A 72,089-nucleotide genomic window follows, 5' to 3' on the forward strand; every position below is an offset into this window, starting at 1 on the left:
TCTTTAGTTTTTACACTTCCAGGAGTCGCGACTTAGCTAAAGTAAGTCGTAACTTGACCTCCAGATGAATTTTTAAGCCATCTTTTCACGACTTGCACAGTTCCTAAGTACAACCTATACTAAACTAATTAAAAATAAACATTACAACTGCAAATTTAAAACTTAAACCAAATTGTTCAGCTGGAAAACTTAAAACAAGGAAACAATAAATTATAGGAATACCTCCTACAACACTGTTGTTAACGCCATTTAGCCGGAAGCTGCCTTCCCACTCAAATGGGACTTAAAATCACCATGGACTTAGCTCGCTCCACTTGGCCCTCGATGTAATACTTTAATCGTTTGCCATTCACCTTGAAGTGTCTCTTATTTCCACTATCCACTTGCACTGCACCATACGTGAACACTGTGACCATTGTGAAAGGTCCTGACCATCTAGACTTCAACTTTCCTGGAAACAACTTCAACCTTGAATTATATAGCAACACTTTATCCCCCGGTTGAAATTCCTTGCGAAGAATATGGTTGTCATGAAATTCTTTGCGAAGAATATGGTTGTCATGAAATTCCTTGGTCTTCTCCTTGTATATCTTTGCATTCTCATAGGCCTCATTACAGAATTCATCTAATTCATTTAACTCCATGAGCTTATTTTCTCCAGCCTTGTATAGATACACATTCAATTTCTTAACATCATAATATGCCTGATGCTTAAGCTCCACAGTAAAATGACAAGTCTTCCCAAATAACAAGCGATAAGGTGAAATTCCTATGGGTATTTTGAATGCTGTCCTATAAGCCCATAGAGAATCATCGAGCCTTTTTTACCAATCCTTCCTCAAAGTGTTGATAGTCTTTTCAAGGATGCTCTTTATTTCGCAGTTTGATACTTCTACCTGGCCATTAGCTTGAGGGTGATAGGCCAGCGTGGTGCAGTGACGAACTACATACCAAGCACAAAGAGTAGAAAAACTATGGTTGCAAAAATGACTCACTTCATCAGTTATGATTGCTCGGGGGGTCCCAAACCGGGTAAATATGTGTTTATGTAGAAAATTTAGAACTACCTTCCCGTCATTTGTAGGTGTTTCCATTTCTTCCACACACTTAGATACATATTCCATAGCCATTAATATGCATTTGTTATTGAATGATGAGAGAAATGGCCCCATAAAATTGATCCCCCACACATCAAATAATTCCACTTCCATAACTCCAGCAATAGGCATTTGATCCCTTTTAGAAATGTTCCTAGTCCATTGACGGCAATCACAACTCTTAACAAATAAATTGGCATCCTTGAAAAAAGTAGGCCAATAAATCCTGAAAGTAGCACCTTTTCCCCTGTCCTAGTAGCCCCAAAGTGATCACCACACTGCAGAGTGTGGCAATGTGTTAAGATAGACTGCATCTCCTCCTTGAGCACACATCTCAGAATCACTTGATCTACACAATGCCTATGAAGAATGGGCTCTTCCCAATAGTAATTCTTAACCTCCAAATAAAACTTCTTTAACTGTTGCCTTGGCATATCCGGAGGTGGAACCTTGGCGACTAAAAAATTCACATAGTCTGCAAACCAAGGCTCCCCCTCATCTTCACTTACAGCAAAAAGTTGCTCATTCAGAAAATTTTCATCAATTTAAACTTCACTTTCACTTTGCCCATTCTCAATCTTTACTATCGATAGGTGATCTGCTACAAAATTTTCTATCCCCTTTTTAGCCTAAATCTCCATATCGAATTCTTGCAACTATAAGACCCAACGAATAAGACGTGGCTTGGCATCAGTCTAGGTCATAAGGTATTTAATTGCTGAATGGTTGATATAGACTATTACCTTATTTCCAATTAGATAGAGTATGAACTTGTCAAAGGAAAACACTATTACTAGTAATTCTTTCTTCGTAGGGGCATAGTTCAATTGCGCATCATTGAGAGTCCTACTAGCACAGTATATGGTTAGAAACACCTTGTCCACCTGCTGCCCCAATAATGCTCCCACTGCATAATCACTTGCGTCGCACATAAGCTCAAATAATAGATCCCAATCCAGTGATACTACAATCGGTGCGGTGATTAATTTCTCTTTTAGGGTGTTAAAATCCCTCAAACATTCAGCATCAAAATTAAAAGTCACTCCATTCATTAGAAAGGTTGACAGAGGCTTCGAAATCTTTAAGAAGTCCACCTTTTATAAAACCCAACATGACCCAAAAAACTTCGAACACCCTTAACAGAAATCGGTGAAGGTAGGTTCTCTATGATGGAAATCTTGGCTCGGTCTACCTCGATACCCTTCTTGAAATTTTATGGCCCAAAACAATTCCTTCGGTTACCATAAAGTGATATTTCTCCCATTTCAAAACCATATTAGACTCTTCTCACCTTTTCAACACCATCTCCAAATTAGCTAAATAACCATCAAAAGAATAGCCATAAAGTGAATCATCCATAAAAATTTCAATACATTTTCCACCATATTCGAAAAGATGGAGATCATACATCTTTGAAATGTCGTTGGTGCATTACATAACCCAAACGACATTCTCCAGATTGCAAATGTTCCATAGGGGCACGTGAATGCAGTCTTTTCTTGATCTTCAGGAGCAATATGAATCTGGTGATACCTTGAATACCCATCCAAAAAGAAATAGTCGGGATGACTCGTTAATCAGTCTAACATCTGGTCCACAAAAGGCAAAGGAAAATGATACTTCCCTGTTGCCTTATTCAGCTTACGGTAGTCAATACAAATTCTCCACCTCGTCACCGTACGGGTTGGAATGAGTTCATTATTGTCACTCTTTACTACATTCATTCCTTCTTTCTTAGGGACCACCTTAACTAGGCTGACCCATGCACTATCTAAGATTGGGTATATTACCCCTGGATCCAACCACTTAAGGATCTCCTTCCTTACCACATCCTTCATCGAAGGATTTAGCCTCCTCTGAGCATCGATACTAGGCTTACTATCATCCTCCATTAAAATATGATGCATCACCATTGAGGGTCTTATACCTTTTATGTCTGCCAAAGTCCACCCAATTGCAAATTTGTGAGCCCTCAACACCCTAAGCAACGTGTGATGCCTCGGCGATTAAATAGATTCTACGACAATATGGTCGAAGATAACAACCAGGATCAGGACCCTCTACCTACCCCACATAATTGGCAACAGAGGTTTGTAGAAATGCAAGCTAAACTTCAAAGAAATGAAGATCAACTCTGAGAGCTGAGACAGCAGGCTCCTCCTAGGGATGTTGGATTACAGGCCCCACAGGTTATGGCACCAGTGCCAGCCCAACGTGTGATGGAGAATAGGTAGGAGCCTCTATATGAGAGGTTCAAAAAGTAGCACCCTCCCACCTTTGAGGGTGGTCCAGACCCACTGCAGGCAGAGTAGTGGATGAACATGATTTCTTCTATATTTGATTTTATGAGGGTGGAAGGAAACGAGAGGGTGGTTAATGCTAGTTATATGTTAAGTGACGATGCCCGCATCTGGTGGGAATTTGTGTCTCAGAGGAGAGATATGACTACTATGGCTTTGAATGAATTCAGGGATGTTTTTAATGAGAAATACTAAAGTGTTGCAGTTCGAGCTGTAAAGGCGGATGAATTCACTAACCTAACTCAGAATAGAATGACTGTAACAAAGTATGCTCTGAAGTTTGACCGGTTAGCTAAATTTGTGCCAGATTTGGTGCCTGAAATGCCAAGATAACATTGGATCCAAGGACTACCACTTATGCTCAGGTAGTGGAGAAAGCCTTTACTGCTAAGGGTGCTGAAGATTAGATATGGAAGGAAGGCGCCGCAAGGTGTGATGCTCGGAGGGTGGTGCCTCCCTTCACTAGTTCTAGCTGAGGTAGTGGCCCCAATGAACAGAGGAGAAAGGTCCCATATTCTTTTGTTCCTCTTGGTCAAGATAGGAGGGCATGGGGTGCCTTTGGTGGCCGTCAGGGTGGGGGACAGAACTAGAGAAGCTTCCCAGAGTGTCCACGGCGCAGGCGATGACATCTGAGGGAATGCAAAGTCAGAGCATGTTTCAATTATGGGAGTGTTATCCATTTGAGGAAAGAATGTCCACAAGCCTGAAAAGAGGGACCAAAGAGGAGTAACAACCTTACTCCAGCCAGAGTGTATACTTTTACCCAGACTGATGCTAAGGCTAGTTCCTCAGTCATGACAGGTCAAATTTCTAATGTTTGTTCTTCATTTACTGCATTGATTGATTCAGGGGCTACACATTCATTTGTATCCAATAGAGTGATAGACAATCTGTGTAGACCCTGTGATCTGTATGCTAGGGTATTTAGAACTTTGTTGCCAAATCGGGAGCTGGTAGTCTCTAGGAGGTGGGTTAAAGCGTTACCAGTGGAGATCGATAGTAGGGAATTTTATGTGGGTTTGATTGAACTGGTGATGGATGATTTTGATATGATTTTGGGGATGGATTGGTTGGCAAAGTATGGGGCAATGATAGACCGCAAGCAAAGGATAGTAACGTTGAGCCAGAAGGAGATGAACCCATTGTGTTTGTGGGGACAGGGAATGTACCACGAGTACCTATGATCTCTGCATTGAGAGCTAGAGATCTATGCATAGGATTCCTAGCAAACATAGTCGATACTTCTAATGATGTTTCAGTTGGACCCGGTGAAACCAGGTTAGTGTGTGGGTTCCCTGATGTGTTTCCAAAAGACATGCCAAGGTTGCCACCACATCGAGAGATTGAATTTGTCATAGAATTAGCACCTGGAGCAGAACAAGTATCGAGGGCACCTTATAAAATGGGTCAAGCAGAGTTAAAGGAACTGAAGATTCATTTGCAGGAATTACTGGATCTAGGATTCATTAGACCCAGATTTTCACCATGGGGTTCTCCAGTGCTGTTTGTGAAGAAGAAGGATGGGTCCTTAAGAATGTGCATTGATTAACGCGAGCTGAATAAGTTGACTTTTAAGAATAAGTACCCACTGCCCAAGATTGAAAATTTGTTTGATCAGTTACAAGGGAAGACACTATTCTCTATGATTGATCTTCGGTCTGGCTACCATTAGTTGAGGATTAAGGAAGAAGACATACCAAAGACTGCGTACCGTACGAGGTATGGGCATTATGAATTCTTGGTCATGTCTTTTGGGTTAACCAATGCCCCAGGAGCCTTCATGGATTTGATGAATAGGGTTTTCAAGGATTATTTGGACAAGTTTGTAATCGTATTCATTAATGATATACTGGTATACTCCCAATCAGAGACAGAACATGAGAAACATCCTAGTTTGGTACTACACGGCTAAGGGAGCATAGGCTATACGCTAAGTTCAGTTTTATTGGGAGTCTTACATCCCATGTAACTTTTCTATAATTTTAATGAATATTTAAACCTTTTTATGAAAGTTTTGTTAAATGAATCTTTATTTTAACTTAATCACACTTTTCGGTCTAAAACCTCGATTAGCGTGTTAATTGCACATTTGTAACGGCTCTAGGGTAGTAGGGCGTTACATTCTCCACCCCTATCAGATCACGAGATCTTTAACATTTTACCTAATTGGTTCTGAGCCATAGCTAGGAATTCCTTAAACTTTTAAAATGTTTATGATTTCCTATGGATTAGGTAAAGACATGAGTATCTAGAGTAGTCATCGATGAAAGTGACGAAATACTCAAAACCACCCCTAGCTTGTACATTCAAAGGTCCACAAACATCTGAATGAACAAGTCCAAGTGATTCTTTGGCCCTATCACCCTTTGCAGAGAATGGACGATTGGTTAGTTTGCCCTACACAAGATTCAAAGACAAGTAATTTACCTAAGGTGAGTTCCCTCAAAGGCCCGTCCTTTGTAAGTCTTTAAATTCTATCATAGCCAATGTGACCTAGTCTCAAGTGCCATAAATACATCATGTTATCATTATCAGTATTTTGACGTTTCTTGGTCCTAGATTTAACTGCTTTGAATAAATCATTCTAAAGCGTGAGGGGTTCATTAGGTCTCAGAATATAAAGCTCGTTTTCCAAACATGCAATACACAATTGTGATCCATTGAAAGAAATAGATATATCAGAACTTGTAAAAGTCATAACAAATTGGTCTAATTGCAACATGGAAACTGAAATGAAATTTCTACTAAAATCCAGAATAAAAAATACGTCTTTCAAAATTAAATATTTATTTTCAAACTTCAGGCGAGCTCTTCCTCTAGCTTGGATTGCAACGAACGCTCCGTTCCCAAATCTAAGTTTAAGCCTCCTTCATCCACTTCTTCCTACTATTTAAGAAGTTGTAAAGAGTTACAAACATGGTTGGTAGATCCAGAATCAATAATCCAAACTGATTTATCATTCTATAAAACACATGTTTCTAAGATAAGTGAACTATAATCATTACCTTTGTTTTTCGCTGCTAGAAACTTGAGGCAATCCTATTTCTAAGCCCTTTCTCATTGCAGTGATGACACTTACCTTTACCTTTCTTGTTTTTCTTTTTTTCCCCTTAGGCATCTATGCACTTGGTTGTACACTCGTCTTTGCAGCCTTTGCAGGCCTGGGGTTGGTGTTTTGTCCATTTTTCCTCTTGTTTCCAGCTTCGAAGATGAAACTAGGTTAGCTTCAACCTTAGCTGGATTAACAGCAGCAGTAGTCTTCTTTTCTCCTCCCTTACTTGGTCCACCCATGATTGAATCGAAAGTCTGAAGCTCGTTCATGAGTTGCGTCAGACCATAGTTGAGTTTATTCATGACAAAGTTGGTGGTAAACGCTAGGAAAGCTGGACAGAGACTATTGAGGATTAGGGTCGACTTGAGTCTCCTCATCTATTATTGCTCTTTGCAGTTCAGCTTCCTGAAAGTAGTTGGTCATCTTGATCAAGTGATCACGAACGTGCTGAGATGGTGCCATCCGAGCATTGGCATATTTCTTGGTAGCCTCAAAATGAGTCTGCACAGACTTTTCCTGAACATGTCTTAGAGCTGATCCATGATTTCGTAGGTTGTCTCGACATTCTCCATCTTTTTCTTGAGAGTGTCGACCATACTAGTCAACATGTAGTACAATGCCTTGTTATTAGTCGCCTGCCAACACTCATATTTGTCTCTAACAGACTTGGTATCTCCTTCAGCTGGAGATTCTAGGGATTCTTCAGTCATGATGAACTTGTAGTTGTCAGCAATCAACACTATGTTAATGTTCTACTTCCACTTAAGGAAATTTTCTCCAGTGAGTTTGTCCATTGAAAGTTGAGAAATGATGGGAGTAGACACAACCATAATAATACTACGTATTATCAATAAAATAGAAATCAATCACATTTGCTCAATAAAACTTCTATTCACTTTAAGTTCAAGAAATAGCACAACATATACCATAAATATGTAAGATATGGAAAAAAAATACCAAAATAGTCATATTTCTTTTTCTTTAGGTTTTTAACTATTCTATGATATTGTTTTCCCGGTTGGCGAGAGTAAAAAAAAATATCATTAGTTAAATAGAGTTGTAAACTCATTTAATAATGGATACCATTATTAACAACCTATATTCGATGAAAATAAGAAAGCGAAATTTCTTATTTTATGAGCTAGACCCACGGTTTCGATAATCATAGATTTAGTCCTAGCAATCACCGTAGGGGTGAATCTATTAGAATTTGACTTCTAATTATCTATCTTTCGAAATCTAACCTTGTCAAATAACTACTGAACACCTTCCGTAGGGGGACGAATCGAAGCATCTCGATGCCCCATTAAGCTATTGACCTTGTTAAACTAACGGTGGAGATTGAATATAATTCTTAAAAAAAAAGCTCATTTTTAATTAAAAAATTGTGTTTTTATTATTAATTTTCAAAAAATTAATAACTATGGTTCTACAAATAAATTATAAAATTAAATTTTTAAAACCATAGTCCTATAATTTTCTATTAATTCTAAAGTGTCACATTGAAACAACTTCATTTAACTTAGAATTAATTTGTTGCTAATCAATATTTTGGTTTAACTATTATAATGAACATATACAATTAAGTCCAACTCAAGCAAATGGGAATTAACAATTGAGCGTGTATGAAGGAGGGTTAGGACCAGTATGTCGTTCCCACTAATAGGATCCCCAAACTTCCATACAATGTCCAAAAGATAGAATTTAAACCTTTATTTTATTAATTGTTAATAATTGATTAGGCCCACTATAGTCATGGGCCTCCACAAGTAACATCACCCACATGAGAGGAATTTAAACTTTACATTTTCTAATGGGCCCAAATAAAACCTATCATTTTATGAATGTTTTATTTAGCAAAATACTATATATTATGCAAACATATGTGTCACTAAATTCATCTATGCCCAATTTCAAGAATACCACATATAATGCAAAGAAAGATTTTATAATTGGATGGCCCTAATCATGTTACTATATGAACAAGTCTATGAATTTATTCAAAAATACTATAATTTATTTCATTTGCAAAAATATCATAATTAATTTTCTAGAATTTATCCAAAATTTCAATTAATTAAATTTTTACAAAAAATAAATAAGTCAATTTAAATGAAATTTATCAACAATTAACAAAAGTTAATTTAAATTTCATTTATCCACAATCAACTTAGTTTGTGTCATTTAAAAAAATATTAATTTAATTTAAATCCTATTTATTAAAAAAAATATTTTATCAATTTGTTTGGAAAACGTGATATTTATAAAATTTAATCAATTTTAAAATTTAAAAATGAACATCATTAACTGTTTTTAAAAAAATATCTTGTGCTAAAACAAAGTATTAATAGTTATAACAAAACTAAGATATCTTAAGTAGTTAAACAAATTCAAATATCCATAAAAATATTTAGTCAACAAATTTTCAAATTTCAAATAATTTAAATATTAAAATCCATAGAATAATTAGATATTAATATTTTCAAATAAAAGATTTCAAAAGTATTGATATCTGATAACTTAATTCTAATATTTTAATATATTAAAATATTTAAAATTAATTATTTATCCTATTTTTAAATTTTAATTTAAATATTTGTAGAAAATATCTAATTTTTAAATATCAAACAACAAAAATATCGTATTCTTAAAAAACTATTTTTAAATGATAAAATAAATATCATATTTTCGGATTAACCCATTAAAAATTACATTCAAAGTTTAAGTAAAATTATATCGTAGGTCACGGTCATTCTTTCTTGGTGGTCATGGCCACGTGACTGAGCTGGGCGATTTACGCGTTCTGGCTGCGACCAGGAGTTTATGGTGGCCGCAGCCACTAGTCTCGGACTCCAAAGCCACGACCAGTGATTCCTGGTGGCCGCCACATCCCAAAATATTATTTTTAAAAAAATTGTGTAATTTTTCAACCAAAAAATATTTTCTAAATAATTTTTTCAATGTTTTAGACCAAATAAAGCATTTATAAAAATTAATTGCATAGAAAACACAAGAAAATAACCCAAATTTTCTAGTAATTTCATAAAATTCAATATGCTTCATAAAAAACATGAAATCCATCCAATTACTCAAAACATCAAATAATTCAATTTTACCGTGTTCATGCATGAAAATAAAGATTACCAAAGACTTTGAGCCCAATTGTTGGGAATTACTTATACAAGATCTTATTTATTTTCAAGTAAATTATATATTAAACAAATTAATGTAAGAAAACCTAGAACATGTTTCTATAATTGAATTTAAATAGAGATAATGATAAGAACACTTACATTCTAACCATTGTATCCTTTCTGTCGTAGGGTATCACCAAGAAATTGAATCGATCTTCAAATTTCTTCACAACCTTCCACAGTATCCTTAGAATCATCTAGACTAGAGTGGTTAATTCTCAACACATGAGATAGATACTGAGAGAAGAAGAGAAGAGAATATAGAGGTTTAGAAAAGACTTTTGTTGTAGAGAGAGTCTAAAACCCTAAAGCATCAAAAATAGATCTTTTGGTCATCTGTTTTCAACTCTCACTTAGCATTCCTTTTAAAGGCTCAACTATGTCACTTATTTAATTAAAAAAATCAATAAAATAATGGGTATTATCAGTCATTAGGTCGAAGTTTTCATGGGCTTTAGGCCTGTGAAATTTTCCATTTAATTATAAGTTCGTTGGACTTAAATTCAAGGCCCTTATTATTTTCTATTGATTAATTATTTAAATTCTCTATCAAATTAATAATTTATAATTTGAACCTTGATTTAAAATTATTTATTAATTTAGACACCAATTTAACTTAATTAATTAATCTACCCTAAAATCTATTTTCTTCTCTAAATTTCATAACTCTGTGAAATTATCCAAAATTGACCTATCAATTTAATAATTCTAATTGATAATTAAATAAATTAATTGAGACTATCTAGATGATTTTATTCAAGGTACTGTGGGGACCATGGGCCTATGAAATCGAGCTCCAATAAGTTATCATAAATTTAACAAATAAATTTACTAACTTATTAATTCCTCGTGACTCCACTAAAGACTCTGAATTGCACTCTTGAATTCATAGAACACTCTATAAGCAATATAGATACGTTGTTAGTTATCCATTGTTACAACCATAATTATCACTCAATCATCTATGGACGGTCTACAATAAGATGAGACTAAAATACTATTTTACTCCTCATTGTATTTTATCCTTAAAACACTTAGTTCCTTGTAAATGATATTTCAGTAAACTAATATTAATTACTAAAATGAGATCTCTATCATTTAGCACCTCGAACCAAATGAAAAGGAAACCATTGTTTTAGTGCTTCATCAAAAGCTATAGATGTTCATATCTATTATTCACACTCCCACTCAATGATACTACCGAGTTCCATAGATGTATGTATGGGCTAGTTCGTAGGGTAAGATGGTAACGAACAAGTCAAAGAACTCAAATAATACAATAAATTAGAATACTAACCATTGATAATTGGGATTGAATTCACCAATGGTCAACTATATGATAGGACTAGAATAGATAATAACAGTATGTTTACTTATCCTATATATTGTCAATATCAATCCAGTTCGTTGTAACAAACACATCTGATCTTATCTACTTTGCTAATGTTCTGGAAATAACATAACACTACAATGTGTAAGTAGATTATATCAAAGATTGCCAAGTTAGTGTAAATCCTATGAATTGACTAAGCTTAGGACAAACTTATTGTTGAACATATAATCATATTTATATTCCTCTATGATTACATCACTATAAATATGATTAGCTATATGCTCGAGATTTAAGAGAAGTTTATATTAAACTAATAATTATTAATAAAACATGTGAGAAAAGTGATTGACCATGTCAAAAAATGATTTTTATTCTTTTATTGATAATAAAATGAGATTACAAATAAATTGGTTTTAATTAGGGCATAAAACCCCAACAGACCTCTCCAACGTCCTTCATCTTGAAGTTAGAAGATAGAAACCTCTTTGTTTCTAATATTCCTCTCATGTCATTACTCAAAATTAACATATCATCTACATAAAGATATACTACTATGACATAGTTATCACAAGTCTCAAAGTATAAGCACTTGTTCTTGTTGTTGTGTCTAAACCCATCTGAAAAAATGACTTTATCAAACTTCTCATGCCATTATTTTGGAGCTTGTTTCAAACTATATAATTATTTGTCAAGTCTACACACTTTATGTTCATTCCCTGAAGAACAAAATCGTCTAGTTGTTTGACATAGACCTCCTCGAGATCTCCATTTATGAATGCCATTTTGACATCCATTTAATGAACATAAATGTTATATCTAAATGATAAGGCAAATAACAATATAATAGAAGTTGTTCTTGCGACTAGTGCATAGCCCACAAATGCACATCCTATAGCCCTTGGACCCAACTTGGTCCTTTTAGGGCCCGTGTTCTTGCAATAAGCAAGATACCCCCACACTTTAAGATAACCAATATTTAGTTTCTTTCCTTTCCATTATTCATATGGAGATATATTATTTTTCTTCATGGGAATAAAATTCAAAATATAACATGCGAATAACAAGGCTTCATCCCACAAATTAAAACTCAATTTTGAATGTAATAGCATAGCATTAATCATCTCAAGAAATGTTCTATTTTTCCTTTCCGCTATACCATTTTGTTGTTGAGTATATAGGGTGGTGCATTTATGTATTATTCCATGCTCTTCATGAAACAAGTTGAAGTCATTTGAAAAATATTAACCACCCTATCACTTCTAAGTACTTTTATTTTCCTTTCTAATTAATTTTCAACTTCCATTTTATAAGCTTTAAACACATTAAATTATTCCTCTTTGTTTTTAAGCAAGTATAAATATGTGAACCTAAAGAAATCATCTATGAAAGTAATAAAATATCTACTTCCTTCTCTGGTCAATATGTCATTTGGTTCACATAAATCACTATGTATCAAATCTATGAAGTTAGAATTTCTATCAACACTTGAAAAATATTTCATAACCATTTTAGATTTTACACATAGTTCACACTTATCATACTCAACATTATCACAGTTAATTAATCCAAATTGAATTTCTCTTTTAATTGTGCTAAATCCTATATGTGCAAGTCTATCATGCCACAAAGTAATATAGTTTGAGTCAAGCATATAACAAGAAGAACTAGAAGCTTCATTGTTCACATCATCAATTGAGGTACAAAGTTTAAACATACTTGTTATCCCCAAAAATGGAGATTAATGACGTGGCAATAGAGGTGACAAATGGCAGTACATGGTCCGTAAAAGACATATTAATAGTCAATAAATACATTGACTCCTCAGAGTTGTGATAAAGTGACCCGGTAGACTGGTGAAGAGTTTGGACTGCTTGAAAGATGTCATAACCAAGCTAAGTGCATCCTAGGAGATCCCAAGGGTGTGGTCTGAGGAGAGCCCAAGGGACTTTGGGCCGAGGAGAACCAAGAGAGTGGTCCTAGGAGACCCCAAGGATGTGGTTCGAGGAGAGACCAAGAATTTGGTCTTTACGCATATGTCTAACAAGTGCATGGTTGCCCAAATAAAAGAGTGCCATGTTAAAGGAGAGATATGGCATGCTAGAGGAGAGTGCCATGTTAGAGGAGAGATATGGCATGTTAGAGGAGAGGAGTGCATGTCCTACCACCATGCACTTGTCCGACCGAAGAAGAACATGTCCTACCACCATGCACATGTCCGACCAACACTTGTATGGGTGGTCAGTAGGAGGTGGATCAACTAGCTAGAGGAGGACTAAGTCAAGATTCCCAGAAACAACTTCAACAAGATATGCGGGAATCTCTCATTCTTCCCACAGATGGGGGGTTTGTTACATTTTGAATTTTGAACGTTTTTCGTAATTTAAATGTAATAAGTATAATAAAATATCCCGATTCTAGGGGATACCGTATGTATAACCCTAAGCCTATAAATAAAGGGCTTATGGGATTAGAGAGGGGCTTCTTCTGCTTCTTTTTTCTAGAGAGAGAAAATTTGGGTCTAAGTATTCTAGAGAGAGAAAGTGCTGGTATTTGAAAGGATTCTTGTATTTTTGCAATCTGTACTGAAGAAACTCAGTTGGCTCAGTCCATCTAATCTTGAGTACAGATCCATAATCACAACTCTAAAGTGGATTAGGCTATTACCGACTAATCGGGGCTGAACCACTATAAAAATCTTGTGTGTTATTTACTTTTCTTGTTTGAACTGTCTGTGTCGTTTACATTCTCTTGAAGGCTTGTCGTTATTGACGTTCTCACGTCGTTGGCTAAAAAAACAGTCAACAATACTATCACAAGCATATCCCTTCTCCACAAAAACATTCCCCTTTGACAAAGTAAGTTTGCTGAAATCTATCAAAAACCTTGATTCTTAGTTTGCCTAGCAGATTTCCACTTAGAAGGTTTCTACCCATTTTTGGCATATACAAAACATTGGTGAGTAGAACCTTCTTGTCAGAAGTGAAAAATAGATGAATTGTTCCCTTGCCTTCAACCTTGGACCTTTTCTCATTACCCATTTGGATTTCATGCCCTTCCTTTGAAGTTTCAAGAGTCTTGAATATAAATCTATCATAAGTAACATGGATGGTGGCACAAGTATCACACCACCTTTTACCTTTCCATGTATGGCATTAATCTCACTTAGTGTTGCCACTAACTATACTTCGGTTGAATTAACCCTTGACACATTATTGTGGCTCCTCTTGAACCTACAATCCCTTGCAAAATGTAACGCCCTGGCTACCCCAGAACAGTTACGGAGAACGGTGAACCAGAAATTTGACCCGCTACCCGAGTCCTTTGGTTAAAAACGTGATCTAAGTGTTATTATCAGGTTAAGGTGGAAAACCAGTAAAAGGAAAGGGTACTTTTCATTAAGTAAATAAACTGTTCATGAGCCTTTCAAAATGTTTACAAGTGGTTTGTAATACAAAAGAGTCGCTACAGTTCCAAATTTACAAACTCCGCCGGCCTAAGCGGCAAAAATAGGGTAAACCCCTAGTCCCTCTGAGAACTCCTTGACCGTGGTGGTCAAGCGGCCCTGTATGTACATCACATCGCCCAAGCTCTCTACTCAAGGCTGGCCAAGCTTTTCCTTTCCTTTACCTGCACCACGTAGCACCCATGAGCCAAGGCCCAACAAGAAAACATAATAAAACATGATATAATATCAACAACGATCATAATAACCATTCAGGACTATCAGTCCAGCAAATAGGTGACAATAGCCGAAAGTCATAATAATGAGCATCGCTCTCTGTAGCCATGTGACGATAGGGTCACCAGGGCTTAATCGATAAGTGTTTCATTCATAAGTTCGACCAGGACAGGTGCATGGTGATTAGTCACCGTCATAACCTTCCTCTCGACTCTAGAGTCAAAACTATGGACAACGTCCCTTAGCCACGTGACAAACGGTCACCGGGGTCATATACCTTGGCTATAGTCATCTGGTCGTAGACCAGACAAGCGCTTATAAGTTCTTCGACCTTAGGTTCGGTCCCGCATTAATGCCATAGAGCCATTCAATGCGTAATCGTCGACTTTAGAGTCGGTCCCTGACTAGTCAGTGTCTTAAACAGGTAATCAGCATTCATTAGCATTTAATATGCAATCCACGTTCACATATATCAACCAACAAGCCTCAATATCAAACCATGCATGTCATATACCTATACAGGGTGCAACTGTACCCATACACTATTTTCTTACCTCAAGTTCGAGCAAGAAGTATGATAAAGACGACCCCTGAGAACGATCGGTCTTTTAGTTCCTTAGCGGTTACCTAATCACAACCAATTATAACCTCCATTAATGAGAATCCACAATAATAGGGTCTTAACCTAAGCACCACCCTCGGGACCTCGAAACATGCCCACACGGTGAGTAGAATCGATCCCAGGCCTTAAGGATTGAAACCCCAAGTCAAAAACCCTTAAAAACACTCAAAACGGGGTTTGGAAGGAACAGGGTAGCGCTACAGCGCTCAACCCCTAGCGCCACAGCGCTCTACTCAGAACCTCCCAACAGCCAAAAAGCCTCCTGAGGAGCGCTATAGCGCCCTAGGGTGGGCGCTGTAGCGCTACCTCCAGCCCAAAACATCCCTGAACCGACCTTCTTCATCTTCTTCGATTCTAACTCGATTCCCAAGCTTCCAAAGCTTATTCTTGATGCCAAGTAAACCCAAAAACCATCCCAACACATCCCAAACATCACAAGCATGGGAACCCTAGCCAAAACTCCCAACAAAAACCATGAATTCACCCTAGAAAACTCAGCTGCAAAACAAAACTAAAACAGAGCAAACCAGAGAAACTATGGTTAGAAACTTACCCAAAGCTCGGCTTATGAAGCTCTTCAATAGTGGAACACACTCCCAATCTCCCAAGGCTTGCTTCCTAAGCTTGAATCCTCAAAAATTGGTTCAAAAACCACAAAGAACAGTGAGAAAAAGGAGGTACGGGAGAACTCTAAAATATACTCTGTTTTCTTACACTATTTTCTTCAGCCAAGAGTGTTATATCTATCCTAGGGGTGAAATGTCCATTTTACCCCTAGGTCAATTAATGGTTTCTAAAGACTCCCAAGGGCATTTTTGGTGCTTTCCTCCAAACTCGTTAATCATAGTTAACGCTCTCCAATTCCCACTATTCTCAAAAATCATAAACACCAATAATTCACATCTCGTTACCCTTTATCTCCCGGTAACGCTCTAACCATCAAAATCACCCCGAGACTCAACCCAAGTCCCGACACTTAAACCTGTTGTGACTAAACCGCTAATCAATAATCTATGATCGTCTCATGTCGAACAGCTCGAACAAACCCACTTCATAATGTGGTCTCAACATATATCACCGACATGCACACAATTAACATTATATTATAATATCATTCTCATAAACATGCATAAACACATTAAATGGCATAATTAAACAATTATGGCCCTCCCGGCCTATAAATCCAGCCGTTAGCCATAATAGGGAATCCGGGGCATTACACAAAATATCCACTCTTGCCACACATAGAGCAAGGTCCTTTGCAACTCTTGAATTGACCTTCATTCTTCTTAGGTCCCAAGGGTTTGTAACCTTTGCCTTGAAGCTTCCCAATTCCTTTGCCTTTGTTGTTGTTGGGAGATTTAGCAACCACATTGGCATTAGAAGTCTCTCCATTAGACTCTTCCATGTTCTTATCTCTTGAACAAGATTCCCTCTCAATCCTCAAATGTTTGAGAATTTCCTCCAAGGAAATCTCCTCATTCCACTCAGATTGCGACATGTAGCCTGCCCACTTCGTAGGGTGCCCAAAATCACCCTTAATTACCTCAAAATGATTCGAAACATTTAGGGTAAGTTTAAATACCTCATCGTATCATTTTGGACCCATAAGCTTTAATAATTGATGCCTACAACAAAAACTCCTTTTCACTTCAACTTAAGTGAAAATCGTTAAGTGTTTTACACCACCTTGTGTAACACTACTTAACCTTTATATTTAATCAATCTCAACATGAACAACAGTGATTAAAAAAGCATATGTTTTTTGAAACCAAGTTGGAGACAAAGAATAAAAATAAGCACTGCAAAAGATGGCTAGTGCCCTTAAAATTGTATTTCACGTTAAGAATAAAAAATTCATATATAGGCTAGGTTAGACTACCATAGACTTTTATTCCAGGAAAGAAATAACCAGAAATAAATGGAGAATCAATACGAATCAATCCATTTTACATCTTGCACTATGTAGAAAAAATTATTAAAGAAAAAAAGCAAAATAGGAAATAAATCCATCTCTGGTTTATTCTCATAAAGTGAATATGTGATTCTCTACACTCCCCAACAATGGCTTGAACAAAGCCTTGGTTAATAGATCAACCACTTGTTGTGATGAAGGCACATATACAACATAAATATTTCCTTCTTCAATATTATTTTTATGAAGTGACAATCCTCTTCTACATGCTTTGTCTTATCATGATGAACAAGATTATGATAGATAGCAATGGCTACTTTATTGTCATAGTAGACCTTCTTCATATTAGGTTCATTTTCCATGAATCTTAATTCACTTAATAGTAACTTTAACTAAGATTGATTTAAAATTACACTGGCTAAAGCCCTAAATTCAGGTTCAAAACTACTTCTAGGCACTACTGTCTATTTCTTGCTTCTCCAAGTCACTGAATTGCATATACAAAGGTGCAATAACCAGATGTGGATCTTCTAGCTTTAATAGAACCCTATCAACATCTGTAAAAGTTTCAGTTCTCTTCTCTTCTCTCTTTTTGAAAAATAGTCCCTTGCCTAGAGTTCCCTTGAGATATCTCAAAATTTTATACACAGCTTCCATATGTTATTCATAAGGAGAATGCGTGTATTGGCTCACAATATTAACAACAAAGGCAATATTATGTCTAGTATGTGAAAGATAGATGAGTTTTCCTACTAAGCGTTGGTATCCACCTTTTTCATTGGGTGCGCTTTCCAACCGATATAGTCTCTATTTAGGATTTATGGGTGTATTAATAGGTTTACAGGCTAACACCCATGTTTCCTTCAAAAAATCAAGAACATACTTCTTCTAAGAAACTGAGATTCCACTTCTATTCCTTGCTACTTCCATGCCAAGAAAATATGTCAGAGTTCCCATATCTTTCATCTTAGATTCTGGTGCAAGAAAGTTTTAACTTTTTCATTTCCACAATATCATCTCCAGTCAATATTATATCATCTACATAGACCATGAGAATTGTAACTTTACCTTTTTCTTGTCTGTAGAATAAAGTATGATCAAATTGAGCTTGTTGATAGCCTTGCTTTAGAATAACTTTAGTAAATCTTCCAAACCATGCCCTTGGATATTGTTTCAATCCATAAAAAGATTTTCTTAGCTTATAAACTTTTCCCTTGAACCTTAGCATCATCAAACCCAGGTGGAAAATCCAAATAAACATCTTCCTCTAATTCACCAATAAGAAATGCATTTTTAACATCAAGTTTGTTGAAGTTTCCAACAATAACAAGAGTAACCTAGTTGTATTTATTATGCAACAAATATTTCTTGATAATCAACTCCATAAGTATGAGAAAAACCCTTTCCAACCAATCTCACCTTGTATGCTCAATGGATCCATCAAATTTATAGTTAATTGTGAACATGCACTTACAGCCATGATTAAACTTTTCTCTTGGAAATGTCATAATATCTCATGTCTTATTTTTCTCCAAGGCCATCACTTATTATTTTATTGTCTTTCTTCATTATGGTATTGCCAAAGCTTCTTGTATTGTTTTTGGAACTTTTAATGCTCATAGTTTAGTCACAAAACTTGAATAGATGATGACAAATGAATATAGGCTACGGACTTGGAGTTAGGATGTTGAGTACATGATCATGTTCTTTTTCTGATAGCTATAGGGACATCAAGATCATCAATACCTAAAAAGAGTAGTGAATCAAAATTTTAAGGTTTGTGAGATGTTCAACTTTTATTTTTTTTTAGAATTCTTTCTTCTTGAATAAACTTGAAGGTCAAGTGATTGGAGTTGCAAGTCTTCCCCTGCCTTTGAACTTTGGTTTGTGATAAGAGTAAACTAAACTTGTTGTATTTGTGGATAAGGTATGGTTGACTCAGGCTGAAGTATTGGGAATTCTAATGTTTGAAGAAGTATGGGGGTTGCTGGTTGCTCGGAAATGAGGGGCTCAAAAGGTTGTGAAGTAGAGACAATTTCCTAGAATTTTTCCTCTGCATCAACTTTCTCCCCCTTAAGAAAATTTGTGGTAGAAAATATTTATTTTAAAAAATGCCACATCCATATATGTGTAATATTTGTGTGTTTATGAGGAATAACACTTGTATCCTTTTTAAGTAGGAGAATATTCTAAGAAAATACATTTTCGAGCTTTAGAATCAAGTTTGCTTTTGTCATTATCATGGATGTGCACAAAACAAATACAACCAAATATTTTTAAAGGAAGAGAAAAAATAAACCTAATGGAAGGGTAGCTTTGGATGAAGTGTTTTAAAGGTGTATTAAAGGTGAGAATACAAGTTAGCATTCTGTTAATAAGATAGCAGGAAGTAAGAATAACACCCCCGTCGTCCCCAAAATAAATATGTTGGTACATTATTTGTGAATATAATGTTCCTAGATACTTAAAGGAAATGATGATTTTTTCTTTCAGCCATCCCATTTTGTTGAGGTGTTTTAACACGAGAACTTTGATGTGTAATGCCATTCTTAGATAAGAAGTCTCCTAGAATAAAGTTAAAATATTATGTTCCATTATCTATTCTATGGACTTTGATTTTTAAATTGTATTGATTTCTAATCATGGCATGAAAATTTTGGAAAATGTGTTTTGCTTTAGATTTTTCCCTTAATAAATAAACCCAAAAATACCCTAGGGTGATCATCTATAAATGTGATAAACTATTTTTTCCCATTAAAGTTGTAATAGGCGAAGGACCCAAATATCATAGTGAATGAAAGTAAGAGGAGATGATGTTTTGTAATTTTGTAATGGAAAAGAGGAGCCAATGTGTTTGGCTATTTGACGAATTTCACATTGAAAACATCACCATTAAGAAATAATAAATGAAACAATATTTTTAAATATAAAAAACGTAGATGTCCCAGGCTACGATGTCATAACATTATTTTTTATTCTCTTGAAAGAGACTCACAACTCACAATTTGAGTTTGTTTATTCAAAGTTATATTCCTTCTCAAAGTATTATACCCCCTCACAATCCTTAGCATTGCTAATCTTCTTTACCAAAATCAGTTCTTGAAACACAAAAGAAGATTCATAAATGTGAGCAATGCACTTCACATATATAGTTAGTTTACCAATAGAGAGAAGATTGCATATCAAATTTGGAATATATAAAACACGAAATAGTTCAATATGAAGACTAATATTCTAATTGTTCCAGTATCTGCTGCAGTTGAAAGTGATCCATCTGTTATTTTAACCTTAAAATTTCATGGAATGGGCTGTAGGAAGAGAATAATTTTTCATCTCATGTCATGTGATTCGTAGCTCCAGAGTCTATCACCCAAGGTCTAGGAGAACTACTGAAACTATTGAAGGTTGAGAAATAATTACCTTGATGTGCCAATAAAGAAGTGTTTGTAGTTGTTGATGGAGGTGTGAGAAGCTTGTAGAGTTGTGTTAATTGTGATCCTTAGTAAGAGAAAATTGCGTACTCCTCCAGAATTACTCTCTTTTTGGCTTGAATACAAGTTCTCAGGTTGAATATAAAACCCAAAAGATTCATGACTACTGTTGTACCCCAAAATAAATATGAATTGAATCACTCAGCCTAGGGTACAACTGGCAGATAAGCGCATGGAGAAAATGCACAGGTAGAACATTTAGCTAATTCTGGTGTGAGTAGCTCGAATCAAACTTGATAGTACGACAACCAGATAGTCTCTAGACCGCCTCTTGTGCCAAGAACCTAGTTTGAGATGCGTGATGGCTAGATCGCCTTCTAGACTGAACTTGGCTCGTGTCAGGTTAAGTTAGCTCTCCGACATTGTGTTCGAAGGAAGTTTTCAGTTCGTGGAAGCCCGATCATGATGCATTGTGAAAGATCCCTAAAGACTCATAGATTCCTTATACACTCATTAATGCCCAGATTTTATTACACATTTACTACCTTAGACAATAGATGTAAATTCCATAGGTAATCATATCCCTATGTAAATGGGAGATTATTTTGATTTATTATTTACCGTATTTATGTACGTGATTACCCAAAGTTTTCCAGAAAACCCTCTATAAGTATCAAGGGAATCGATAGAAAAAGTGGCTCCTTCTTGATATACAGAAACTCTTCTGAAATTGTAAGAAACAATCTCAACCAGAGTCTTAAAGAAATTAATAAGATTGTCTCATGGACTATGTGGATTTCAACCACTGAACCATGTTAAAGTGTGAGTGTTTGTGATATTGTTCATTTTTATAATCATAGTTTAGTATGAAAGCCTAATATCTCTGTTATCGGATTTCTTAATCTACTGTTGGCAAAAAATTGGTGCTTTCATTAAGAGCTTATTAGTGCTTAATCCCCCACGCAAGTTTCACCCAACACTCACCATGGTGGCCACCTAGTCTATGCATGACAATGAGATGGAACAACCTGGTGATCAGGAGGTGCATCATACGACCATTCCCACTAGAAAAGGCTCATACGCTCAGCACCGTCCTGGAAAGCAACATGTGGGCCAAGACAATACTAGGAGCTCAGCATCATGCCCACCAAATCCCAATTCGGGGTATCTGAAAGCCATCGAAATGGAAAATTCCCAGTTAAGGAGCCATCTCGCTAAGGCTAAGAAATAGATTGAGGAGTTCTTTGCTCGATTATCATCTCATTAGACCGATGTTAATATCAGAAGGAGGCAAAGTGGGTCTCATAGGTCCCATAAGAATAACCGACCCAATCTCAGTCGCACTGTCAGAACTGCGACTCCGAGCTCCTTACCTTCAGAGCAGAATTAGTGAAATACTCAAGTTCCAAATACTTATAGGAATCATTGGCCCCATGTCAGTTGATCTATTCAAACTACAACCCCGAGCTCTGTGCCTTCTGACCAGATTCCATAGAATGTTCAGAACAACCCAATAGGGTGAGCCGGGACTGATTCCAGGAGGCAAAACACCCCAGCAAATCCATTTGTGCCATGGTCAGAGCTTTTGGCACAGAGAAATGAACCAATTCTACCTCCAACCTGGGAGATTGGGATAGAACAGAGACGAGCTAACCTAGTGCGCCTCGATGAAATGATAATAGCTTCACCGATAAGACATCCGTCATCAACGGTTCGACATCCAGCGCCACCGCGCCCATAGAGGAACACTCCATTGTTACAACCATAATTGTCATTCAATCCTCTATTGACGGTCTACAATGATATGGGACTAAAATACCGTTTTACCCCTCATTGTATGTTATCCTTAAAACATTTAGTTCCTTGTAAATGATATTTCAGTAAACTAATATTAAGTACTAAAATGAGATCTCTATCATTTAGCACCTTTAACCAAACTAAAAGGAAACCATCGTTTCACTTCTTCATCAGAAGCTATAGATGTTCATAACTATGATTAACACTCCCACGCAATTATACTACCAAGTTCACAAGAAGTACGTATGGGCTAGTCCGTAGGGTAAGCTAGTAACGAACAACTCAAAGAACTCAAATAATACAATTAGTTAGAATACTAACCACTCAGAATTGAGATTGAATTGATCTATGGTGAACTATATGATATGACTATAATAGATAATAATGTTATGTTTACTTATCCTATCAACTTTCAATGTCGGTCCAGTCCGATGTAACAAATACATCCGATTTTATCTACTTTACCAATGTTTTGGAAAGAACATAACACTGCAATGTGGAAGTAGATCATATTGTAGATTGGAAAGTCAGTGTAAATCATGTGCACTGACTAATCTTATGACTAAATTATTTTGAACATATAATCATAATTATATTCCACTATGATTATGACACTATAAATATGATTAGCTATATGCTCGAGATATAATAGAAGTTTATATTAAACAAATAACCATGAAAATAAAACATGTGAGAAAAGTGATTGACCAAGTCAAAAAGTGATTTCTATTATTTTATTGATAATATAATCAGATTACAAAGAAAATGAGTTTTCATTAGGGCATAAAAACCCAACAAACTCCCACTTGCACTAATTGAAACTAATGTCTTAATTCTAGTAATCCCATTTCTTTGATATGCTTATCAAATGTAGCTTCTGGTAGTGTCTTTGTAAACAGATTTGCAAGATTATCTTCAGATTCAATCTTCATAACCTTCACTTCTCCCATGGCCACATATTCTCTAATAATGTGATACTTCCTTTCTATATGCTTACTCCTCTTGTCACTTTGAGGTTCTTTCGAGCTGGCTTTCGCTCCTATGTTGTCACAAAACAATACAAACAGTTTATAAATTTCTGGAATAACACAAAGAACTGAATAGAACTTCTTTAGCCAGACTGTTTCCTTAGCTGCTTCTGACGCAACTATATATTCAGCCTCCATGGTGGAATCTGAGATCGCAGACTACTTTACGCTTCTCCATATCACAGCTCCACCCCCAAGAGTAAACACCATTCCAGAAGTAGACTTCCTGTCATCGACAACAGTCTGAAAATTTGAATCGGTGTGGCCTACAAGGTTCAGAACACCACCCTTGTAGCCTAGCATATAATCCCTAATTCGCCTAAAATACTTCAGAATATGCTTAACTACTATCCAATGTTCCGGTCCTGGGTTTGACTGATACGTGCTCACTACTCCCACTACATAGCAGATATCTGATCTAGTACACAACATGGCATACATCAGACTTCCAACTGCAGATGTGTAAGGAAATTTTCTCATTGCATCTTCCTCTTCAGGAGACTGGGGAGACTGCTTCTTTGAAAGTTGAATTCCATGGTGGGAAGGTAGATGCCCTTTCTTGGAATTTGTCATTGCAAAGCGTTCAAGCACTTTATCAGTAAGCTGCTTGAGATAAAGCTAAAAGTATGTTCTTTTTATTAGAACATAACTTGCTTCACCTAAACCCTTCATCTGGAATTGAGTGCTCATCCAATTCTTCACATCTAACAATTTCTTAACATTGTTTCCAATGAGTAAGATATCATCTCTATAAAGAACCAGGAATAACACTATTTGATTTGCCTTCATCAATTGGTAAACACAAGGCTCATCAATATTTTGTTCAAAGCATAAGTTTTGATTATTTCATCAAACCTAAGATTCCAAGAACGAGAAGCTTGCTTAAGTCCATAGATGGACCTATTCAACTTGAAAACTTTTCCTTCTTGTCCAGCTACTTTAAATCCTTCTAGATGATCCATATAAATTACTTCGCCAAGCTTTCCATTAAGAAAAGTTGTCTTGACGTCCATTTTCTAGATCTCATAGTCGAGAGCAGCTGCTATTGATAGGATGATGCGAATGGTCTTGAGCATGGCTACCAGACTAAAAGTTTCCTCATAGTCCACACCTTCTATCTGGGTATAACCCTTTGCAACTAATCGAGCTTTATACGTTTCGATATTTCCATGAACACCTCGTTTCTTCTTATAGATCCACTTGCACCCAATGACCCTAAAGTCACTAGGTGCTTCCACAAGATCCCAGACGGAATTTGAGTACATGGACTCTATTTCCTGTTTCATAGCTTTGAGCCATAGTTCCTTTTCAGGGTTAGCCATTGCCTGTTTGAAAGACAATGGATCATCATCACTAATGTCACCAACAACCATATTGGTTTCACCATCCAAACCATAGCGAATTGGGTTCCTAGAAACCCTCCCACTACGACGAGGCTCTGTGACTGTTTGCTCAGGAACAATGGTACTTTCTTCATTTAAATCGACTTGCGTCGGTTGGACATGAAGAGTGGGATTTTCATCATCAACTTGCATTGATGATGATGGAACATTGGTAGGAGTCAATTCTTTAACCACCTCCTCTAAAACTACTTTGTTGCGTGGTTTGAAGTTTTGGACATAGTCATTTTCCATAAAAGTAGCATTCATAGAAGTAAACAATACTTTTTTGAATGACTATAAAAAAGTCCACCCCGAGTACCTTTAGGATAGCCAACAAACATGCAAACTTCAGTTTGCGATTCTAGCTTTCCCTCCTTTTTCCTCAGGACATGGGCAGGATACCCGCAGATTCTACAATGGCGTAAACTAGGTTCACGACCATTCCATCATTCTAAAGGTGTTTTGGGGATTGATTTGGACGGCACGACATTGAGAATGTCATTCGAGGTTTCAATTGCATCTCCCCAGAATGAAGTTGGTAGAGTTGAGTAACTAAGCATGCATCTAACCATTTTGAATAAAGTTCAGTTTCGACGTTCTGCTACAACATTTTGTTACGGAGTACTTGGAGCAGTAAGTTGTGATAAAATCCCAAGTTTAGTTAAATGATCTTGGAACTGAATATCCAAATATTCTTTACCCCTTTCAGATCCTATGATCTTTAATGTTTTACCTAATTGATTCTGAGCCATATCTAAGAATTCCTGAAACTTTGAAAATGTTTCTGATTTCCTATGCATTAGGTAAAGACATGAGTATCTAAAGTAATCGTCAATGAAAGTGACGAAATACATTCAAAGGTCCACAAACATTTGACTGCAGAAGTCCAAGTGGTTCTTTGGTCCTATCACCCTTTGTAGAGAATGGACGCTTGGTTAGTTTTTCTTCTAAACAACATTCACAGACAGGTAATTCACCTAAGGTGAGTTCCCTCTAAGGCCCGTCCTTTGTAAGTCTTTGAATACTATCATAGGAAATGTGACCTAGTCTCAAATTCCATAAATACATCATGTTATTATTTTCTGTCTTTTGACGTTTATTGGTCCTAGGATTAACTACTTTGAATAAATCATTGTTAAAAGCGAGGGGTTCGTTAGGTCGCAGAATATGATGCCTGTTTTCCAACATGCAATACACAATTTGTAATGCTCTGGGTAGCCAAGACCGTTACACTGTGTGTTTATAAAAGAATAAGACTTGCTAATCAAGTCAGTTAGTTGTCAACGTGTCGCTAAAACCATTAGTGAACTAGGGTGAAAAGGTTTTGGTCATAAAAGATACATTTCATATAAATAAATGTTTTATACATGGGACCCCAAAAGAAATAACTTTTGAAGGACATTTTACAAAATTTTCCAAAGTATATACATCAATTGGCCACTCTAAGGGCGAAACAGACATTTAAGGTCCTCCTGTTCCTATCCCTCCCTCAACCGCGGCGGCCGAACAGCTAATCATGTACATTCTACCTCTAAAGCTCTCCAAATCAAGGCTGACCAAGCTTATCCTTGCCTTTACCTACACCACGTAGCACCCGTGAGCCAAGGCCCAACAAGAAAACCATAATATCATAGCATAAATAATGACAATAACCAAATAATTTTTAAGCATGATATATTCAGCAGACCATGACATTCACAAGATCAGTAAATATAACCATCAAATTAACAAACTAATACTCAGATATTCAGTATATCATATTCGTCAATTAACAACAGCAACCAAATCATACAATAACTAGGGTCGATGCCTTAGGTCGCACCCTCTGTTTACACTACTGACTCTGGTCCGCTTAAACTAAGCTCAATGAATATTAAGTTGTCCTCAGCTATCAATGGCTGAGTCGCGCCCTGTGCGCCAACATAAACTCTGACATTCTTAGGTCATTTTTTTTACATTCACATGGCCTAATACCATCTTACATAATGCATACAAGAATAGGGAGCCCTTAGTCCCGTTATAAACACACAGCCGGGTGCAGTTTTCTTACCTTTGATCCCAAGTGTTCTGATTACGAGAGATGACCCCTTGAGCGCAATCTGTTTCCCGGGCCTTAGCTTACACCTAGTCACAACCAAGATAAGGGATTCCATCAATAATAATTGTATAAAGGTTTCCGGACCAAGTTCTAGCCTCCGAAACATCGAATTTCACCAATCACGGTAGTGGAATTGATCCCGAGCACCATAGGTTAGGTTCTCGCGCCTAAAATCTCCTTAAGGCAAAAAATTCCCTTAAGAGTTGCGGCCCAAGCTCTCTGTGTCGCAGCCCGCCCTTATCCAGAGGCCCAGCCTCACCAAATAACAGACACGGGCCGCGGTCCAACACTCCCCATGCTGCGGCCCGACCCCTTCGAACCTAGAAAACTCACCATTTTTAACAACTAAACCTCAACCAAACTAACCCAAAATCATCCCAATAACACAATTCAATTATCAGAAACATCCTAACATAATCCCAGCAGAAAAACCCAACAACAAAACCTAGCTTAGATACTCATCAAAATCCCACTTCAATCCATGAAACCCGTAAGCTCATAAACCCCTTAGAACAGCCAGAAATTCCAGAATTCAGATGCTAAACTTTAAATTACAACTTACCTTCACTGAAGAACGAATCCACCAATTAGTTGGTAAGCTAATTCCCAAATCCTTAGCCTCAATTTAATCTTCAAAATAAAGAATCCAAAAACACTTAGAACCCAGCCCAAAGCTACATAATTAAATGACCAAGAATGTGATTCAAGTCTTACCTCAACTCCTGATTGAATTCCTTAGCTAAAACTAAGCTAATCTCCAAGGTTCCAACTCAAATTTCAGAGTTTCCAGCCATGTTTCCCTTTGGTTTCAGTGATTTCCTTGAGAGAGAATGAGATAGAAGAGAGAAGGGTTGGTTTAGGTGTTTCCACTGTTTTCCTTAGTTTTGTTTGATCTATCCTTAGTTAATTAAGTTAATCCCAAAGCTCAAGGTACCAAAAATGTCCTCGACGGCAAAATGGTAAATTTCCCCAGTATTCCCTCCTAAGCTTCCTAACCTCAAATATATCTCCAATTATTTATTTCCATAGCCCGATAATCCAAATATCTGTCTAATACCAAAAATACCCCTTGACTCGCCCCAAGTCAAGTATTGGGTCTCATTGTGACTTTCCCGCTAGCTGGCTCCCTAGGATCGCCTCAAGACGCATGCTGCAAATATATCCACATAATAATGTGGTCTTCACAATTATAATATATAGTCACATTTATGCCCTCATAGGGCTAAAATTACAAATATGCCCATTTAAGCTAAACAGGGCTTACATGCATACTAATACTCTTAGACATGTATTTCATATATCCATATAATCATATAAGCATGCTTATCATGGATTCATGCATTAATTCTTTTAATTCACACATAAACCAATTATGCCCTCCCGACATCCTAATCAAGGCCGTTATGCCTTATTAGTAATTTTTGGGTCGTTACAACTATCCTGTCCTACTGAGAATTTTGTCCTCAAAATTTACCTGACTCAAGCTCCTAGGTCGCTTCCTCGACATTGCTATTCTTCCACAATACTTTAACTAGCGGAATTGTCTTATTCCATATAAGATTGTCCTTCTGATCTAAAATCTGAACCGTTCGTTCCTCATAGGATAAATCTGTCTGCACTTCCAAGTCCTCATATTTCAGCACATGTGTCGTATCTGGGACATATTTTCGCAACATAGAAACATGGAATACGTCATGAACTTCCGACAATGACGGTGGCAAAGCCAACCTGTAAGCCACTTATCCAATCCTTTCTAGAATCTCGAAAGGTCCAATGAATCGAGGGCTCAACTTGCCCTTCACCCTAAATCTCCTCACCCCACGCAGTGGTGAAACTCGCGGAAACACGTGGTCCCCAACTTGGAACTCCACGTCTCTACGTTTAGGGTCAGTGTAGCTTTTCTGTTTACTCTATGAAGTAAGCATTCTGGCACGGATCTTCTCAATAGCTTCATTAGTCTTCTAAACCATGTCCGGTCCCAAATACTTCCTCTCACCCATCTCATCCTAATGAATGGGCGACCTACACTTCCTCCCATATAAAATCTCATATGGAGTCACTCCAATCGTGGATGGCTAACTATTGTTATATGAAAACTCAATCAACGGGACATACTTACTCCAAGATCCCTCAAAGTCGATCGCACATGCCCTCAACATATCCTCCAACACCTGAATAGTCCTCTCAGACTGTTCGTCAGTCTGAGGATGGAAGGTTGTGCTAAACTTCAACTAAGTCCCCATGGCTTTCTGCAGAGCACCCTAGAACTTGGAGGTGAAGATAGGATCCCGATCATACACAATAGACTTAGGAACCCCATGGAGACGAAAAATCTCCCTCACATACAATTCTGCATACTGTTCCACTATATAAGTCGACTTCACTGGTAGAAAATGAGCTGACTTGGTGTATCTGTCCACTATCACCTACACCGAGTCATAAAGTCCCACTGTCCTGGGTAGACCTCCCACAAAGTCCATTGTAACTTCCTCCCATTTCCACTCAGGAATACCCAAAGGCTGAAGCAACCCTGCTGGTCGCTGATGCTCAGCTTTCACCTACTGACAAGTCAAACACCTGGCCACGTACTCCACTATATCCCTTTTCATCCCAGGCCACCAATATAATGTACGTAGATCCTGATACATGTTCGTGGTACCTGGATGAAGCGAGTATGGCATAGTATGTGACTCATCTAGTATCTCTCGTCTGATCCCTACATCAGTAGGAACACAAATCTGCCCCTGATACCGTAGCATACAAACCTCATAAATAGAATAGTCCTTAGCTACCCCCACTAAGGCTTTCTCTCTAATCTCCTGTAATTGCGCATCCACCAATTGACCCTCCTTGATTTGCTCTAGCAGGGTTGACTGCAGAGTAACATTGGAAAATTGGCCCACCACCAGTTCTATCCTTGCCCTGGTCATCTCATCAACCAACTCCCTGGAAATCTGAACAAAACTAAACAACTGCCCCGAGCCTCTCCGCCTCAATGCATCCACCACTACATTGGCTTTCCCTGGGTGAAAAAGAATGTCACAGTCATAATCATTTACCAACTCCAACCAATGCCTCTGTCTCATGTTCAGATCCTTCTGGGTGAAGAAATACTTCAAACTCTTGTGATCAGTGTATATCTCGTACTTCTCCCCATACAAATAATGTCGCCACACCTTCAGTGCAAATACCATTGCTGCCAGTTCCAGATCATGGGTAGGATACTGCTGCTCATATTCCTTCAACTGTCGTGATGCATAACCTATAACCTTCTCATTCTGCATCAACACACATTCCAAACCCAACCTTGATGCATCACAATATACCACAAACTTTCCTTCCTCCAAAGGAAGGCTCAGCACAGGTGCAGTAATAAGTCATCGCTTCAATTCTTGGAAACTTTTCTCACACTTCTTCAACAATTTTTTTTTTATTCTTCTGCGTCAACTCTGTCATTGGTGTAGCGATCTTCGATAATCCTTCAACAAACCGCCTGTAATAACCTGCTAACCCGACGAAACTTTGGACCTCTGAGGTGTTCCTTGGCCTCGGCCAATCTCTCACTGCCACCACCTTGGATGGATCCACCTTAATCCCCTCTGCACCAACTATATGTCCAAGAAATGTCACTTCTGGTAACCAAAACTCACACTTCTTAAACTTGGCATATAACCGATGTTCCCTTAACCTCTGCAGGACCTGTCGAAGATGTTGCTCATGCTCTGCCTTTGAACTAGAGTACACTAAGCTATCATCGATGAAGACAATGACGAACTGATCCAAGAAGTCCTTGAACACTCTGTTCATTAGATCCATAAAGGTTGCCGGGGCATTGGTCAAACAAAATGACATGACCAAAAACTCATAGTGCCCATACCTCGTTCGGAAGGCCGTCTTCGGTATGTCCTCTTCCTTGATCCTCAACTAGTGATAACCAGATCGAAGATCAATCTTTGAGAACATCATCTTTCCTTGCAGCTGATCGAACAAGTGATCGATCCTCGGTAGAGGGTACTTATTCTTGATGGTCAACATGTTCAATTCTCTGTAGTTTATACACATCCTCAAAGTCCTGTCCTTCTTAACAAATAAAACCGGAGCGCCCCATGGAGAGTAGCTAGGCCTGATGAATCCCAAATCCAGAAGTTCTTGTAACTGTATCTCCAATTCCTTCAACTATGCTGGGGCCATCCTATATGGTGCTCTCCCCGGTGCTAACTCAATAACAAACTGTATATCCCTACTCGGCGGCAGTCCTGGTAGATCCACAGGAAATACATCCAAGAACTCACAAACCAATCTGGTCTCTCTCGGCCTTGCTGGAAAAAACCCTAGTAGTATCCACCACACTAGCCAGAAAACCTATACATCCTCCCTGTAACAAGTCTCTGGCTCTTAATGCTGAAATCATGGTTATGCGGGGTCCACATACCGCACCCACGAAAATGAAGGGATCCTCGCCCTCCGGCTCAAAAGTCGCCATCTTCTTCCTGCAATCAATAGTAGCCCCATATCTGACCAGCCAATCCATCCCTAAAATCATATCAAAGTCCTCCATGTCTAGCTCAATCAAATCTACTGAAAGCTCTCTACTATCAATCATCACTGGCAGTGCTCTAATCCACCTCCTAGAAACTACAAGTTCCCTAGTAGGTAATATGGTCCTAAACCCCGCAGTACGATACACACTAGGTTTACACAATCTATCAATCATCTTACTAGAAACAAATGAATGTGTGGAGCCAATCAATACAGTAAAAGGAGATCCAGCGCTAGAAAGTTGACCTGTCACCACCGAGGGACTAGCCTCAACCTTTGCCTGTGATAGGGTGAACATTCGAGCTAGATTCAAGTTGTCCACCTTCTCTGCTTCCCCTTTCTTCACCGTTGGGCAATCCTTCTTGAGGTGCCCCACTATCCCGTACACAAAGCAGGCTTTGGCCCGACACTCACCCTGATGGCGTCTTCTGCACCTCGTGCACTCCGGGTAACAACTCCATGAATCACCACCTCCCTGACGGCCACCCTGAATACCCCGACCCCTCCTATCAGAACCAGCAACGGTTGAAGTATCAGGGGTCTTCCTCTTCAAATCACTGGGGCCTCCGCCCCTACCAGACCATGAATATGGAGGCACCACTCTGCGACCCTTTGGCCTCGCTGTACCCTCCCTCCAGATCTTGTTCTCTGCTTCTTCAGCGGTAAGAGCCTTCTCAACATCCTGGGCATAAGTCGTCCCCCCAGGTTATGTTGTAATCCTCACGTCCCGGGCTATCATACCATTAAGCCCTCTAATAAATCTGTCTTGCCTAGCTGCATCTGTAGGAAAAAGATCTGGTGCAAATTTTGCAAGTCTGTCGAATTTCAGGGCATAGTCAGTACCTGTCATGTTGCCCTACACCAATCCCACAAATTCATTAACCTTCGTTACCTTGATGGCAACATTATAGTACTTCTGGCTGAACAAATCCTTGAATCCATCCCAATTCAAAGTAGTAACATCTCTGGTCTATGATGCTACTTCCCACTAGATGCGGGCATCCTCTCTCAGCATCAATGTGGCATAGGCCACTCTGTCATGACCTTCTACCCTCATAAAATCCAGGAGAGTAGTAATCATAGCCATCCACTATTTGGCCTTCAGTGGATTAGGTCCTCCCTCAAAAGTTGTGGGATGCTGCTTCCGGAACCGCTCATACAACGACTCCCACCTGTTCCCAACTTCCACTGGCTGAATAACTGGTGCCACTACAGGTGGCACAATGGGTGCAGTACTCCCTACCGGAGCCTGCTGTCGCAGAAGACGGTTCTGTTCATCTTGGCTCTGAAGCCACGCTTGCATCTCTACCATAGTCTGCTGCCAATTCTCAGGGACTGGCGAAGGGTTCTGGCCCTGGTCATCATCTCTAGTCTCAGATCTAGTGCCGACTAGTCGCATAGATTTTCTTGGACGCATAACTATCCATGTTAATCTGTAATCAAGAACTTGGTAATCAGACTATGATGACAGGGTAATGGCCTTTCCAAAATCCACCAATGGAACATAATCAATGACAAGCAATCAAGATATGACAACTCATCCACATGAACCAACAATGCTAATAAGCATGCCCCAACATCATCACACAACAGTCATGATATATGCATCTATCCATATACTCATTCATATATACGCAATATGCAGATAATTATTCAGTTATTCATTTAAATGCATAGCAATGCTAATAAGCTCGCCTCAATATTGTCACATAGCCGTCAAGAGTCAGGATCTATCAATATCTCATGCTTCCTATTAATCAAACAGATAACAACAATAATAATTCTTTCCAATCACTTAAGCATATAAACACATATACACAATTACCAACCCTTAACCGAGCTTGTCTTTAGCGGCGAATGTACATGTCCAACTGATCTTTAGGAACCCTTACACTTAGGACGCTCTGATACCAAGTTGTAAAGCCCTGGGTAGCCAAGACCGTTACACTGTGTGTTTATAAAAGAATAAGACTTGCTAATCAAGTCAGTTAGTTATAAACGTGTCGCAAAGACCATTAGTGAACTAGGGTTAAAAGTTTTTGGTCATAAAAGATACATTTCATATAAATAAACGTTTTATACATGGGATCCCAAAAGAAATAACGTTTGAAGGATAGTTTACAAAATTTTCCAGAGTATATACATCAATTGGCCACTCTAAGGGCGAAAAAGACATTTAAGGTCCTCCTGTTCCTGTCCCTCCCTCAACCGTGGCAACCAAGCAGCTAATCATGTACATTCCGCCTCTAAAGCTCTCCAAATCAGGGCTGATCAAGCTTACCCTTGCCTTTACCTGCACCACGTAGCACCCGTAAGACAAGGCCCAACAAGAACACCATAATATCATAGCATAAACAATGACAATAACCAAATAATTCTTTAGGCATGATCATATATTTAGTAGACCATGACATTCACAAGATCAGTAAACATAACCAGCAAATCCACAAACTAATACTCAGATATTCAGCACATCATCTTTGTCAATTAACAATAGCAACCAAATCATACAATAACCAAGGTCGACACCTTAGGTCGCACCCTCTGTTTACACCACTGACTCCGGTACACTTAAATCGAGCTCAATGAATATTAAGCTGTCCTCAGCTACCAGTGGCTGAGCCGCGCCCTGTGCGCCAATATAAACTCTGACACTCTTGGACCGTTTTTTTTACATTCACGTTGCATAATACCATCTTACATAATGCATACAAGAATAGGGAGCCCTTAGTCCCGTTATAAACTCACAACCGGGTGCAGTTTTCTTACCTTTGATTCCAATTGTTCTGATTACAAGAGATGACCCCTTGAGCACGATCTGTTTCCCGAGCCCTAGCTTACACCTAGGCCCAACACTCCCCATGCCGTGGCCTGCCCCTCTTCCTCAGCTCCCATCTGCTCCATAGGGCCGCGGCACACCAAGAACTGAGTCATGGCCCGACCCCTTCGAACCCAGAAAACTCACCATTTTCAACAACTAAACCTCAACCAAACTAACCCAAAACCATCCCAATAACACAATTCAACTATCATAAACATCCTAACATAATCCCAACAGCAAAACCCAACATCAAAACCTAGCTTAGATAATCATCAAAATCCCACTTCAATCCTTGAAACCCATAAGCTCATAAACCCCATAGAACAGCCAAAAATTCCATAATTCAGATGCTAAACTTTAAATTACAACTTACCTTTACTGAAGAACCAATCCACCAATTAGTTGTTGAGCTAATTCCCAAATCCTTAGCCTCAATTTAATCTTCAAAATCAAGAACCTAAAAACACTTAGAACCCAACCCAAAGCTACATAATTAAATGATGAAGAATGTGATTCAAGTCTTACCTCAACTCCTGATTGAATTCCTTAGCTAAAATTGACCTAATCTCCAAGGTTCCAACTCAAATTTAAGAGTTTCCAGCATAGTTTCCCTTTGGCTTCAGTGATTTCCTTGAGAGAGAAAGAGATAGAAGAGAGAAGGGTTGGTTTAGGTGTTTCCACTATTTTCCTTATTTTTGTTTGATCTATCCTTAGTTAATAAAGTTATTCCCAAAGCTTGGGTAACAAAAACGTCCCCGAGGGAAAAACAGTAAATTTCCCTAGTATTCCCTCCTAAACTTCCTAACCTAAAATATATCTCCAATTATTTATTTCCATAGCCTGATAATCCAAATAGCTATCTAATACCCAATATACCCCTTGACTCGCCCCGAGTCAAGTATTGGGTCCCGTTGTGACTTTCCCACAAACTGGCTCCCTAGGATCGCCTCAAGCCGCATGCTGCAAATATATCCACATAATAATGTGGTCTTCACAATTATAAAATGTAATCACATTTATGCCCTCAAAGGGCTAAAATTACAAATATGCCCCCTTTAAGCTAAACATGGCCTACATGCAGACTAATACTCTTAGACATGTATTTCATATATCCATATAATCATAGAAGCATACTTATCACGGAGTCATGCATTAAATCTTTTATTCATACATAAACCAATTATGCCCTCTCGACATACTAATCAAGGCCCTTAAGCCTTATTAGTGATTTTTGAGTCGTTACACAATTGTGATCCATTGAAAGAAATAGATATATTATAACTTGTGAAAGTCATAAAAAATTGTTCTAATTGCAACATGGAAACTTAAATTAAATTTCTACTAAAATCCGGAATAAAAAATACATCATTTAAAATTAAAAATTTATTTCCGAACTTTAGACGAGCTCTTCCTCTAGCTTGGACCACAACGAATGCTACATTCCCAACTCTAAGCTTTAAGCCGCCTTCGTCCACTTCCTCCCATGATTCAAGAAGTTGTAAAGAGTTACAAACATTGTTAGTAGATCCAGAATCAACAATCCAAACAGATTTATCATTCTCTAAAACACATGTTTCTAAGTTTGCACTAAATCTGGTGCAAACTTCGCCAATCGATCAAATTTCAGAGCATATTCTGTCACGGTCAACCAATTCTGAGTCAGGTTGATGAACTCATCAACCTTTGCAGCTCAGACTGCCACACTGTAATATTTCTCGTTAAAGATATTCTTGAATTCTTCCCAGGTCATGGTTGCAACATTCCTTCTCTGAACCACAACATCCCACCAGATACGGGCATCCTCTCTGAACATATAACTGGCACAGGCAACCCTCTCGTTTCCCTCAACCCTCATGAAATACAGGATAGAGGAAACCATATTCATCCACTGCTCTGCACGCAGTGGATCTGGTCCACCCTCAAAGGTGGGAGGATGCTTCTTTCTGAATCTTTCATATAGAGGTTCCCACCTGTTCTTAACCACAGGCTGAACCGGCACTGGTGCCTCACCCTGCCGAATTGGCAGCCCAGTGACCTGTGGAGGGGCTTGTTGCCTCAACTGACATAGTTCTTCTTCTGTTCTCTGCAATCTCGCTTCCATTTCAACAAACATCTCTTGCCAATTTTGTGGGGCAGGTGGAGGGTTCTGACCCTGATTGTCATCCTCGGCCCGACTGCCACGGAGTCTAGATGATTGCCGAGGCTTCACAACTATATGCCTGCAATCAATGACGCCGCTCATCAGGCATGATAACAAAGTCCAATACCACCTCCCAATCACAACAGCCAACCATGAACAGCAATCCAGATAACATACAGATAGCATATAACACACAACGGGCCATGCCCTGGCATCATGTATATGTTAACTCATTCATCATGCTCTATATGAAACAAGTAGGCAAACATGGCATTCAAGTACATATTCAAGAATATTAATCAACCATTCCAACAAACCCTGAGTCAAGCTTGTCATTGACAGCGAGCGTACATGTTTGGTCAATCTCCAGAACCAATAAACCTTGGCTCGCTCTCATACCAAGTTGTAATGCCCTACCTCCTTAGAGCCATTACTAAGTGAGATTAAAACATGCATTTAACTCACTAATCGAGGTTTTAAGGTAAATGTGTAATTAAATCATAAACAGAGACATAAACTTTGAAAATAATTCTATTTACTGAAATTCATAAGACAATTAACATTTGGGATCCCAAAATACTGTTTATAAATATTTACAACTCAAAATATATTTAAAGTCGACTAAACGACAAAATAGGATTATTTACAAACAACTTCCAAAAATACCCCTGGCCGTGGCAGCCAGGCAGACCAGACATGTACGCATCGCGTCACACTCTCCATACTCATGGTCGGTTGACTTTCTCCTTGCCCTCTGCACCACAGAGCACCCGTGAGTCGAAGCCCAGCTAGAAAACTCCACATAAACAGATAACATACGCATATGAACCATTTAGCATATAACCAATTTTTCCATAAACTAAACACATACGGCCAAGCCGTCTCAGGCGCTTTACCAGGCCTTGAGTTGCGGTCTACACCGAAAGGATATCCCAGGAATCCTTTAGGGTCTTACCCTGGTAACTCACACTCCGTGTGCTAAACGTTGCTCCGGGCCCCTTGCCGTTCTCGGCCTTCGTCATTCTCGGCCTTTACTGTTCCCAGCCTTCGCTGTTCCGAACCCTAGCCGATCATTCACATATATGCATACACAACATAATTTAAACATATACTAACATATTCAATGGGCTACACCCAACACATAATCATATACGGCCGTGCCCTGCAACACAACTATGGGGCCTCGCCCTGCTCTATGGGTACAGTAGTTTTCTTACCTGTGTCCCGAGCTTCCTGAGCACTGAACCCTCGAGCACGGTCCTCTAGTCCAAGCCTCTCCGAGAACCTAGTCACAGCATGCAAATAGCATCCTCATTACTAACCAATTCAAAAGCGTCTCTCAGAACAAAACCCGAGCCCTCGGGAACTCCCGGAACCACACACAAAGTGGCGGAAGCGTCCCCCGAGCCTCCTGGGCAAAAGCCTAAAAACCACAATTTTCCCCTGCCAAGAAATGGCCTAGCGCCGCGGCGCCACCCTATGAGGGTCGCGGCGCCCAGAAAGGCCCCCGTCCACTGATGCAGCCTAGTGCCGCGGCGCAGATAAACAGGGCCATGGTGCCCCTTCGCAAACCCAGAAATTTGGGTTTCTCCAAATGTTTTCCCCGAGCCAAAATACTCCCAAATCACTACCAAGACTTACCTAAGTCCCAAATTCAATTCAAAACCCCACATAGACCATCTAACAACTCAAAAACATAAACAATAAGCTCAATCACACAATCAAACCTACAATTCACAATTTGGTTTAAAACTTCAGAAACTTAAACCATGCCTTTCAAAACTTAAACCAGAACTTGTAAAACTTAAACCATCCCTCAGAATTCTTAAACCACACCAGCAATCGACCAAACAAAGATGCATGAAACCCTTACCTCAAATGGAGATTCGACCCTGGGCTGCTTTCCCAATCAAATTCCAAGCTTAATTCAACAAAATTCAAGGTGAACCTAACCACAATTCATCCCATGAATTCACCAAACAAAACACACAATTCAATTCTCAAACCATGATATTCTTAGCTGAAATCTACACATAATTTCAAAAAATTCCCTTACCTCAATATTTAGAGCAATCCTCTAAGTTTTCTGGCCTCAATTTCCTTCTTGATCCCACAAAAATTCAGAGAATCCTCTCATTCCCTTCTGTTTTTCCCTAGTTTCCTCTAGAGCTCCCAAAGCCAAACTCTTGCATAAACACAAGGATGGGTACGTTCTAGCCTTTCCCCTCAGCCAAGGTTATCTATAACCAAGCCAAAAGACCCATTTTTCCTTCCATCTAACTCTCTTTCTAACTAAACCTCAAGGGCAGCCTAGACATTTCCTATTCTTTTACATAAATACCACTTTCTCACTTAAAGTAACTATCCTCAAAGGTTAGTTATGGTTACCCAAGTTACCAAAATGTCACTAACCATTACTTACAAATTCCCAAACTCAAGTTATAATATTCCCAAAATACCCCTAGGCTCCTCCCGAGTCGGGTATTTAATCCCGTTGTGACTTTAAGCGGAATGGCTCTCTAGGACCGTCTCGGAATGTGCATCACAAATAAATCACAATTATATCAAAAATATCACTTATATTACATTTATGCCCTCAACGGGCTAAAATTACCAATTTGCCCCTAACAACCAAATAGGGCCCACATGCATATTTATTTCACCTAAACATGCATTCTAACCACATATTCATTAAATTCACATAAATTAATACAGTATAACAATTATTTCCCTCCAGGCACACTAATCAAGGCTCCAAGCCTTATTAGCAAATTTGAGTCGCTACAGCGACAATCCTAGTAAGTCGTCAGGAAATACTTCTGGAAATTGTTTTACATTGTGGACGTCTCCAACCTTTTGTGGTGTTTCCTTTACCACATCTGCGACGCTGCCGAAGTATGTTTGACATCCTTTTTCTATCATCCTTTGAGCTTTGAGAGATGATATAAGCGGTGTGCATAATCATTAAACGTGTCCCATGAAGCAAAATCTTTGGCCGTCAATAGTCTCGAACGTCACTTTCTTGCATTTGCAGTCGATGGTTGCATCATGCCTTGCTAGCCAGTCCATGCCTAGTATCACGTCGAAGTCTTTGATCTCCAGTTCTATCAGGTCTCCTTCTAATTCTACGTCCTCAATCTTGATCGGTACAACTCTTACTATCTGTGATGATAGAACTACTTTGCCCGAAGGCAACTCTGTTACAAGCCTAGTTCTAAATCTTTCACAAGGTTTGTCTAGTTTTTCTATCATTCCTAATGAGATATGCGAATGAGTGGCTCCTGAATCAAATAATACAAAACATATATTATTGAGGATAGAAACCTGACCTGTGACCACTTTATTGCTAGCATCAGGTTCTCCTTAGGTTAAGGCAAATACCCTGGCAGGAACCATCTTGTCTTCCTTTTTCCCCTCTGGCTTGAGCTGGGGACAGTCTCTCTTCTGGTGTCCTTCCTGACCACAGTTGTAGCATACCTTGGTGTTTTCCGACATTCTCCAGGATGTTTCTTCTGGCATTTAGCACATTGCGGGTATTCTACATAACCTGGACTATTACTTCCATTATTCGTCCATGCCCTTTTATCGCTATCAGACTGCTTATTGTCAGGATTCCTTCTTTTCTGACCGTTATTGTTGTTGTTGGACTGATTGTTGTTGTTGTTGTGGTTGTTGTTCCGACTAGTCTGAGGTTGACTTTGTTGTTTAGGCTCAAGCTTACTGGCCTCCTTGTTACTAACATTAGCCTGAAGCCTTTCTACTTCTATTGTCGTTTATAGAACATCGACATAGGTAGTATTTCATGGGTTTGCTAGCTTAACCCCTAGCTCAATCTTCGGCGAAGTCCTCTAACAAGCTTGGTCACCCTCAGAAAATCAGTTGGAACCATTTCCGGTGCAAACTTGGCTAATCGGTCGAACTACCAAGCATATTCTGCCACTGATAAACTCCCTTGCTTCAGACTAGCGAACTCCTTGACTCTTGAAGCGATGACTATCGAATTGTAGTACTTTTTGTGGAACAACTCCATAAATCTGGTCCAAGTCATGGTGGCGACATCGTGAGTCTGCTGAACTAAGTCCCACCATATTCTGGCATCTTTCTTGATCACAGATGAAACGTAGGATATGCGGTCTGTGTTGCCGAGATTCATGTGCGTCAGGATTGGCTCCACATTTCTGAGCCATTCTTCTACCTCGAAGGAGTCTGTTGTCCCTTCAAAGTTCAGAGCGTGTTGCTTACAAAACTGCTCATAAATTGGCTCGATGTGCTGAGCTAGGTATGGCGCATAGTTCGCCATTGGCCATCCCCCATATGGACCAACTTGACGGGGTGCTGGAGCCATTTCCTGTGGTTGGGATTGCGGCAGAGGCGGAGGCTGAGTCTAAGGCTGAGCCTATTATCGCTGTTGCTGCAGTAATTCCTCAACTTGCTATCGCAGTCGGGAAATTTCTGTTGTGTTGTCAACTGGTTGCGACGACACATTGCGGTTGGTAGTAGCACGCACTCCCCTTCTGCAAACTGGAGGGGCTTCATTGCTCTCAGGAGCAACGTTGGAGACATTAGCATTGTTGTGAGCAGACCTTCAGAGCGACATCTTCAGCGGAGTTCTAACAGTTGAGAAAAACATGTTAGAACTTTATCCTAATAGGCTCTAAGGCAAAAACTTAATCTAAGCAAACATAACTCGGACCTATAAATTATGATTTCTTATGAAAGTTATATAAGCCTTCTTTATTATTTAGAGTGGGTTTCTATACTTAGAAAAATGAGCAATCTTTATTATTTTCTAAGTCTGTTTCTAATCATCCTATATGACTTAATTCTCAGGCTCGAAGCTTGTCGTTGTTCCAAAGTTAACCATATTGAGGGAGGGCTAGGATCAGTAAAATCATTCCCACTACTATGGCCCCCTAACTCTCAATATAGAGAACTCGGTTCATTGATTTGTATCCACCCTCACCAAACTTAGTCATTATTCATTAAATTTATTATTTATTATGATTGCAAAAGAAAATCAAACCCATACATGTCATCAAATCTAACAATGATATTAATTTGGAAAAAAAGTTTTCACTATTTACAATCACAAATGCAAATAAATAAAATAAACAAGGAAACTAATCTATTCTAAAAATCAGGATCTTCTACATCTGATACTTCATCTAACATATCATCATCTATCTCTTTGTAGTCATCATTATCTTGAGCCTCAAAATGCCCTCGAGGAAGATTTGTAAAAATTCTATGTTTTAGCTCATTGGTGAATTGGAATTCCATTTTAGAAGTGAATCTAAGTATGAGAAAATAATATCTCATAGCTACCGGTAACTCATCTTCATTATCTATCGTCTCCCATATATCTTCTAAGCATGCATTCACAGTTGGATAATCTTTAAAAAGTCTAATTACTAAAACGTATTGCTCCGTTGATCTCATCACGATCTGCTTAGTTTTTTGGAGCTGACCTATCTCCCTGTGGAATAAAAGTAATCTTCGAGTGATTCTTTGTAGCACTCCTACGGTGTTTGTTGGTTCTCTAATTTTTTTTTAGGCCATAATGGCTCGGATATCCTCATAAGTTAATGCTCCATTCATTCTTAACTGAAAACTTAAAGGCTAAAATCGTTAGCTATACATATAAACATAATAACTATAACTTTAACACTTACTTGGCAGTTAGATTCGGAGCTTGAGAGTGTGTATCAAGGAGAACTTCATGCGAATGAACCATTTCTCTGATACCAACTGTAATGACCCAACTAATTCTAAGACTTTGGACCATTAAAACTACTACACATAGACACTATTCTTAAGAAAACATACATACAAAGCATTCATAACTTTATTAAAAGCTCCAAGTAAATGTTGAAATACATAAATTCAGTGTATGGGATCCCATTGTTTGAAAAATAAAATATAACTTTAACTTAATTAAAATTGTTTATAAAACCAAGAGCGGAAAAATACATAGAAACTTAATTAAAAAGACTGAAAACAACGTCGTCCTCAAATCGTTCACACAGTCCCCCAAATCCATTCTCCCTCAATACACAACCCCAAGCTGCCAAGAATCCTTCCGCCGCCATAACTATTTTCCTGCATACATAAAAAAAATAAAGGAATGAGCCTAATGCCCAGCAAGGAAAATCTACAAAAAAACATAAAACATATACATAAACTTTATCATAAACATATACTATAACATATGTCATATACTACTACAATGGCCATTATACTACTTGGGGCTTGTAAACTAAACAAGTCATATGTCCAATAGATTGGTGGGGCTTGCTAGCTAAGCAAGTCATATGCCCATAATTTATTGGGGCTTGTTAGCTATACAAGTCATATGCCCAAGGTCTATAAACATACTATACATAATGTGACATAAGATAAGATAACATAACATAAAATAACATAACATAAGATAGCATAACATATCATATAAACCTATAAATTCTATCATATTTTCCTTACCAATACCGGGATATGAGAACAAGGATGGGATTTGGAACACTCCTAAAAACCAACAATGAGAAGGTGAGAATTTCTAAAAGAAGGAGATGAAAAAGAAATGAATCTAACCCACCGAGAAGAAGAGCTTACTGAAAGGAAACCTTAAGTTTAAAGAACTTAAATACCTAACCATGAATGGAAAAACAATGAGTTAGGATCTAAATGGAAACTAAAGAAACTAAAGAATTAAACTGAAATGAACTTAAGATTAGGAATACCTTTGAATGTATTAGAACCGAACTACACCTCAATATAGAAAAACACACTATTTATCTTCCTTCCCAAGTGTTTAATAAGCTTAAGATGATAAAGCTTATACCCCAACCTAAGTGTTTATCACTCTGTAGTAAACCTAGCAGCTTGAAGGCTCTGAACACAGCTTGAAGAATGAGAGAAATGGCTGGGTACTAGGTCCTATTTATAGAGTTCAAGGAGTGAAAAGATATTCTTTTATCTTGAATATAAATAATGAATATTACTTGAAAAACATTTGAATATTCATTCAGCAGAGGCTTAAGACTTGGTCAAAAACGTTTAGAGGCTTGCTAACAGGTTAAGGAATAAAATGAGCTCGGTTTCAAAAATGTTTGAAAAACTTGCCCTAGGGCCAATATACCACCCATTGTAGGCGATATATCGCCTGGGCTAATGCCCCGAGTGTTCGTCGATGCGTGTTTTTGTATTCCCCGTGTGGCGATATATCGCTCCCTATAGCTGTGATATATCGACATACGCTGAAATATTATACACGTAATTGCACTTTTTCAGCTTAATTTGAATTGGGTAAACAACTTTGACTGAGTCCTATAACATTTTTAAAGCTACTGGCAGGTTCTAGGGTTTTCAAATATTTCTTTTATTAAACTATTCATAAAAAATGTTTAATTTCTCAATAAACATGCACACGACAAGTGTTATGATCTTATTAGTTCTATCTAAACCTTATAGTATAATAAATAACATCTTTATAGTCAGCTATATTAATCAAACCCTATGTTATAATTAATATTCTTAAACTATATGATAAACTTATAAAATCTATAAGTGTTGCTATGAGTGTTCAACTAAGTACCGGCTTGAACCAAAATCTACAATAATAAACATACTATAACTACTACTAGCTATGACTATATCTAACTAGCTAAGTAAAGTTCTGGGACTCTATAGAGAATCTAAAACCTACTAGATCTTTTGATATTCTTAGAAATTTGTGTCTGTCATCTCTCACTTAGCACTCCTTTTATAGACACAATTAGGCCATTTAATTTAATTAAAAAATCAATAACATAATAGATAATATCAGCCCTAGGTGAAAATTATCATGGGCTTTAGGCTCGTGAAATTTTCCATTTAATTATAAGCCCATTGGACTTTAAAACAAGCCCTGTATTATTTTCTATTGATTAATTAATTAAATAATCATTAAAATCCTTTATTAAATTAATTATTTATAATTTGAACCTTGATTTAAACTTATTAATTAATTTAGATACCAATTTATCTTAATTAATAAATCTGGCCTAATGTATCTTTTCTTCTTTAAATTACATAACTCTGTGAAACTATCCAAAATTGACCAGGTCAACTTTGATAATTCTAATTGATAATTAAATAAATTAATTGAGACTATCTAGATGATTTTATCAAGTGTACAGTGGGGACCATGCGCCTATGAAATCAAACTCCACTAAGTTATCATAAATTTAACAAATAAATTTACTAACTTATTAATTCCTCATGACTCGACCAAAGACTCGGAATTGCACTCTTAAATTCATAGAAGACTCTATAAGCAATATAGATACATTATTAATTATCCATTGTTACAACCATAATTTTCACTCAATCCTCTATAGACGGTCTACAATGAGACGAGACTAAAATAGCGTTTTACCTCTTATTGTACTTTATCCTTAAAACACTTAGTTCTTTGTAAATGATATTTCAGTAAACTAATATTAATTACTGAAATGAGATCTCTATCATTTAGCACCTTGAACCAAACTAAAAGAAAACCATCATGTCACTTCTTCATCGGTAGCTATAGATGTTCATATCTATGATTAACACTCCCACTCAATTATACTACCAAATTCCTAAGATATAAGTATGGGCTAGTCTGTAGGTTAAGCTGGTAACGAACAAGTCAAAGAACTCAAATAATACAATCAATTAGAATACTAACCACTTAGAATTGAGATTGAATTAACCTATGGTCAACTGTATGATATGACTAGAATAGATAATAATGGTATGTTTAATTATCCTATCAATTTTGAATATCGTTCTGTAACAAATACATCCAATTTTATCCACTTTGTTAATGTTCTGGAAAGAACATAACATTGCGATGTGTAAGTAGATCATATCGTAGATTGGCAAGTTAGTGTAAATCCTATGCACTGACTAATCTTAGGACTGACTTATTTTGAACATATAATCAGATTTATATTCCACTGTGATTACGTCACTATAAATATGATTAGCTATATGCTCGGAAAATAAAACATGTGAGAAAAGTGATTGACCAAGTCAAAAAATGATTTCTATTATATTATTGATAATAAAATGAGATTACAAAGAAACTGGGTTTTAATTAGGGCATGAAACCCCAACAATTGCTACCTACGCTTGGGCAGTAGGGAGGGCCCTTGCTATAGAGTGTAACGTCCTGCGTTTCGGGTACCTTGAAACAACTCAGGTCAGGATTGTTTTCCCCGAGTTAAGAATATTACTTTAAATAATATTATATTTGTTTGGAATTTATTTCCATGAGTTATTGCTAGCCAAATTATGAATTTTTTGTTTAAAAGTCAAGAAAAGACTTTCGGTCTTGGACCGACACAAAAACCTGATCGGGTAAAAATTTCATAAAATAAAATGAAAAATTATGGCAAATATATTTTGGGCATAAAATATATTCATAAAAATTAAAATTTGGTCAAAAATAGTAAACCTAAGGGAAAATGGAAATTTTAGAGCATTTTGTGTTAAATGCTTAATTTTATCGAATTGGTGAATTTTATTTCATAAATGGGCCTTAGGTTCAATTTTGTTGTGTGATTAATTAAATTAAATGTGAAAGACACTTAATTTAATTATTATGTGTTAAGTTTTGTTTTTTAAAACTTAATAAGGGTTAAAAATGTTATAGGAATTCAATTTGGATTTTTCTTCTTAGGAAATATTTATTAATCTTTATAAAAATATATATATAATTACATGCGTAAATAAAAAGAGGTGGCCGGTCATGCGATAGTTTAATTGGGTGGACCAAATTTATTAAGTTTAATATCATTTTAAATTTAGGGTAAATAGTCAAGTGGGTAGTAAAACACTTGAGTGTTTTAAGATATTTTTTTTAGAGTTGTATAAACTTTTCTAAAGCCCCCCAAAACCAACCCAATACTCTCACAAACACTCTCATCTTTTTTTTTAAAACTCTCTCAAGTTTTATCTATATCTTCAACCTCAAGAACACTAAGGAGGCTTGGAAGCATTAAGCTTTGGTCTAGAAAGGGTTTTTCCCTAAGGTAAAGTTTCAATAAACTAGACTTTTGTAAAGTTTTAACCATAGATTATTCATTAGATAATTATTAAGGTTTTGAAAGGTATATGAAGGAGCCAAAGCTAGTAGGAAGATCCAAACTTTAAGCAAGAACAACAAGAGGTAAAAAGTTTACTTTTTATGGTTGTTATTGTATGATTTTTATTTGTAAGCATTATTTTGTATATTTAATGCTTAAAGTTTCTTATTGGTGATGTAATGAGGTTATAGTAGTTGTTTTATAATTTTTATGATGCTTGTATGCTGATTTTTGAAAATAGGGACCAAAACCCCCAAGGGTTTTGTCACTACAACAAAATGGAGGTTTTATGACTTTAATTGGGAGACATTGGAAGTCTACAATGTCTCCCACTTAGTGAGACGTTGTTTCTAGGGTCATTGTAGGTATATATCCCACGTCTCCCGTTGGGAGACGTGCCTCACTTCGCATGTCTCCCACTGGGAGAGGTGGAAAGTCAAACATTGACTTTCCACCTCTCCCATTGGGAGACGTGGGAAGTGATTCACCTCTCCCAATGGGAGACGTGGGAAGTCCCTAGGAGACATCCCACGTCTCCCATTGGGAGAGGAGAGTCACTTCCCACGTCTCCCAATGGGAGACATTAAAAGTCTCCCACATTTAAAAAAAATAAATTAAATAAATTTATAATTAATATTATTTTAATTTGATTTAATAATTAATTAAATTGAAATAATATTAATTTAAATTGAAATTATTTTAATTTAAATTGAAATTATTTCAATCTAAATTTAAATTAATTTAATAATAAATTAAATTGAAATAATATTAATTTAAATTGAAATTATTTTAATCTAAATTTAAATTAATTTAATAATCAATTAAATTGAAAGAAAAAAATATATTTGTTAGATATATACAAGAAATACAATATTTGTTAGAAATATTCAAAATGAACAAATATTGCATTGTGTATGAAGAAAGAGTTAAAAAATTAAAAAAAAAACCTATCAACGAGGTCGGTAACTTTGGATTATCGGCAACATATATGTCGCCCATTCTTGTCGCAACTCATCAATTTGTGCCTCTGTATATGATGTGCTTGTTAGCTGCAAGAAATATAAAGTAAAATATATTAATTAATTATTTGATTACATTTATAGTTTCAAAAATAATTTGTAAATTTTAATTAATAATACTGTTCTCAAGTAATGCCCGGGACTCGCATGTTCAATCAAATCCTTCAACATCCTCATTAAGTAGTATCCACATGCCACATTGTCCGGTTGGTGTGGACACTAATTATTTAAAAATATGAGTAATTTATTATTAAATTGAAACTTTTTAAAAAATGCATACATATTATTCTACTTAATTATTATAAATGTTCAAAAATTTCTGCTAAAGTTACTTACCTGAGGTTGCTTAATGCGTAGAGTATCAAGGATCTCGACATCAGGAAGATTCATAGAGAAAAAAAGATTGAAAGCGCTGACGATCACTGAAACAATCTCCTCACGGTTATTTAGCTCTGAATTCACCGGATCACAACAATAAACATGATATGCATATGGTGCCAAAATAAGCAACATCCAATGTTCACTGTATAAGAAAAACAAAAAAATTATAGCTCAAATGTTAAACAAAGAAATTATTGATATGGGTCGGAAAAATGACAACTTTTTAAACTTACCCATGGTTCCAAGGGACAAACATAACTTGTTCTTTTGATTTTACGTCATTGCAACGTCTGAACAGATTCTGAACACGATCGTCGAATGAACTCCCTTGAGTGGCGACGATATTAGGATTGACAAATAAAAACTTATTTTGGCGACCTTGTTGTACCACATATCTGTAAATGAACCTAATACAAAAATATGAAAAATTGTTATATGAATGAATAAATCAAATTAGAAAATTAAATGAACAAACTTATTTGTGAGATATATACCTCATGTAGCTGACGAGTACTGCTTGTCCAATCTTCTCCTTTCGAGCAAACTGAAGTATGTCATCCTTAAATATATAACAGTGAGACATATCCTGATCAAAAACTTCAGACTCTATGCCTAGATTGACACACTCGCCATCATCCCAATGAGATACGATATTCTGTAATCGTTCCAATGGAGTGTGGGCCAATTGTGTTGGAGGAGTTTGTTGTCGTCTTCTTTCTCGAGGTTGTTGTGTTGATGAAGCTCTTGGTCGTTGTGATTTGGTCCTACTTGTAAAGGGAGTCTGCATACAATTATATCAACAATTAAAAAAATTACAAACAAATATAGAATTGTAAAGATAATTATGTAAAAACATGGCATCACCTCATGAGTTACATCTTCAGATATAATGACAAAATCCTTAGGCCACGCTATTGGCGTCCCAATGGCCTGAGCAACTATGTACATGTCCAAATCAGGATATGCAAAAGGGAGAGGACAGGTTGGCTTAAGAACACTCGTAATCATAACTTGGAAGTTGTTGCCTGCCTCTCTTTCAATGAGTGTACCTGATGCAACAATGTTTGAAACCGAACCAATTGCTAATTGGCATGCTCGGCCCTGCGTAAGAAACATATTATATACAAATAATCATGTTGAAGCAGTAAAGAAATTTATTTGGTTTCAGAATATTCAAGAAAGTTTAATTACCTCTTGCAAAAGCGGTTGTAGTGCAACAATGTGGTGTTCTGCTTGAGGCACTACTGGGTCTGGAGTATAGTAGGACGCCTGCGCTGGTGGCACTGGTGGGTCGAGCACATAGTATGATGATGGCGCTGGTGGGACTCCAACGTTAGATCCTGACCCGCTCTGTTGGGCCAATAATTTTCTCAAGAGCTCATCTTGTTGCTGAAGGCGCTCTTCTAGGCGTTGTGCTTGTTGACGATGCTCTTCTTCTTGTTTTCAAAATCTTTCTTCAAATTCATTTCTAATGTCATCATTTGAAGAAGAGGCTTTTGATTTATTTTTCGTTGAGGTAGGTGTTGGAGTATTCCAGTATACTGAGCGGGACACACCGTGTCCTCCAGCCCTAACACGTCCTCGAGGCTCAGGAGTGCCCAACACCCTCGTCAGCACATCATCAGGGCCATCAGATGCCCATTTACCCTCAGCTTGGAGTTGCCGGTAATGATCCTGTGAAACAATATTCACAGAAAGTTATATATATAAGCTAATAATTTGACATATCAACATTATTAAATATGAGCACTTACAATATTTTTTTGAATCTCAGAGGCCTCTCCAATGAGCTCTCCTTTTGCATTCCGACGACCCATGCTCCATAAGTCTGCCCTATCAAGTTCAGTCAGACTTTTCCCACTTTGTTCCATTAACATCTCTTCAATACGCACATAGCCTCCTCTAGAGAGGTTGTGATTGTATTTATTCAGTGCTCGATAATTTTGCATCTCCTCTCTCTTTCTTTGCCACTCGGGAGTTAATCTTGAGTTCACAAACGTTAACCATTCATCCGGAGTTATGACATTCTCAAATCCAAATGGCAAAGCTGGCGGGAACTCATTTGGGTATTTTTTCAAAGCGTCGTAAATGTGTACCCTTGTAAGATTAGTCTTCCAATTTCGGAAGTACTTTCCTGCATCCTTCAACATCTGTTGCTTTTGTTTGGGGTCCAAATCATAAGTTTTCTGCAAGTTTGAAAGTAATAAGAAGCATATTATCAAAATAATATATATTTTAAAAACATTAAATGAAATATAATTAATAAAAATATACCTTCATTGTGTCCCATATTTTATTTTTATCCACCACACTAACATCTTTCCAACTGTTAATGTTGATGGACACAGTTGCTTGAACAACTGATCCAAGCTGTGATGAAACATTACTTCTAGATCCACCCACTAGTTGACCATACTCATTGTATTCAACAGGAGTAAGATGTCCTTCACTCCTTTTTTTGGTGTTTCTAGACATCCATGTACGTCCTCTCACATATTTATTTTCTTGCTCCACTGACTGAGAATGAGTGCGTTGCTCTCCCTCATCAGAACTACCACCAAAAGGATCAGCCTCCATCTGTGAAACATAAATATCATTATTATAACAATTTTGGACACTCATAATCAAAAGATGAAACAAATTGTGATAACAACTAAGAATTTCACATATCATAAACATATGAAACCTATTAAATGGTACCTCAAGACCCATTATCATCAACCCACAATCCTTCACCATTTTCACGGAAACAAATACAATCATCATCAACTTCGTCATTATCTTCTATTGCGGTGAATGTGACAAGTTCTTGTGACAAGTTCTTCTTCGAGAGGTATATCATGTAAATCACCATCTTTAATGTTCCATTCTCTTGTTTGCGTTGGAAGAACAATTGACCATTGGTTGTCTGAAGGATCATTCACATAAAATACTTGTTTCTCTTGTGAAGCTAATATAAATCGATCAGATTTGTGCCCAATTCGATTTAGATTAACTAATGTGAAACCAAAATCTTCATATATTATGCCGCTGTCACTTTTCACCCAATCACAAAAGAAAACAGGTACTCGAGTTGTGATATAATCTAACTCCCAAATTTCATTAACTATTCCATAAAAAGTCATATCACATTCAACTGGATTTTTATCTTTTGCACTAGAGACTTGCATAGGTTTAGCAACAAGGCTAACACCACTGTTTTGTGTGTTTCTGTTGTTATCGCACTCCCTAGTGTTAAATAGAGTACCGTTAATCATGTATGATGAAAACTTGATGACATTAACTGAAGGTGCTCGAGAAATCCACTTAACAATGTCTGAAACCTTATTTGATGTGTTTTGTAATTCTGACACAACCTATCAAATCAACATACCAAAAACAACCAAAAATGTCATCTTGTAATTAAGTACTAATTAATAACAACTTTCAATAATCAACACAATTTACCTTTTGTTCTATCCAACTACTAAAAGTTCGATAATGTTCATCTTGTAACCATTTTGAGTTCCTTGACTTGGATGGAAATTTGGTCTTTATCCAATTAAAGTGTTCCCTTCAATTATAAATATGCTGTTAAACAATTGAATATACGAAATTACACAACTTAAACTTAATGTATTATATGAATATAACTCACTCGATATAAGGTTGAATTTCATTTATATTCTGCAACACAAGACGATGCGCTTCATCTAGAAGATCTCGACTTACTGTGCATACAACGCTACCACGACGACTCTGAATCTCAACATTTTCAACATCATTTAACCCAATTTTCTGTACACCAGTCATGTATTTAGAACAAAATTCAACTGCCTCTTCTGCAATATAACATTCGACGATGCATCCTTCCGGACGACTTCTATTCCTAACATAACCCTTAAGAATCTTCATATATCGCTCAAATGGATACATCCATCTTAAATAAACTGGACCACAATATCTTAGTTCTCTAACCAAGTGAACTGTCAAATGGATCATTATATCAAAAAATGCCGGCGGGAAATATTTCTCCAACTCACACAATACCTCAACAATTTCATCTCTTAACTTAGGTAACTTTAGCGGATCAATCACCTTACAACACAGTGACTTGAAAAACAAGCATAACCTTGTGATTACATCTCGAACTCTCCTAGGCAACACAGATCGAATGGCCACTGGTAGCAAATGTTGCATTAGAATATGACAATCGTGAGATTTCATGCCAGTCAGAATACAACTTTTCATGTCTACCAATGACCTTATATTTGAGGAATATCCATTTGGAACTTTTATATTAAACAAACATCTGCAAATTTCCATTCTTTCCTCTTTAGTAAGAGTGTAAGCTGCAGGAGGTAAATATGTTCGTCTCTTATCTGGTTTTGGAGTCAATTCATCCCTTATACCCATTGCAACCAAGTCTTGTCTAGCCTTAATTCCATCCTTATTTTTCCCAGGAATATTCAACAAAGTGCCAATCAAACTATCACATACATTTTTCTCTATGTGCATAACATCTAAATTATGATGTATAAGTAAGAAAGGCCAATATTCAAGTTCAAAGAAAACAGATTTCTTTTTATAACACCCTTTTGGCTCCTCCACACCCTTGGCCTTGCAACTACGTTTCATCTTTGTAGGTGTACGAACTTTGGGCTTCCCTAACTTGAACACAATTTTAGACATCTTCTCAAGTACTTGGATCCCATTCAATGGCTCAGGAGCCTCTTCAAACTCTTGTTTACCATTGAATGCCTTCTTCCAAGTCCGAAGTTTATGCGTATTAGGCAAGAACTTCCTATGTCCCATATAACATATTTTCCGAGAGTGTCTCAAGTATTCAGAACATGTTTTTTCTTGACAAACGTGGCAAGCTTTATATCCTTTCACACTAAACCCAGATAAATTTCCATAAGCAGGAAAGTCATTAATTGTCCACAATAAGACCGCTTTATGATTAAATTCTTCCTGCCTATACGCATCATAAACCTTAACCCCTTCATCCCACAAAGTTTTCAAGTCATCTATAAGAGGAGCTAGATAGACGTCAATATCATTACCAGGTTGTTTAGGTCCTGATATCAACAAGGTCAAAATCGTAAACTTTCTCTTCATACACAACCATGGGGGTAGATTGTAAATAACAAGCATAACAGGCCAACAACTATACTTACTGCTAAGGGATGTGTGTGGATTAAACCCGTCAGTCGAAAGACCTAGACGAATATTACGAGATTCATTTCCAAAAGAAAGCCACTTCAAACCAACTCTCTTCCAAGGAAGGGTGTCAGCTGGATGTCTTAATTTACCATCCTTTATTCTTTCATTAGCATGCCACGACAAACTTTTAGCATGTTCGGCATTTCTAAACAATCGGATGAAACGAGGAATTGGCAGAAGGTACCACAAAACTTTGGCAGGTACTCCTTCCTTGACATCGTCACCATTTCTTTTCTTTTGCCATCGTGACTCACCACAAGTAGGACACGATTTTGCGTCTGCAAAACTATTTCGATATAATATGCAATCATTAGGACATGCATGAATTTTTTCGTACTGCATGCCTAATGAGCATAACGTCTTCTTTGCCTCATAAAATGAAATTGGAATTTCATTATCTTCAGGCAATAACTCCTTCAAGAAACCAAATAACTCAGTAATGCTTTTATCACTCCAGCCATGTTTAGCTTTTAGATTGTACAACCTAAGAAACGCAGATAATTTTGTAAATCTTGTACAACCAGGGTAAATTGGTTTCTCGGCATCATTAAGGAGTGTCTCAAACTTATTTGGGTCTACTCCTGATCCATAATGTGCGTCGTCAATCATTTCATCTAATGGATCCCAGTTCTCCTCCACTATATTCCTCCTCACTCCTTTTGGTCTACTTGACAGAGTTGGAGCAATCGGAGCTATCTCCCCATGGTAATACCAAATTGTGTAACTCTTGTCGTTCCCATTGAAATATAAGTGTTCTTTAATCTTTTTAAGATCCATCTTTTTAACATTTCCACACTTAAGACATGGACAATAAGTAAAATTTGGGTCTTTCACATTTTCCGAACAAAACCTTAAGAACAAATCGACCCCGTTCCTATATTCCGCAGATAACCTATTCGCTGACATCCACTGTTTATCCATATATTCTTCTATGTTTATGGAAAAGAAAAGAAACAACACTAAATAAGCACGTGATAAATTTGTATGTCTATATAAAACTAATTTTTTATTATCCTAGATAAAATCGGGCAGCATTTCCCCTATAATAGTGACCTAACCATCTGCATGTGAATATCAAAACAAACAATTCAAACAACATACAATAAGTTTCTTCCTCATAGAATGTCTATATAAAACTAATTGTTTATTATCCTAGATAAAATCGGGCAGCATTTTACCTATAATAGTGACCTAACCATCTGCATGTGAATAGCAAAACAAAAAATTCAAACAACATACAATAAGTTTCTTCCTTATAGCTCCGCAGCACACAGTCAAATTTCTCAGAACCTACTTCACTAATACACACAAGTTCTCAACCTTCCGTTATCACCGCAGCACACAATTTTAATCTCAGAACCTACTTCACTATGGATGAATATTTAAGATATTCAAATTCCTCTAACATTTGTTTAATAATATTAAAAGTAGAAGTAAGAGAATATATATGTACCTCTTGCAATCTTTAATCCAAAAGCTAGCAAAATTACTTCACTTAGTAATCAAATTCGCTATTAAATCCACAAACCAATAAAATTAAATTAATAAATAATAAATAAAACATCACTAAATATCTAGCAATATATAACGTATTATTGTAATTTTAGAAACTTAATTACCTCAAATGTGTGATTGATATAGGAATTTTGATGCAAAATACTCTCTAAAATATCACCACAAAAATCACAACCTATGAAATTAAATTAATTAATATGTTAAACATTACTAAACAAATATCACTAAATATCTAATAATAGTAAATGATATTGGTAAACAAATAAAAAAAATCCCAATGTGCCGCTAATTATAACCTCAACAAAAAATCAATATAAAATTTCATAACCTAAAAACTTAATAATAAACAAAAACATAAAAATTTTCATATATTTATATTTTATAAATTATTTAATAAATTTATTTTAACATAACTATATATATAACAAAATAGTTACAATTTAAAAAAAAATTCAAATATATACAAAAATATATCTAAATTTCGAAATAAAAAATGATAAAAATTTAAAAAAAAATCATGAACATATATACTCTAATGAAATCTATACAATGTGATAGGTTAAATTAAAAAAAAAACTAAAAAATCATAAATCCCTAAAAACTTCCATGGAAAAACCACAAAATACTACAATGTATATGAAAAAATGCATAAAAATGTAAAACTAACACAAAATCATGTATATTACTCATCCTAATGCAAAACTTATGATTTATTTGCAAAATAATTAACAAAAAATCAAGAAAATTAAAAAAAAAAAAAACTTGCCTTAGAACCCTAAAAACGCAGCCCTAATTCACCCAACTCCTCTCTGGTTTGCTCTCGGGTTCGTGTGAGGAAGAAGAAGGCTGATATGTGGGTTTTATAAGTGGAGAAATCCAACGTCTCCCACTGGGAGACGTGCCACGTGTCCCACGTCTCCCAGTGGGAGACGTTGGATGTAGTCCCATGCACATCCAACGTGTCCCACTGGGAGACGTGGGACACGTGGCACGTCTCCCAGTGGGAGACGTTGGATGTACCCATAAACACTACCCCAGCCTATTACCAATGTCTTCTACCATTTTTAATGTCTTCCAATTGTAGCCATTAATATGCACTTTCAATGTCTTACACCATTAGACATTTAAAACCCCTGATAAGTTTTAATGTCTTACACCAATGGTGTAAGACATTGTAGGGAGTCATTGTATATCAAATTTGTTGTAGTGTGTTGGAAACCCTAAAACAAAATACATGTTTTGAGCTGTGACTTCCAAGGGGTCAAGCATCCACTGTATATTTATTTTGTAAAATTTAATTGTACTGTGATGTTTTTGAGATTGAGTACATAAAATTGAGCATTTGAAACACTAAAAAATATTTAAAAATGAGTGAGTTATGCTATTTCAAAGCTTAGGTAAAAAACTGTTTTTTCGTGTTCTTAATTTCGGGATCAAGTTTGGACAGCCACTGTATAGAGCAAATGAACCCATTTTTTTTATAAAATTTGGTGGACATATTATTGGAATAACCTAGTATTCCACTGTAAAATTTGGTAAGAAAATACTGAACATTTTTAAAGTTATTAATTATCAAAGTTTGGAAAAAATAAGGACTTGAAAAAAATGTCATTTTTACCTCATTGTTGGAAAATAATTTCACCAATAAAAAATACTCCTTTTGACCTAAGATTTTACAAAGACATAAATGGCATACCAAAAATGAAATTGAGAAATTTTGGTATCAATTGGGTAAGTAAATTTCAAGTTATGAACTAACAAAGTATGTAGTTAATAATGTGAAAAATATGGTTTTCACACTTAGTGTAAAAATGAGATTTTGGAACTTAAGGTAAAAAGTGAAAGTTTGCTTATTCCAAGATAAAAACTTGGTAAGTCTTGAATACATATTTTGACCTAAAATACCACTTTGAGTTTTGTGTGAATTATTTTTATTGAAGAACTTTTTTTATTCTTTTTAAAAATAAAAAATTTAATTTATTGATAAGTTAATAAATTAAAAGAGGGTTTAAAACCCTATATTTTGAGAAAATAATTGAGTAAATTATTCTTCTAGTAAGTAAACTTGATTAATTGATTTCGAAAATATTAACTAGTCAAGATGGGAAATTTGTAACGGTTTTCCTAATTAAGATAAATTAGGCAATTTTCTTAAAACGGGTTTTAGAGATTAAAACCTTAAGAAAAATAAAAGGAACATTAAGAGTTTATTTTCTTGAAAAATAATTAAGGAATTTAATTAGTATTTTCGGGATATAATACCGGCTAAAATATTTATATATTTTACCAAATGTTGAAAGTACGGGTTAATAGCGAAACTTTTAAAGAATAAGATTTTTAGCTGATTCTGGGAAAATACTATTGTGATACCTAAGCCCAGGTATCGAGACCATAGGATAGGTCTCCCCAAGACTTAGGGTTTAATCTCAAATATTTTTGTATGCATTTCCTTAATGGGTTTAAAACCAAATAAGGATCTTTAATCCATACAAATGATTTTTAAAATGACCAAACTATCTAAAATAATACTAATGAATTATGAAGTGCCATAATTAATCCGAGTATACTGTATGGATAATTACAGTATTGTCTAAGCATAACTAGATTATACATTGGAGGGTGAAATCTTGCTGAGAACAAAGGACTCCATGTAAGTCAACTTATATTGTGTGGTTGCAACATGAAACGACTTTTGTATAGTATGTTAGTATAGGGACACATGCACATATATACACTGTCGTAGAAAGTTGCTTAGAGATGTTAGTCTAGTGAGTGTTGATTTCGAAAATATGATCGGTAGAGATCCGTCATATCCTAGACGGCTGATCCCCATCACACTGCTTGACTTTGTTTATGTTCGGTTCATTACCGCGATGAGTGGCCAAGAGGTGAGGATTGCTGGTTTAAACCTAGGGGCGCCAAAATGAATGGGACCTCATGCTTATTTAATCAGTGAACGATTAGAACCTGAGCAAGTGCTCTGATAAGTTATTCCTAGATAGTAGCCATGAATATTGGCCATTCATTGAGAGTGACTATTGACACTAGGGGTTGCCAAGTTTGAGTGAGGGTTAACACCCTAGGGGTAACTGCTCACCAGCACCACTGATTAACATAGAAGTCTCTATAAAACCGTGTAACTTCGATTACACTCTTGGATAAGTAGCAATGCCCTAGGTAACACGATAGTTACCCTTGATGGGGACATTTATTGGCTAGATCTTAGTGTTGAGACTCGTTTCTCTCTTACAGATTAGTATTTATGTTGAAGGGCGTGTTACGCCCGAATTGTTGATAAGAAATAGTTGTGATATATTATATCTGCTTGCTCTGGGATTTTCTGAGTGCATGTATTTATTTTTTGATAAGAAATAGTTGTGATATAATATATTTGCTTGTTCTGGGATTTTCTGAGTGCAGGTATTTATTTGTTAATAAGAAATAGCTGTGATATAATATATCTGCTTGTTCTGGGATTTTCTGAGTGCAGGAATTTATCTGTTTATATGAAATAATTTGCCATTGGTTATCAGGCATGATTATAAGTTTGCCAGGACGCTTTTGCTTTCTTGAAATTGACTGTGTGAGGTTCGGATGGATTCGGAATCCTAATTCTCTGCATGCTTTTGTTTTAAAGTTGAACTTACTAAGCATTTTTGCTTACCTAGTTTCCTGTTGTAGGTAAGAACAAGGGCAAGGCAGAGCAGTGAGCGATGGAGTCTACCTTGCAAATGTACATGTGGACCGACCTTTTGGGAAGTCATTTTATTTTTGGAAATGTTGTGTTATTTTCATAAACTAGGCTCACTCTACTCTTTATAAAATATGTTTGTATTAAATGTTAAGTATAGCCATACGACTTTTAAAAAGTTTTTTTTATACGGGTTTTTGAGACATTTGGTTAAATGAAAACATTTATATTTCAGCATTATCGAGTCTTAAAAATCTGGGTTGTTACATAGAGGACACAAAAGATGAGACATGGAGTGAGAGTGTCGTAGGGCAGGAAGCTCAGGCAATGGTATTCCCATTTGCGAGATTAGGTAGGGGCGGAGGCCCAGTAACCAGAATTGAAAGACCCCTAATAGTTCTACTACTCCTAGTCTTTACAAGAGTGTTCATAGTATCCAGGGCGGAAATGAGGTCTGCAGAAGTTATCCAGTATGCACCACGTGCAGGTGACGTCATCTGGGAGAATTCCGAGCGAAGGCATGTTCTTTTTATGTGGAATTGGGTGTGCACGTCAAGATGGATTGCCTGAAATCGAAGGCGGAAGAACCAAGGAGTACGGATAGCTCGACCCCAGCTCGAGTGTCCGTCTTGATGCAGTCAAAGCTTGAGGCTAGTTCCTCTGAGGCAACAGGTCAACCTTCTAGTTCCCAATCTTTTATATTGAGCTAATTGAGTTTGGTGTTACGTCTCTCTCAAAAGAGATGTAGATATGCTATATGGTTGTCACACCATGGGCCTTGAGATTTTATTGTCTGCCTAGGGGAAAGCTGGTAATTTCCAGGAAACGGGTCAAAGTATTATTGGTAGAAAGTTGGCAGTAATAATTGATTGAGTTTGTTATATGCGGATTTTGATACGATTCTGAGTATGGATTAGTTTGCCAAATAAGGGACATCCATGAACGGTAAGAAAAGATGGTGACATTTGGGTTTAAAAGGAAAGGACACAGTTGCATTCACGAGATTCCTAGCTACTGTGGCAGGTACCACTAGGGTTATATCAGTTCAACCAAATGAAAACTAGATCAGCTAGTGAGATATCATATTGGTTTACAAGGATTCGCGAGGACCGCTATCGCGTTAAGGAATTGAGTATGCTACGAGATTAATGCAGGGATAGAACCGGTATCAGGGACATCATAAAGAAAGACACTAGCTGAGCAGAATGAATTAAAGGTTTATTCGAAGAAGTTATTGGACTTGATGGTTGACCGGACAGAGCATCTCACTATGGGTACCCATTGCCAAGAATGAAGGATTTGTTGCCAAGTCTACAAGAATGTGTACAGCATATGGATAGCCAAATGAAGCAATTGTTAAGAATAGGTACCCATTGCCAAGAATGAAGGATTCGTTGCCCGGTTGCAAGGGTAGGACAATGCTCTCAAGAATTGACCCTCGATTTAGTTATTACCAGCTGAGGATCAACGAAAGAGACATTTCAAGAATTACTTCTTGCACCAATTAGGATGTGATGGATTATCAGTGAAGGCTCTTAAACTGACCAATGCTTCAGCGACCCAGGTATGTTCGACAAGAAGAGAGTACAAGAATGGTATGGACAATTCATATTCGGATCGATCGAGAATGTTATGGACTACTTCTAGTTGGAAATAGAACTCGAGTAACATTCTCACTGATACTAATGAGACCGAGGAGGCAGGATTTCAGATAGGGTTCCGGAGGGGATAAGTTCTAATTTCTCCAGAGGATATTCAAGGTCATGTTGTGGGAAGTGATGGGATCATGTATGATGTAATTAAGATATAAACCGTAAGAAAATTGATAAAGGAATGCATTAAGGGTGAGAAGCATGGTGAGACTGGTAAGACATATTGGCTACTACTTGAAGCATCTTCGAGGACAGCCATACCTTGACTAAAGTAACATAAGAACCTAAAGTTTTTCTAAATGGATAGTTGTGTACCAAATTTTTAGAAGTTCAATTAAAGGTTGATTAGCATGCCATGGTATTAAAATATGAATGTGATGGACAGACGTAGGAGGACGGTGCGATAGGCATAGTCCTTGCTTAAAACATTAAATTATAGTGCGTCAAGGACTAGGGTGCGCCCGTGTGTAGATTGAAAAGGTAATTGTTCATGCTTCATGGTGGATAAAGGAATAAGAACATAGATACTCTATATGGGGATTTGAGTTGACAGTAATGTTGGATAGCTATGGATAGGGTGTGGTGACGACTCCTATGGAAAAGGAGTACGTATACTAGCATGAATGTTAAAGTATTTTGTCACCCCTAGGGGGGTTGACCATGAGACAAAGGCACTAGTGGGAACTAGTGAAGGACCCACATTGAAGTCCTTATTACTTAGAGAAAACTAATGTGGAGGATGACACCTTGAGTGGGAAAAGGTTTGTGCCAGTTGTATGATTCGCCATGGACTACAGTAAGGTAAAATGAGGTAACGATTGGGATTGGAATAGAATCTGTGATTGATAGTTAGTAGATATACCTTTATGAGAAATGAAGTACATAAATAAGATCTTGTAGGAATAGTTAAGAATCCTACTATTTTAGCATGGATAGGTTAAGATTTGAGGATCGAATGAGTGATCCGATGGATGTTGGCGTTAAGGTAGAGATTATGGAAGGGTTTTGTACCACCCCTTATGATTGTTGTATCCAGGAAGTTTGAATGGGTGTTAAGACCTAAAATTTGTATACTGGGAGGCGCACTGTCTAATCTTTTAGTAAGTGAGAGATGATAATCGAAAGCCAGAAAGGTTATTGTGACTGTTGGGTATCCTAGAGTTGGCATGGAGGGATATAGTTATGGACCGTACGGGTGGATCACCTCAGATTGCAGGTAAGACGAGCGGATGCAGAAAGTTGTGACTTGACATATTAGATTAACACAATCTGGTTTATGTGAGTGAGTTATCATAGAAATGTGTATATGTGAAGGGAGACCCTTTATTTCCCAAGTTCTGAAAAGGGTCATAGAGGGTGATGAGTATAAGATTGGGATTTAAAATTATTGGTTACATTCAGACAAACTGACAACCTGAAGAAGCAACTCGGACTTTAAGAATTTTACCTCGAATGTGAAGTTTTCAAGGCATTGAGGTAAGATCGGTTCCTTGAATGGATTGTCACGATGATGAATGTCGGTCAACGACTAGAATAATTCTAGACAATATATTGTGGATGGGAAACGAGAATTTCTTATTCTAGGTAAATGAGGTGAGGGACAGAAAGCGTCCTGGTTCAGCATCGGTTTGGAGCATAAATGAAGTTATTGCGGATTATTAGGGCAGGAGTGTATGCTTATTTGAAAGGACATGCCAGTTCGCAAATTTAAACATGGGAACATGGAGTTCCAGGAATGGATATTTTGTACTTCTTCGAGCATGGTGGACTGAAAGGGATAAGATAGTTTGAGAAAGAAAGAGGATATTTTACTCTAAAGTTGATAGATTTGTGAGATCCTAATAAGGATTAGGCCAGAGGCCTACAGATTATCCTTATCCTAGCATGGGTAGAGGCTCAAAAGGTGTTACTGGTGCCAATGTTAAGGAGAGAGGTGTTGAGTACTACCCCTAATTGGGTGAGGAAACTCTGGAATGTCAGTGGAATTTACTGTGTAAGGAAAATTCAGTGGAAATCCCAGATAGAAGAGATAAAGTCTTACGAAATAAGACTGTCACTCTAGTGAGGGTGCTACTAAGAGATAGCAAGGTAATGGACTAGACTTTGAAGTTATAGTCAGATTCACGAGATTAGTACCCTGAGACGTTTGAATAAATTTCGAGGATGAAATTTCAATAAGGAGGGGATAGTTGTAACGTCCCAAATTCACTATTAAGCCTAAGTGCCTTGATTACGGTGCCTGGAGGGCATAACAGGGTATATATGTGGAATTAATCGAATAAATGTATGACTACGTGGCATCGTGATTTACATGTTAATATGATTATATGTTCATGTTTATGTGTATTAGATATGCATGTGGGCTTGTTCTTGTTAATAAGGCCATAGTTGTAGTTTTGACCCGTTGAGTGTATAAATGTGAATATATGTGTTAAATGATTGAGACCACATTATTATGTGGATATATTTGAAGTATTCGGCTCGAGGAGATCCTAGTGAGCAAATTAGGGGAATAATCACAACGGGATCCAATACCCAGCTCGGGGCGAGCCTAGATGTATTTTGGGGACTTAATGCGTATTTGGAATTTATTGGTTAATGGGTAATTATTTGGTTATTTATTTGGGCACGTTTGGATTAAATGGGAATCTATAGGGCTACTTGAGGTTTTTCGGGAAAATGATGGCAAAAGATGATTTTGCCCTTGGTAATGTTAAATGGGCTGAGATAACACTAGGGGCTTTTTAGTCATTCCTTATGCTTAGGATAGACTTAACTATGGGATATCATAGTCATTATGACTCTATTGAAATAACGAGAATAGAAGAAACATCTCTCAGCTCTCTCTCTCCCTTCATATGATTCTCTCTCTTTCTCTCCCTCTCCCCTGAGGCAATTGGGAGTTTCTTTGAGCTTTTGAAGAAGAAATCATGGGGATGAGGGCTTGGATGTGTTCATAAAGCTAGGATGTAAAGGAGTGCAGCTAGAAGTTCAAATTTGTCCAGCTAAGGTAAGATTTATGCTTTGGTTTTAAACTTTAGTTCTGAATTTGGGTTTTGGTGAGGACCTGGATTTGTTTCTGTGGTAACTATGATATCTATGTTGTGTTATTGTGGGTTCTAGACTCAATTTTTAGGCTTAGTTATGTTTAGGGTCAATTCTCATGGTTTTGGTTCAGGGAAAACACACGAAAATTTCTGGGATTTATGAGTTCGAAGGGTCGTGCTGCGGCACTATTCGTGGGCGTTGCGACTCGCGTGAACTCAGAGGCCTAGAGGGTTCATTGAACCGCCTCAGCGATGCAGCGCTAGGTAGTTTACATCGCGATGCGTGTCCAGGGAAAATAGGGCTCGACCCTTTGACTTGAAAAGGGCCGCGGCGTCGCGGCTCAAATAGAGGACATTGGCCAATTAAGGATTTTAAGATCAAGAAATCAAACCTAAGGGCTCGGGAAGGATTCTACTACCCGATTTAGCAGAATTCGAGGTCCCGGGGGCTAGTAGATTATTCCAAAGATTTTAATTGGTTTAGGTTTTAATGGCTATCTATTATTTCTTTGTGATTAGGGTTACCGTTAAGGCTCAGGATTCAGGATCGTGCTCGGGACTATCGCACACCCTTCAGGTCGGGTCTCGAGGTAAGAAAACTGCACCCAGTTTATGATTGGGGCTTGGACCCCTGTTAATAAATATTAGTATGACTATGATTATATGTGAGAATATGGTTATAACTACGTTTGAACATATCCGGTAGGGCATGCTTGTATATGCTGCCTATGATTGCTTGTTGTGCAATGTACATTTGTGATTATACCTATTTTGAAGGCTAACCCGAGGGCGTCAAGGGCTGATAGCAAGCGTGCGAAATGCAACCCGACCAAAGCATGTCCAGGTCGGCTATAAGACTAGAGGACTCGGCCTAAGGGCATCAGGCTTGAACATTATACAATATACATAAGTGTTGTTTGCACTTAACTAATTGTACTGGTTGACGAGGTTGCTTTATGTGTTTTATTGAGTTTAATATTACTGCTATGCTTGTTGCTTATATCCTATTGTTAATTGAATTTTTTTATCTAAGTTTATTGTTCATATAGTGTTGCATATTTGTGCCTGTTAATTTAAGTTTTCTTGTTGAGCCTTCGCTCACGGGTGCTATGTGGTGCAGGTAAGGGAAAAGGATAGCTGGACCAACCATGAGTTGGAGAGCTTCATGGGCGGTGTGTACATATGCAACCTACTCGACCACCACGGCTGGGATAGCCTGCGAGGAACTAAGGTTGAACCCTGTTTTACCTCTTAGGATGACTAATTTGTATTCCATTTGTCTTTTATAAGTGTGTAACTGATTTTTGGGATCTCGTGGATAAACTTAATATTTTTAATGAAAAATAATCACTTTGTTGACCAAAATTTTTAATACTTAACCTTGAATCAGTCTTTAATTACACATTTAAGTCCAAATGACTCGCTTAGCGAGTTAAGCACTATTTTAAACACACAGTGTAACGGTCTGGGCTAACCATGGCGTTACAACAATTCTGAGCTCCAAGCATTGGAAGAGCTCGATGAAATCAGTATCGACCCAGAAGTACCTTCAATGGTAGTAAAAGTTGGAAATAATCTTGGAATCGAAAGGGAGAAGGAGCTTGTGGAGTTTTTGAGAAATAACTGAGATGTCTTTGCATGGTCACATGAAGATATGGTGGGAATTTGTTCGAATGTAATCATGCATACTCTGAATTTGGACAGGAATGTGACTGCAAAGGCACAAAAACAAAGGCTTTTGGGGAAAGAGTGATCAGAAGCTTTAGAAGAAGAAGTTGCTCGCCTACTTAAGTGTGGATTCATCAAGGAAGCAAAATATTCTACCTGGATTGCTAACCCTGTTTTGGTCCCAAAACCCAATGGGAAGAGGAGAACTTGCATTGACTTCTCTGACCTCAATAAGGCATGTTCTAAGGATTGTTTTCCACTACCTCGAATCGATCAGTTGCTAGGCGCGACAGCCGGTCACGAGCTCATGTCTTTCATGGATGCATATTCTGGATATAAGCAGATCACGATGAACCCTATAGACCAAGAGCACATTAGCTTCATAGCTGGGCATAATGTATATTGCTACAAGGTTATGTCATTCGAGCTAAAGAATGTCGGTGCAACGTACCAACGACTGGTCAACAAAATATTTGTTAACCATATCATGAAAAACATGGAAGCGTGTGTCGATGATAAGCTCGTTAAGTCAAAGACTGCCAATAACCATGTATCTGACCTAGACGAATGTTTTAGCGTGCTAAGGAATATGACATGAAGCTAAATCCCCATAAGTGCACCTTTGGGATGTCGTCGGGAAAATTTCAGGCCTTCATAGTCAACACAAGGGGGTTAGAGGCAAACCCAGAGAAGATTAGGTGGTTGTTAGAAATTCCCTCGCCCAGATCGCGTAAAGAAGTACAAAGCCTAATTGGGAAAGTAGCACCCCTAAACCATTTAGTTTCAAAATCAACTGACATGTGTCTCCTGTTTTACAACTTTCTCAGAGGAAACAAAAAGTTTGAGTGGACCGAAGAATGCAAGCAGGCATTTCAGGATCTGAAAACTCACCTAGATGAACAACCCCCCATATTATCAAAATCGGCAGTTGGAGAATGTTTGCTCTTATACCTAGTAGTGACAGAAAATGCAGTCAGCGCTGTATTAGTTCGAGAGGAAAATCAGGTTCAGACACTGGTGTACTACGTGAGTAAAAGACTTTTCAAAGCTGAGTCCCGATATCTTTTTATAGAAAAACACACGTTCTCCTTGATCATGGCCTCGAGAAAACTCAGGCCGTATTTCCAGTCCCACATCATCTACGTCTTAACCGATCAACCTTTAAGACAAGTCTTGCAAAAGCCTAAAACATCAAGAAGTTTGCTTAAGTAGGCCATCAATCTCAGCCAATTTGAGATATTGTATATTCCACACACAACAATCAAGAATCAAGTGCTTGTAGACTTTGTTGTCGAATGTAGTGCTTTTCAGGACAAGCCAACGAGAGAACCAGTACAAGAGTTTTGGAAACTCTTCGTTGATGGATCATCTAATGAGAACAGATCTGGAGCTGGGAGAATTATGATCTCACCTAAGGGACATTGATTCCATGCAGCCCTAAGGTTCGAGTTCGAGGCATCCAACAACGAAGCAGAGTATGAAGCTCTATTGGTGGGAATTTGGGTAGCAAAAGAACTAAAAGCAAAGGCAATCTAATGTTATAGTGATTCCCAACTCATGGTTAATCAGATATTAGGGGAGTATCAAGCTCTAGGCATCAAAATGGCGGCTTATCTAGCTAAGGTTAAAGATGAGATGTCTAAGTTTGAGTTTTGCTCCATTTAGCAGGTACCCCGCGAGCAGAACTCCAACGCTGACGCTTTAGCCTAACTTACCACAACCAAAGAGGTAGATACACTAAATGTAGTCCTAGTGGATTTCTTAGAACAACCAAGCATAACAGAAGTACTAGTTGAGCTCAGAGTGGTTATCAAAAAATTGACCTGGATAACCCCCATAGTGGAATATCTCACAACTGGTAAACTATCAGTTGACCGAAAGGAGGCAAGAAAATTGTTATATCAAGTCACACAGTATGTTATGGTTGAGGGAATTCACTACCCCTCCTTTGGTGTGTTCTGCCAGAAGAAGCACAAACCATCCTACAAGAGATACACGAAGGCTTCTGTGGAGACCACACTAGGGGGCAAAACTTAGCTTTAAAGATATTGAGACAGGACTATTTTTGGCCTACACTCAAAAAGGATTTGTCCTTGTACGTACAGAAATGCAGCAACTGCCAACATTTTGTCACGATTGCTCGGGCAATGCCCATTGTGTTAACAATGATCTCATCCCCCTAGTCGTTTGCAGTATGAGGGATCGACCTAGTTGGTTCGTTTCCAATAGGAAAAGGAGGAGTTCGCTATGTAGTTGTCGCCATCGACTACTTTACAAAGTGGGTCAAGGTCGAGCCTCTGGCGATCATAACCTTGAAGAAAGTCCTGGATTCTGTCATGAAGAACATCTTGTGTTATTTTGGGCTCCCAAAGAAGATTATGTCTGATAATGGAACTCAGTTCGATAGTGATATTTTCACAAAATTTTGTGAGAAGTACGGCATAATCAAGAGTTTGTCTTCGGTGGTGTATCTGTAAGCTAATGGATAGGTCAAAACCATAAAGGTGAGCTTAAAAAAGAGACTAGATGAAGCCAAGGGATTATGGCCCAAGAATCTCCCACAAGTACTTTAGGCCTATAGCACCTCACATCACACCTCCACGAGGCACATTTCTTTCTCTTTAACCTTTGGAAGTGAGCCTCTGGTCCCCATTGAAGAGCTAGTGATGACACTTAGAAAAAAAACCTTTGATCTAAATCGAAACCATGAATTCCTCAACGCATCCTGGGATCTAATAGAAAAAAGTGGGAAAAGTCACAATTACATCTCGCCCATTATCAACAGAGAATTGCGCGTTACTTTAACTCAAAGGTAAAAGAACGTAGACTTGAGCTGGGTGATTAGTGCTTCGAAGAGTGTTTTTGGCGAGTTAGGGTCCTAAAGATGGTGTATTGCAGCCGAACTGGAAAGGATCATACCAGATCATGGAGATTTTACGTGAAGGAACATTCAAACTAGCTCGATTAAGTAGAAAGTTGGTACTAGGAACCTGGAATGCTCTTCATCTAAAAAATATATTATCAGTAATAAGACAGTTCTGTTAGTTTTTAATGTTTTCAGTATTTTTCCCTGTAAGGCTTGTTTATAAAGGCCATCCTATTTAAATGACATGGGATGGCTACGTGTTTATCTTATTCTCGCGATGTATCACGTACTTATTTCATAAAAGTGACCTAGAATATTCATAAATTCTGATCGATTGGGGGCATATAACCATCACCCTCGATGAGTTAAAAAATATTTATTGTGTTTAGATAAAACTTTTGAAACTTAGAATTTGGAAAATTGATTATTCAACGACTTTTTATAGCAAGAATGAATTTTCAAAGAATTTCCAAATACGAACTAAGTTAAACAAAATTAAACTACAAACTCCTGAATATAACCAGGTCCGAGGCCTGATTCCTAACAAGTATAATGTTGTTAAGCAAACAAAATCATGGACATAACCAGGTCCAAGACCTGATTCCTAACAGGTTCAATGTTGTTAAGCAGACAAACTCCTAGACACAACTAGGTCTGAGACCTGATTCCTAACAGATACAATGATGTTAAGTAGACAAACTCCTGGACATAACTAGGTTTGAGACTTGATTCCTAACACGTAAAACGCTATTAGGCGGGCAAATTCCTTGGTATAACCAGGATATTTACCAGAATTGATTGGTTAAGCCATCAAAAACCCACCTTGAGAAATTGAAATTCATAAGCATAGCAAGATAATAGATTAAGGGGAATAAAAATAGATCATAAGGTGATGAAAATACACTAAAACAAGTATATGAATATCGTTAGGAGAAATAACCTTGAAGTAAGCCCAAAGGCGATTGTTTCAGCTTGTGAAAGCATAGTTACAAGGGATATAAAAAAAACGAAATAAAAAAAAAGAGATGAAGGCTCCCTAAAACATCACTAAGCTCTAGTAACTTGCCCATGTGATGAAACCTCATCACCATCACCCTCAGCAGCTCTAGATGCATCCGCGGTCTCGAAGGGCTCTTGCGAAATTCAGCTCTGGAACTTGGCAAGATAACATCCCAAAGCTCCGCATCTAGAAAGGAGAAACCCCCTTCCTAGTTGTATACCTAGTATCGATAAAGCATCTCCTCCAGGGCATTCATGGCTTCTGCAACATCCAACTTCACCTTTTCAGCATCCTGCCTCGCCTTCTCGACATCTTGCTTCACCTTCTTGGCATCTTCCTTGGCTTTGCCTCGACCTCGAACATCTTATTTTTTAGCACATCAGCCCCTTCAAGATTCTTGTTGAGACTGTCGACGTCAACCTGCAGCTGATCTCGTCGCTTGCTCACATCAACAACCTGGTCCTTGGCTATTCGCTCATTCTCTTGGGATGCAGTCAGGGCAGCCTTGAGCTCCTCTCTTTGAGCTCGGAACCGGGCGATTCCATGGATTTGAGCTAAAGTAGACTACAAAACAAAGACACATCATAGGATTGGCTCGGAAAAGTAAAAACAAAAAGGGAAATGTTATAGGAGGAAAGAAGATAACTCACAGTCAGGTTCATTAAGAAGGCTGACTCCAGGACATCCCTTGCGAAACACTCCTCTATGGCCCTTAGGTCCTTGATGTTCGCTTCGTTGGCATGACCCATCGCGTGATTCGCCACATCATGGAGGGACCCTCAAAGCGCTTCTGGGATCCTTGCAACCTTGAGTGGCTTGACTAGGAGCTGCACAGATGGGGCTTCACCCTGAACAACACGGGGAACTGGAACATGTTCATCACAAGGACGGAGAGGAGGAGCCTTATGAATGGAGATTCGGTGGAAGCTCTGGATTTGGGGGCACTCTTCTTTGATATTCTCACCTTCTTGACTATACGCCCAATTCCAGCCCCACTAGATTTGAAGGCGCCCTCCAAGTCCATATCTTCACCTGCAAAAGGACAAGCAAAAAATTTAGATCCAAGAAATGATTAGTTAGGATAATACAAGGAAAATAATAGAGTAAGAACCCTACCATCTGAGCTAGAGGAGGAAACTACTTTGATCGGCTCTGAGTTACGAAATAGACTAGGCTCTTCATTTGAACTAGATTCAAGAGTTGCCTGTCTAATACCCAAGGAAAAAACACCCTGACGGAGGGAAGGCCACAACAAAAGATTTGTAACGCACTCCTAAAAAATGGTGGATCTAAAGTGAAGGGTGTTAACTACCACTATGGTACACCAGGGATAGCTATGGTCGTAGCGTAGAACCAAGTGATCTGCACACTAGAGGAGGGTCACGTTCATGTCCGGATTAACCACTCACGAGCTGACGTGGGTTGAATCAAACTAGCCTAAAACTTGCAGCAACTCGATTCAATACTCTAGCCCACGATTCAACTCGGTCTTGGTCAGTATGTTGTCCATCTTCAAGACCTATTTTTTGCACTCCAGTTGCGCGACCTCTTCTTCCTCTTCAGTGTCTTCAACGACAGGGATGACTTCTTAAGAAGGAGGGAGCTCGGGTGAAGAATTGGCTGAGCACTCAATTCTAGATGAAGGATTTGGGTGAAGCGAGTTATGTTCTAGGTATCCATATCACTAGGGATAGAAAGTACAAACTCTTAGCTCAATCTCAAGCAGTTTACATTGATAAAGTGCTTGAATGTTTCTCAATGACAAATTCCAAGAAAGGACATCTACCGTCCCGCCTTGGAATTTGTATTTCAAGGAAGCAGTCACCCCAAACTTTTGAAGAGGAAGATGCAGTGAGAAAAGTTCTTTATGCATCTGCAGTTGGAAGTCTGATGTATGTTATGTTGTGTACTAGACTAGATATATGCTATGCAGTGGGAGTAGTGAGAATGTATCAGTCAAACCCTGGACATAACATTGGATAACATTTAAGCATATTCTGAAATATTTAATGCAAACTAGGGATTATATGTTAGTCTACAAGGGTGGTGTTCTGAACCCTGTAGGCTATACCGATTCATATTTTTAGACTGATGTCGATGACAGGAAGTCTACTTCTGAAATGGTGTTTACTCTTGGGGTGGAGCTGTGATATAGAGAAGTGTAAAGTAGTCTGCGATCTCCGATTCCACCATGGAGGCTGAGTACATAGCTACGTCTGAAGCATCTAAGGAAATAGTATGGCTAAAGAAGTTCTATTCAGATCTTGGTGTCATCTCAGATATGGATAAACCGCTTGTGTTATTTTTCGACAATGCATGAGCGATAGCCAACTTGAATGAACCTCGTAGTCACAAGAGGAGTAAGCATATAGAAAGGAAGTATCACATAATTCGAGAATATGTGGGCAGAGGAGATGCGAAGGTTATGGAGATTGCATCTGAAGACAACCTTTCAGATTCGTTTACAAAGACACTACCAGAAGCTATATTTGATAAGCATATCAAGGAAATGAGATTGGTAGAATTAAGGGATTAGTTTCAATTAGTGCAAGTGGCAGTTTGTTGGTGTTTTATGCCCTAATTAAAACCCTGTTTCTTTGTAATCTCGTTTTATTATCAATAAAAGAATAAAAATCATTTTTTGACTTGGTCAATCACTTTGCTCTTATGTTTTATTTTCATGATTATTTGTTTAATATAAAGTTATATGAAAATCTATAGTTTCAGATGAAGAAGTAAAATGATGGTTTCCTTTTAGTTTGGTTGAGGTGCTAAATGATAGAGATCTCATTTTAGTAATTAATATTAGTTTAGTGAAATATCATTTACAAGGAACTAAGTGTTTTAAGGATAAAATACAATGAGGAGTAAAATAGTATTTTAGTCTCATCTTATTGTAGACCGTCCATAAATGATTGAGTGATGATTATGGTTGTAACAATGTATGACTAATAACGTATCTATATTTATTATAGAGTGTTCTATGAATTAAAGAGTGCAATTCTTAGTCTTTAGTGGAGTCACGAGGAATTAATAAGTTAGTAAATTTATTTGTTAAATTTATGAGGACTTATTGGAGCTTGATTTCATAGGCCCATGGTCCCCACTGTACCTTGGATAAAATAATCTAGATAGTCTCAATTAATTGATTTAATTATCAATTAGAATTATCAAAGTTAACGAGGTCAATTTTGGATAGTTTCACATAATTATACAATTTAGCGAAGAAAAGAGATTTTAGGGTAGATTTATTAATTAAGATAAATTGGTATCTAAATTAATAAATAAGTTTAAATCAAGCATCAAATTATAAATAATTACTTTGATAAAGGACTTAAATAATTATTTTATTAATTAATCAATAGAAAATAATATAGGCCTTGATTTTAAGTCAAATGGGCTTATAATTAAATGAGAAATTTCACAGGCCTAAACCCCATGATAATTTCGACCTAATGACTAATATTACCAATTATTTTATTGATTTTTTAATTAAAATGAATGACCTAAT

Source organism: Humulus lupulus, chromosome 6, assembly GCF_963169125.1.
Source record: "Humulus lupulus chromosome 6, drHumLupu1.1, whole genome shotgun sequence".
NCBI lineage: Eukaryota > Viridiplantae > Streptophyta > Magnoliopsida > Rosales > Cannabaceae > Humulus > Humulus lupulus.